This window comes from Rhinatrema bivittatum, chromosome 18 (assembly GCF_901001135.1).
Source record: "Rhinatrema bivittatum chromosome 18, aRhiBiv1.1, whole genome shotgun sequence".
NCBI classification, from domain to species: Eukaryota; Metazoa; Chordata; class Amphibia; order Gymnophiona; family Rhinatrematidae; genus Rhinatrema; species Rhinatrema bivittatum.
The window spans coordinates 29219787-29291875 of NC_042632.1; the positions used below are offsets into that span (position 1 = coordinate 29219787).

At 38.7% G+C, this 72089-nt stretch overlaps 1 protein-coding gene and 6 pseudogenes across 1 annotated transcript; all 7 read left to right on the forward strand.

Moving 5' to 3' along the window:
- Positions 1 to 3748: 3748 nt before the first annotated feature.
- On the forward strand, positions 3749 to 6577 carry LOC115079686 (protocadherin gamma-B4-like). Its single transcript, XM_029583438.1, has one exon. It carries the CDS (start codon positions 4136 to 4138, stop codon positions 6575 to 6577), a length of 2442 nt encoding a protein of 813 aa, XP_029439298.1. The 5' UTR covers positions 3749 to 4135.
- A 17827-nt stretch (positions 6578 to 24404) lies between these two features.
- Positions 24405 to 28776, forward strand: LOC115079979 (annotated as a pseudogene).
- A 4367-nt stretch (positions 28777 to 33143) lies between these two features.
- On the forward strand, positions 33144 to 35763 carry LOC115079687 (annotated as a pseudogene).
- Positions 35764 to 42551: 6788 nt separating this feature from the next.
- LOC115079688 lies at positions 42552 to 45171 on the forward strand (annotated as a pseudogene).
- Positions 45172 to 50249: 5078 nt separating this feature from the next.
- On the forward strand, positions 50250 to 60665 carry LOC115079689 (annotated as a pseudogene).
- An 86-nt stretch (positions 60666 to 60751) lies between these two features.
- Positions 60752 to 63372, forward strand: LOC115079690 (annotated as a pseudogene).
- A 5532-nt stretch (positions 63373 to 68904) lies between these two features.
- Positions 68905 to 71531, forward strand: LOC115079691 (annotated as a pseudogene).
- Positions 71532 to 72089: the final 558 nt, after the last annotated feature.

A 72089-nucleotide genomic window follows, 5' to 3' on the forward strand; every position in this document is an offset into this window, starting at 1 on the left:
AATTAATTTAGCATTATAATTCTCATCACTTCCTTAGAAATCCTTGTATTTATCACATGCTTTCTTGAATCCAGATACTATTTTTGTCACTACCACTTATACTGGGAGAATATTCCAAACATCCACCACCCTCTCTAAAGGGGCGACTTTTAATGTATTTCCGCCCTGGAGGCGACTGTTCAGTTCCTTGTAAACCGGTGCGATATGTATTCTTTACAGGAACATCGGTATATAAAAAGAATGAATAAATAAATAAATAAATAAATCTTGCAATCCATTGGATTCCAAAAATTGCACTATTCTCTGTTTTAGAAGAGATTCCATTAGTTTGCTCACCTCAGAGGTCAGAATAACTAGCCTGAAGTTTCCAGCCTCCTCCTTACTTCCATGTTTATGAATAGGAACCACAACCATCGTTTTCCAGTCCTCCTGAACTATACCAGACTCCAAAGAAGCATTGAAAAGGTCAGCCAGTGGAGCTGCCAGGACATCTCTAAGTTCCCTTAGTACCCTCGGATGTATCCCATCCAGCCCAATCACCTTATCTACATTAAGTTTAGTTAGCTCCTCACGAACACTGTATTCTGAAAATTGATTGAGGTTTACTTCACTTCCAAACTTATTTGTATTTGTTTTATGTGGTCCTGCTCCAGGCCCTTCCACAGTGAACACTGAACTGAAATATTTGCTAAGCAATTTTGCTTTCTCCTCATCAGTCTCTACATATTCTTCCCCTTCACCTTTGTGTCTCAGAATGCCACTTTTGCACTTCTATCACCAACATAGCTAAAAAAATATTCTTGTCCCCCATTTTACCATATTTGCTATTTTTTCTTCTATTTGAATTTTTGCATTCCTGACTACTTTCCCAGCTTCTGTTAATTTTTCCAGATATTGTTGCCTGCCTTCCTCCTTCTATGAATGCTAACATTTTCTCCCTTACTTTTTCAGCTACTTTTTTAGAAAACCATGTCTATTTTCTTCTTTCTTTTATTTACATTCCTAACAAAAGATTAGTCGCCTTTATGATATCTCTGTTTAGTTTCTCCCACTGCCCTCTACTTCCTCTAGATTTTCCTATCTAGCTAATGACTCCTTGAGGTGCTCCCCCATTTTGAGAAAGTTTGTTTTCCTGAAGTCTAGGACCCTTGCTTTAAAATGAACCTTCATCTCTTGTGTCCTAATATTGAACCACAGCATCCGGTTGTCATTGGTTCCCAGATGATCATTCACTACATCAGAAATACGGTCCCCATTGGTAAGCACAGGTCCAGTATCCCCTCCTCCCATGTTAAATGTGGTTCAGAAATAATAAACTGAAAAAGAGGCAAGTGAACTTGAAAATTAGTATCCAGTTGATAGAGATGAGATAATACCTTAGCTTGATCCTTGGATCATACATGTTTATTTATTTATTTAAAAAATTGTATATACCGCAACAATAAGACATTTGCATGTCTGTCTAGGCGGTGTTGAATCTAGTATAGATGTATTCAAATTTACAGGAACTGGTCCAATTGTTTTAATCTATAAACTAAAGGAGTACATGGATTTATATGGAATGGTAAATGAGGATGCCATGGTTCAGTATTAGATCACAGGTGATGAAGGTATATTCAAAGGCAAGGCTCTTAAACTTTAGGAAAACTAACTTTGTTAAAATGGGAGCAGACCTCAATGAGTCATTAACTGGTTGGCAAAATTTAGGGGAAGTAGAAAAGAAGAAGGCAAAACTAAAAGGAGATATCATCTGGGGTGTGGCAACCTAAAAGAGCTGTTTGTGATGGGTGGTGATAGACTAATATGCACGGACTGGGAGAGGAACCTTAGTGTGATAGTATCTGATGATCTGAAGCATGTGAAGCAATGTGACAAGGCAATAGCTAAAGCCAGAAGAATGCTGGGCTACATAGAGAGAGGAATAACCTGTAAGAAAAAGAGGTTATAATGCCCTTGTGCAGGTCCTTGTTGAAGCCTCACCTGGAGTACTGCATTTAGTACTGGTGCCTGTATCTCAAAAAGAGTAAAGACAGGATTGAGGCGGTCCAAAGAAGGGCGACCAAACTGGTGAGGGATCAGCACTGGAAGACTTATGAGGAGAGGCTGAAGGATGTGAATATGTACACCCTGAAAGAGAGGAGGTGCAGGGGGGAGATATGATACAGGCCTTCAGATAACTGAAAGGTTTTAATGATGCACAATCATCAAACCTTTTCTGTTGGAAAAAAATCAATAGAACTAGAGGTCATGAAATGAAACTCCAGGGAGGACGACTCAGAAACAATGTCAGGAAATATTTATTCCCAGAGTGGGTGGTGAATGCCTGGAATGCTCTTCCAGAGGAGGTGGTGAAGACAAAAACATTGAAGACATTCAAAGGGGTAGGGTATAAACACTGTGGATCCCTAAAGGCTAGAGGATGAAATTAAAGAAAAGAGTGCATGGCATAATTGGGGGTAACTTGCTGGTGTGGCAACAATTACTACCCTTAACAAATAACAGTATCCTGGCTTAATGCAGCTCCATCATTGCTCTCTGCTTCAACAGCAGTGGGAAAATGGGAATTGGATTCAGACAGCAACCAACGAGAACCCCGACTTTGTAGTTTGGAGAAAAAATAAACATGGGGGTAATTTGCTGATGCGACTTTTACTACTCTTATTCATTAAGCCTGATACTTTTGATGCAGCTCCATCATTGCTCTCTGCTTCCATGGCAGGAGTTAGGGAAAATTGGATTCAGACAGCATCCAAGGGCCCTGATTTTTACGGTCTAGGAAACTGATAAGCATGAGGATAACCTGCACAGGGCAGCAGATACTGGCATAAGCTTACTGGGCAGACTGAGTGGATCATTTGGTCCTTTTCTGCCATCATTTCTCTGTTTCTCTGTTTCTATAAGGGCAACTAACATTTTTGTTATGAAAGTAAACTAAAGGGGAAAAAGAGGCCACCATGGTTTTCTAAAGAAGTAGCTGAAAAGGTAAGGAAAAAATGGTTAGTGTTTATAAAGTAAGAGATCACAAAAAAAAAAAAGAGACATCTGGAAAAGTTAAGAGAAGCTGGGAGAGTAGTCAGGAAAGCAAAGAAACAAATGAAAAAAAAAGCAAACGTGAAAAGGAGGAGGAGGTGGTGGAGGCAAGAACAGTAGTTGGATTCAAGAAAACATGAGATAAGCACAGAGGATCTCTAAGAGAGTGGTTGGGATTATAAAGCTGAGCAATTAATGTGGATGAGCAGACTAGATAGGCCCTATGCTCTTTTTCTGCACCTCTTTCTGTTTCTCTGAAGAATCCTATAATTCTCATTTGAATGATGAATATGATTCAGGTACTAAGGATAAAATTATAAGATTCCTTGTACATAGATCCTGAAATAACTTTTTAGTAGGCTCCTAAAATACTACCCAAGGCACCCATCAGCTTGCTTAAGTAGGTGAAAAATTAAAACTGTTTAAATTTTTGGTTATCAGAGCAGAAACTACTCTTTAGTTTGGAACCAAAAACTAGCTTGGGTCGATTATGTAGTAGATAGATATTATGACAACTATATTTGAGCTATTTTCATTTAGTCACAATATATCAAGAAAACATCGGTTCTAAAGATTTTTTTTTTTTTAAAGAAAATATCACTTGCTTTTATATGTACACTACATGAGACAAGTTTGGAAGGAATAAAAATACAATTCTTAGAGGAATCCTGGAATACCTTTTTTTTTCTTTACAGTAAGATTCATGCAATTATGCATCTGCTGTATTGCAGAGTGAAGTTTATGTTCAATCTGTTCTCAAACGCTGGCAGTCTTAGCATAAGATCCGTTCAGCTCCGTTGCAATTCATAGGTTGAGACGCAGTGTGCCGCTGTTGGCCAATGCGGAGCGAGAGCCGACAAATGAGATCCACTGAGCCTCCTGCAATGTTACTTGTGCAGTGCAGATCGGAGAAGAAACAGCAGAGAGGTTTTGGCAGCATTTCGCTAGCAGGAGTAATCCTCCTTAAATTCTCATCAATATCACAACGAGAAGGATTGCATTTGTTTCTCGGGATACTGGCTTTCAGTTATCTCGAAAATTTTCGAATGCTATATGTTCACGAAACAATTTAAACCGGAAAATTAGCAATTTGACGAGGGCAAGAATGGAAATCAGAACCGGAAACATCAACCACGGACATAGACGGCAAGTACCGCTTACCTTCCTATTCTTGTGGCTATGTCAGGCAGCTTCTGGACAAATTTATTACTCAATTATTGAAGAAATGAAGAAGGGTTCTTTAGTGGGAAATATCATTAAAGACTTGGGTTTGAACATACAGGAATCGTCAGATCGGAAACTCCGTGTTGTTTCTGCTATAAAGAAGCAATATTTCACAGTGAATTTAGAAACCGGGAATTTGCACGTAAACGAAAGGATAGACAGGGAGGAAATGTGTGGAGATGCACCCGAATGCTTTATAAGTTTCGAAACAGTTGTTGAAAATCCTTTGAATGTTTTCCACGTCAAAGTCGCAATACAGGATATTAATGACAATCCGCCAAGTTTCTTGAAAAATGCCGTTGACTTGGAAATAAGTGAGTCCACTTTACCAGGTGCGCGCTTTGTTCTAGGCTATGCTCGAGATCCAGATGTTGGTATTTATTCTCTACAGAATTATCAACTCATTCCCACTCAACATTTTATCTTGGAAGAAAAAGAGAGCAGTGATGGTAATAGATATGCCGAAATGGTGCTAGAGAAACCTTTAGATCGTGAAAAGCAGAGTGCCCATCACCTACTTTTGATAGCATCTGATGGCGGAGATCCAGTCCAAACTGGCACCATTCAAATTAACATTATTGTTACTGATGCTAATGATAATGCACCGATATTCAATGAAGAAGTCTACAAAATCAGCCTAAAAGAAAATATCCCAAAAGACTCGTTAGTGTTTCAACTAAAAGCCAGTGACAAAGATGAAGGATCCAATGCACAAATAACCTACTCTTTTATCAATATACAGCACAATGCTCGTGATACGTTTATTCTCAACCCTGAAAATGGTGAAATCAAACTCAAACAATTCTTGGATTTTGAGAAAACAAAGAGCTATAAAATGGTGGTAGAAGCAAAAGATGGTGGAGGTCTGGTTTCCCATTGTAAACTTCAAATAGATATTATTGACGTGAATGACAATGCCCCAGAGATAACGCTCACATCGGTCTCAAGTCCAGTTCCCGAAGACTCTCCTCCTGGTACAGTTATAGCATTAATTAATGTCCATGACCGTGATACAGCAGAAAATAAAGAGATTAGCTGTCATATAAAAAATGATGTTCCTTTTAAATTGCTGTCTTCTGCTAGTCAATACTATAAACTCCTTACAACAGATATCCTGGATAGAGAAAAGAACTCAGAGTATAATATTACAATTGTGGCCAAAGACAATGGTTCTCCTCCTCTGTTCAGTAGTTCAACTATCCGATTAGAAATATCTGATGTCAATGATAATCCACCTGTTTTTTATCAAGCTTCCTATATTGCTTATGTTCAAGAAAATAATTCGCCAGGTGCCTCTGTCTACAAGGTAAACGCTTCAGATGTCGACTGGGATCAAAACTCCCTAATTACTTATTCCATACTTAACCACGACCTTGATCGGATACCTATATCCTCCTATGTTTCTATCAATTCACAAACTGGAGTTATTTATGCTCAACGCTCATTTGACTATGAACAGTTCAGGGAGTTTCAGTTCCAAGTAAAGGTAGAAGACAACGGAATCCCAGCTCTCAGTAGCAATGTAACCGTTAAAGTGTTTATTCTAGATCAAAATGACAATGCGCCTCAAATCCTGTACCCTTCACTTGGATCCGATGGGTCTGCCATGTTCGAGATGGTTCCGCCTTCTTCTGGTCAAGGCTTTTTGGTGACTAAAGTAGTAGCGGTGGATGCTGATTCTGGACACAATGCATGGCTTTCCTACTATCTGATCCAGATCCAAGATCCTACAATATTTAGCATTGAACATCATAGTGGTGAAATTAGGACGACCCGTTACTTTGTGGACGGAGATGCTGTGAAGCAGAAATTAGTCATTTTGGTGAAGGACAATGGGCATCCTCCTCTTTCAGCTACAGTTACTCTGAGCATTGTATTTGCAGAAACACTTCGAGAGGCTCTTCCAGTACTAAGCAATCAATCTAGTAACTCAGACTACCAATCAAATGTAAACATATATTTAGTAATAGCTCTAGCTTTGATTTCCTTTTTATTACTGTTCACTGTGATGCTAGCAATACTTCTAAAATATAGAAGATCGAAGGGTCCCACAACTTTTGATACACTAAGTACTGATTTTTATTCCCATATTAGCTCACGATTACCATCTAACTATAATGATCAGACATTGGTATTACCCTATCCTTATGAGGTCTGCCTTGCTTTAGATTCGGAAGAAAATGAGTTGACTTTTTCCAAACAAAATCAGCAACCAACAACAGACAGTCTCAGTGCTGCTGATGATTCTGGTATAGGGAATGAGTCTCTGAGAAGAACTCTGGGCACTGAAAATAAGAGACAGGTAAGTCATGTAACCAACTAGGAAATCTTTAGTAACATGTTACCTATTATTGTTTTCAGTAACTTCGATGTTATTTGATTGGAGGGAAAATTAATTTTGCATCCATTATTAAAGCAGAGGACTGAGAGTAGATGTTGGCATTTACTAGCACTGTACTTTAGCAGCATCTTATTGAAATATAATATATTTTTGCATTTTCCTTACAAAGAGTGCCAAATAATTTGAGAAATTTGGAGAGCAAATGCCCAGTCCTTTTGATTCCACTTACTAATTTTGAACTTATAATCAAGTCTTTTTTTCTTGTGTTAGTCATTCTTTCTCCTTTCTTATTTCCCTCCTTGCATATGATGGCATATATTTGGGTTTTACTAAAACTGACCTTGTTTTTAGGAAAGAGAAACATTTTCTTTCCATCTTCCTTTATGCAGATTGAGATAGAACTTGCTAATCCTTGTTGAGTTCTCATTCTATATTTTCTTTTTGTGATATAAATACTCTGCCATCTATCTTCTACCATCTTGTTCTCACTGAGAATTAAAGCCAGTATAATCTAGACATAACATAATTGGATCAAGATAACATTCCTGTATAATGATTTTTTCTGATAATATCTATTGTGTTGTATTTATAATAGTCTTATAGAAGGTGAAAGTGGCAACTCCTTAAACAAATAGTCCAATAACATAAGAACTTGTTGGCAAAGGTCATTGTAAATACACTTACACACATAATTATACAAATTTCCATTCTCTGAAAATACAAATTACTTTAACAAGCAATAAATGTTGGGCCAGATAGCATGGTTCACCATGAATAGGCTCTGACATAGCATTTATTGTTACTATCTTAGGCTTCATTCAATTCCAAAGCACTTTACTTGTCTTGATATTTCTTATTAAATAAGGCCATATAATATAACTAATGGATAACTATACCATACAAATTGATGCTTCGAGGGTATTGCCATACCTAGAAAATACCATGAGCTTAAAAATAAGTAGTTAATTACCCGATAAGGTGGTATTTATGGCTATTTTAGCCTTTTATTGATAATCTGTTTTTAACAATACATAAGAACAGTAAGTTCTTATGTATTGTTTGAGAAGAATAGATGTAGGAGATTATAGGGCACTCTATTCTGTTACTGTAAAACTATAATAATAAGTATATTATATATATTATATTATATAGTTTATATTAGTTTATTATATAGTTTATATTATATTTATATTATTATTTATTATAATTATATTATAATAAGAATAGTGTTGGAATTCAAAAGGTAATGGGACAAACAAAGAGAATCCCTGCTGGCTAGTGAATGGAAATGAAGAAGTGGGGTAACTTTTTTATTGCATGTAAAGTTTACATTTTTGCTTGGGGTAGCCTGCATAGAGCAGCAGTTCCTACTATCTTTAACAGAAGGCTTAAGAGTAGCCCACACAGAGAGGCAGTTGCTAGTACCCTTAACAGAAGGCTTGGGGTATCCTGCATGGAGCAGCAGTTGCTACTACTCTTAACAGAGGGCCTAGGTTAGCCTCCATGGAGAGGCAATTGTTACAACCCTAAAAAAAAATAAATAATAATAATAATAATAATAAACTTACTGGGCAGACTGGATGGACCATTATAGTCTTTTTCTGCTATCAATCACAGGGGGCGGGCCTGTGATCGCTGCTGGTTTCGCACCCAATAGTGCCACCATAGGAGGTGTAGCTATTGGGAGCGAAATAGGCAGCAAAAAGGCACTTACCTTTTCGCTATGCATGCCGTCATCATGGAGTCGGCCCGGGTGATGCCCCATCTCCTCCTCTTCCAGGGCCGACTCCGCCCCCATCTTGGTATCGCATGCGAAAAGTGACATTTCGCGTGCAAAATGTCCCTTACCGTGTGTGATACGCTTGGAAAATGAGACCCTTAGTTACCAGGTTACTATTAAAGAATTTGTAGTCTTTTTTTTTTTCCCAAGGGTGCAGATCTCACAAGAAATCTCCATCAAATCATAATTTTTTCCTAGTGATAAAAGATTCTTTAAATCCACATTCTCTATTTGGGGGGTTATCATTTTCTCCCTCCCTAGTCTAATGATAGTTCTCCCACAAATCCAAAACCTGCAAATATTTTTCAAGAGAGTTATCCTTCTCGTGATCAAGTATAAAACTTCAGAACCCTGAAAATGAGGCATCCATTAAGGAACCTTCTTGTGGCCAACACGAAAAAGGGCTAGATTCTGCTGCCTTAAACCACAATTTATTCTGCTCCTGTACAAGTTTTTTCTTTAAAAGGAAATGCTGCACAAACTACATCTACAGGCAAAATCAAAGCAGAATCAGACATATTGACTATAACACATCAGCAACAAAGTATTACCTGTAACTCAGTCTCCATAACAGGCAAAAAACTAAACTAAACAGTACAATAGAAATAGATTATATTACAACCTCCAGTCCTTATGGAGTTGTCTTCATATTGCTTCACTTATTGTCACAATTTCCTCTTGGATGTTTCTGCCGAGGTTACTCTGCTCTTCTACATTCTTTACTGCCTTCCGGGCCATGCCTGGCAATCACATTGGAGTCACCAGGACACAAATAAAATAATAGGTGGATTTATTGATATACCTTGTTCAGAGTACAGAGTACTGGGAAGTCAGCCAGGCTTCTCATAAGGCTAGAGTAAATCTGAATTTTGCCTCCTTCCCTAAATGCTTGTCACAGCTCAGCTTATATACATTTTTTTTCATTCTATAGGCTTTGTGCTCTGACAATTTTTAGCCCTTCCAACATGCGTCATTAGATTTCTTGTAAATTTCCAGTAACTATTAATTTCCAGTTACCCTACTCCTCCTGCTCCCAACATAGTTCTCTTTCTTAGTTTCATATGTGTGATTGTTCAGTCTTGTTCGGCTTTACCATGGCACCTGTGGTAACACATCATTTATAATGCTACTTGCTGCCATCTTCTTGTTTGTCTTTAAGCAAGACTGCCTTTCTCCATCACCCACATACAAGTTTCCACACACTGGACACAAGATCAAGTTCACACAGGTCACACAGCCTGATCCTCTGTTTCTGTTGTCAGGCAGAGTTTACAGAAGAAAATGACAAAGCTTTAAGAGGGCAATTTTCAAACAGCCTGCTTGGCCACAAAGTCTACAGCTACTTTGTACTCATGCACCTTGTAGATAATTTTCAAAGGAAAACTACATGGGAACTTTCCCTTTGAAAAAGGCCAAAAGTACCCACAATCTTTACACCTGTTTCTTATGAGAGAAAATCCAGCTGAAAAATAACCTGTGTAGATTTGAAAATACAATCTATTTATGTTGTTTCCAACCCCATTCAAAACATATCCCCTGGAAAACTGCCACTTCTAGCTAGAAGTATGCATATTATGAATGCCCATAAATACTTTTACCCGGGCAGAGGAAGGCAATTTTCAGACATTTATTTATTTATTTGCATTGTTACCTGAGTTCCCTAAATGCTCAAAACAGGGAAAGTTTAAAACATTAAAAATAATGAATCCAGTGAACAGTGGAGTTAATATAACAGTCATGATCTCACATAAAATAAAACACAAGTTATATAGACATGCACTAAGCATAACACTCACTAACCCAATTAAAACGACATTTTAAAAAATTACAGTTACTCGGTTTCCTTCATCCTAGTATAAAAAGCTAGCACTGTCTTTCCTCTAATAAACCAATATAGTTAATATAAATCTGTGATATGTCATGAACAGTTACTCCTCTTCAAAGCTGCTTACTACCAAATTTTACATCAATTTTACAAATAAATAATACTCTAAGATTTGGAAAATTAGAATCCAGTAAAATCTCATATTAATAATAAGAATTCTTACAATGCTTATCCCCATTTATAGATAATCAAACATGGTACTTAGGTTAGAAGCATTTATTGGTCTGCAAAATAAAGACAGAGTATTGGGAGGGAAGGGAAAATGACCTGACAGTCACAGTAGGAACTCCTTCTGTTCTCTGCCTGTACATTACCTGTTTATATAGAGATTTTCTTTCTTTGTTTACCAGCTTCCTCTTATCTCAGTACATCATGATAGCTGGATCTGTTTCTTTTCACCATAGCCCACTGTTGCCCCAACATTAGTATCTTTCCTCTTCCCACAAGCTATCTCTCTTCTAGCTGAGTTTTAGCCTTACCATGGTGCCTGTGGTTTTAGCATCATGTCTCTTTTGTCTGGTTGTCAGTTCTCCCCACTGGCAATGTTCCTTAAGAAACACAGCTGCAGTTCTATACATACACAATATGTCTGCTAGAGCTGTTTCTCACTCTGCAGATATACAGAATCCTCATAAACCGCACACCAAATATGATTATTAAAATTCCTGTTAGCTCTCTGTCTATGATTCTACCTGGGTACCATGACATAGGAAGGGTAATTTTCAAAGTTTTATAGGCATATAAGCAGCTGTTTACCTGCATAAAAAGCCAGACTACATGTGGGTACATTTAACTGCACACAAAAGGAGTGAATCAGATAGTGGGGAAAGGCAGATTTAGTTGACATTGTGTGGGGATTTCATTTTTAAATCTGCACACATAGTTCAGCAAGTGCAAAGTTTCCAGCTAGGCCCTGCATTTTCAAAGGCAAAACTCCATGTGGTTTTGAATATATGCTTGCAGGCCAACTAGTACAAGGTAGCTATGGACCTGCATTCATGCTGTGAGATTTCATAATTTCCCCCTAAAACAACTATGTCCATTTACCTGGGTATATTACTATGACTTTGAAAATTGCCTTTCATAGGAAAAGTATACCAAGATTTATATAATATTGAATAGATATTCTACAGTAGAATTTTTTTTTTTTTGCTTTATTTTATTTAAAAAATTCAGTGTTAGAAAATGATTGCCAGTCTAAACACTCACATTAAGTTTATGAATGCATTTTTTCTAGAATCATCAATAGGGATAGAAAGAAAAAGATGTATATATTGCCTGCATAAAAGTCCTAGTTAAAAGAAAAAAAGATAACATAACTTAGGAGAAAAATATACATACAGAGAGTGAGGGCCCAAGGACCAAACCTGGGCATTCTTAAAACCCATAAGGCCAGATTTACATTTTGGGCAAAGTAAGACAAGATAAGTGCAAAAGGTCTGCAAGTCTGTTTTCACAATTTTGAAGTAGTGTAGGTTCAACTGACACCTTCCTCCTAAAAACAGTTAAATACCTTAACCTCCATTCCAGTTTCAGATTTTGTGAATTTAGCCATTTTTAGCACTTTTGAACTAGAACTGAGTGTGCTATACCAGTGATTCAATTAATCTATGAGTCTAACTGTCTTCTGGAGGCATGAAAATTTCCATAAAACATGAACAAACTTGGAGGGAAATCAGAGCATGGGCTGCCTGGCACTTACACTGAAAATTACCCTGGTCCAGTAAATGTGAGGTAACTTTCAATACAGTCAAAGCTTGATTTTCATTTTCTTTGTTTGTGTTGAATATGTCAGTTTCATAGTAAAGTGGATATAACTTATGTGCTGAAATTCTGAGTGTGTTCTTTTTTGAAAAATGATTTCAACATCATCATACTCCAGATTTCAAAATGCCACAGTAAAAACTTAACTCATGCAATATTATAATGTGAACTGAGAAAATGAATATAGTTTAAGTTTGTACCAACAGCTTATTTTTAAAACTGTTCCAAAAAAACATTTACTCGGGTACAAAGAAACAGTACTGAGTTACCATTCCTGAAGCTTAGATTCACTTTGTCCAGGTAAAACTTATATTCAGCACTGTTTGGACAAAGTTAGCCAGGTAAATCTGCAGAGAAAAATACCAGTCCTAAAGTTACCTGGTAAACCTTGCTCTCCTAAATTTATCTGTGTATATTTAGCAGAGCACTTATGTAAGAACCTAAGAACATATGCCATGCAGGATCTGACCAAAAGTCCAACAAGTATATGCTGTCTCCAACAATGACCAATCTGAGTCACAAGTTACCTGGCAGAGAAGACACATTCCTTGAATGGATCAAGGTCTCATCAGGGATAAGCAGTGGTTTTCTCAAGTCTACCTGGCTAATAATGGTTTGTGGATGTTTCCTCCAGGAACTTGTCTATACCCTTTTAATCTGCTATGCTAGATGCCCTGATCACATCATCTGGCAACAAATTTCACAGCTTGATTAAGTACATTCAGAAAGTATTCAGACCCCTTCACTTTTCTGCATTTTGTTATTTTTCAGCCTTATTCTAAAATGGGTAATATGCATTTTTCCCTCCTCAATCTACACAAAAAAATCCTTAATGATAAAGTGAAATTAGATTTGTAAAAATTTGTGCAAATAAATTAAAAGTAAAAAATGGAAATATCACATTTACATAAGTATTCAGACCTTTACTCTGTACTTTGTTGAGGCACCTTTTGCAGGGATTACAACCTCAAGTTTTCTTGAGTATAATGCTATAATCTTGGCACACCTAGGTTTCGGGATTTTCTCCCATTCTTCTCTGCAGATCCTCTCAAACTCTGTCAAGTTGGATGGGGAGTGTTGTTGCACAGCTATTTTCAAATCTCTCAAGAGTTGTTCAATCAGGTTCAAGCCTGGACTCTGGTTGGGCCACTCAAGGACATTCACAGACTTGTCCAGATTCCACTCCTGTGTTGCCTTGGCTGTATGCTTAAGGTTGTTGTACTGTTGGAAGGTAAATCCTCACCCCAGTCTGAGGTCCAGAGTGCTCTGGAGCAGATTTTCACCAAGATCTCTCTGTAATTTGCTCCATTCATCATTTTCTTGATCCTGGTTAATCTCTAAGTTCCTGCAGCTGAAAAATATCCCCACAACATTAAGCTATCACCACCATACTTCACCATAAGGATGGTATTTGCTAGGTGATGAGCAGTGCCTGGTTTCCTCCAGACATGATGCTTGGCATTCAGGCCAAAGATTTCAATCTTGGTTTCATCAGAACAAAGAATCTTGTGTATCATGCTCTGAGAGTCCTTTAAGTGCCTTTTAGCAAACACCAAGCAAGATGTCATGTGCCTTTTACTGAGGAATGGCTTCTGTCTGGCCACTCTACCATAAAGGCCTGATTGGTGGAATGCTACAGAGATGGTTGTCTTCTGGAAAGATCTCCCATCTCCACAGTGGAACTCTAGAACTCTGTCAAAGGGACCATCAGGTTGTTGGTCGCCTCCCTGACCAAGGCCCTTCTCTCCTGATTGCTCAGTTTGGGTGGATGGCCAGCTTTAGAAAGAGCCCTGGTTGTTCTGAACTTCTTCTATTTAAGAATGATGGTAGCTACTGTGATCTTTTGGAATTTCAATGCTGCAGCAATATTTTGTACCCTTCCCCAGATCTGTGCTTTGACACGATCCTATCTTGGAGGGCTACAGACAATTCCTTCAACTTCATGACTTTGATTTTCTCTGACATGCATTGTCAACTGTGAGACTTTATATAGACATGTATGTGCCTTTCCAAATCATGTCTAATCAATTGAATTTACCACAGGTGAACTCCAGTCAAATTGGAGAAACATCTCAATGATGATCAATAGAAATTGGATGCACCTGAGCTCAAATTTAAATGTCAAAGCAAAGGTCTGAATACTTATGTAAATATGATATTTCAGTTTTTTATTTTTAATTAATTTGCACAAATTTCTACAAACTTGATTTCACTTTTCATGATAGGGTATTGTGTGTAGCTTGAGGAGGGAAAAATGTATAGTGTCCATTTTAGAATAATGTAACATAAAAAAATGTGGAAAACTTGAAGGGATCTGAATATGTTCTGAATGCACTATAGAACATTCTCTGATACAATGGGTGAGGCAGTTGTACACTTCTCCCAGAGCGAAGGTTAAAGTTAATGGTAGTTATGGGTCCGAATTTCCAATTGCAACGGGTACCAGGCAAGGTTGCCCCCTGTCTCCGTTACTATTCGCGCTGTTTCTGGAGCCATGCACAACCCGGATATCTTCATCTTCCACCATTAAAGGTCTCCAGATTGGAGATATGTCTTTCAAATTATCTTTGTTTGTGGATGATATTTTGTTTACTTTGGCAGATCCTACTTCCTCCCTCCAAGGGGTAGAAGTTGAACTACAACAGTTTAATAGAGTAGCTGGTTTTAAGGTCAATCTATAAATCTAAACTCCTCAATATAAATTTATCAGATCAAGAGGCCTGTTATAGTAAGAAACATTTTTCCTTCTATTGGGCTAGGACTTCTCTCAAATACATGGCATACGCATAGGACCTTCTCTTTATGACTTATTCTCTCAATTACTCCCCATTGGTCCATATAATTGATAAAGACCTGGAAAATTGGTGGAGATGGACTTTTTCTTGGTTTGGGAGAATTGCAATTACAAAAATGAATATTCATCCTAGATTTTTGTATTTGTTTTCCACCTTACCCATTTATATATCCTTGATACTTTTGCACAGATGGCAGAAAAAGATATTTGATTTTATTTGGTGCAGGAGACCCCCACAGATGGCCAGGCAAGTCCTCTATCTCCCTAAAATACAGGGTGGACTTGGGGTACCTAATCTTTCCCTCTATTATGCAGAAGCCCAATTAAAGGTGTTAGTTGAGCTCAGCTGTACGAAACCCAAAAAGCAATGGGTACGGCTTGAACAAGCAAGTGTCAGGAATACACCTTTGAGAATCATTCCGTGGCACCCACGACATTCCTGGATCTTGATATGCATTATTCCTTGGACTCTCCAAACAACTTTGAAAGTATGGGATCGATGGAGAACTCATTTAGTGGGAGAATTCTTTTATTTTTACCAGACCTCTCTTTATCATAATCAAAACTTCCCTGCTGGTTTCCAGAATAGAGCATTTAAAGTGTGGAGACTGGCTGGCATTCATACAATTGGCCATTTGTTTAGAGGTGGTAGACTGATACCTCTAGACCACTTGACTCAGCGACTTCCCTTGGGCAGGAAGTGTGTTTACTGGTGCAGGGACAGGAGCTGCTAGAACTGGAGTAGCTAGGAATGGAGTTAAAATCACTGGAATAGCTGGGGCTGGGTTGACCTGGAGCAGAACTGTTAAAGCTGATGGAAGCAGAATCACTATGCAAGAACTGAGATCACCATTACAGGAACTGGAGCTGATGGAACCTGGATAGTGTAGATGAGGGAGCCAAAACAAATGACTCATGAGACTGTTTTCCATCAGACACTCTAAGCTGAAGAGCTGAACTGAGTGCCTTCCTCCACGTCAGATGATTAAGACTGGTGCTGATTCAAGTTTTCAGAAATCAGGCCCTGCTCAGTGGAATCTATTTGGCCAGAGCTTGCTGTAATAATGTAGTCAGCCAGTGGTGTGACTCCCAAAGCCAAAAACAGATAGTGCATGAGCAGGGCAATTCTGGAGAGCTCCCACATGAGCAGAGACAAACATCTTCTGCATAAATCAACCACTTTCCCCTTGAGTTGGGCCCTGAGGTGCTGGTGGCTAGCAGGGCTTGATGAGGAAAATAGGAACACAAGGCACACACTAAGGTAATGTAGAACCCAAACCTAGGGACATGAAGGTGCCAAGATAAGCAGGGCAGGATCAATGCAAGAAAACCTGGAAATACAAAGGACTCACAGAAGCAGTGTAGAACTAATGCAGGAGGACTGGAAGTACAAGAAACATGAGGATGAGACCGAGCAGAAACACTGGATGCATGAAGCAAAGTAGGACCAAACATGAACCCTGAATACATGAAGCAATCTAGGAACAAATATAAACAACAAAACATGGGACCAAGCTCAGGCAAAGGGGAGATGGCTGCCAGCAGGAAGTATGGGCCATAGAGCTAGGAGGACTAGCCAGATAATTTCAGGGCACACCAAGGCCCTCTGCAGGTAGGAGGCAAGAGCTGCCCTCTGGGGTCTTACATTGGTTATTGGCCTCTAGAAACACATTATCATTGCAAGAGAATAATGAATCACTTGGAGGACAGGTCCAAGCATTAGAATCATTTTCTGCCACACCAAGGTGATGTCCTCCTTCCAAGTGACCTTGCTTCTCTATAGCATCAGCAAAGAGGCTGCCAGACTGGAGATAAAACAACTCTTCTATGTCCCTGAAGATCTCCTCTATATACCTCTCTGTCTGCTTTAGCTACTCTGTCAGTCTCTCTAACCTCTGAAAAGGTTTATATAGGTAAGTTCCACTGAATATTGAGATGTTTGTCTGGGTAATTTTACCTGAAAGGGCATTTTGTAGGGTTTCTTAAACCTTTTGTTCTAGCTAGTTCCACCTAGGAGCTTCATTTCCATGTCCACTCATCATATGTAGAGTCAAAACACTATTCTGTCAAAGTCCATAATTCCTGTGATGTATTCTGAAAATTTGGTATGTGTAAAACACAAAGCAAAAATGTTATTGATCAATACATATGCATAGACTCATAAGCCATCTTTTTCTTCAGAAAGTAGGCTAAAAAGAATGAATCTTCTTGACCAACTGCAGTACCAAGCAACAATGTCCTAGGAGATTTCTATTATAAATCAGAATGAGTCTCTAAGACAAAGTGCTGTCAATGATAATTTAATCTGTTAATATCACCTCAAAATTTCTTAAGTTATTTTAAATAAAATTCTGTAATTGAAATAGAAGGTAACTTTCAAACTTCCATGCAGATGTCTGTGTGCGCATGGTTGCCAGCACACGCACATGGATGCAGCGATTTTATAAAATGTGCCCTTCAATGCACGCATGTTATAAAATCTGCTACCCATGTGCATATGCGTGAACGATTTTATAGTGGCGTGCACATGAGTACCATCTCGTGTGCGTAAATGGGGAGAAATTTAGTAGATGCGCACAGCGACGGAATAGGCCTTTTCCCCAGTTCCCTCCCAGTCAGGTCCAGTAAAGGAGCGGACTAGGAGAGAACTTCCTAAACCCCCTACCTAACCTGTCTCCCTGCTACCCTGTCCACCCCTAAAACCCCGTTGACTACCCTTGCTTTTTTTTGTTTTTTTACTTACCTGCAGTCCAGAGCAGCGGCAACCTATGCAGTCCAGTCAGCTCCCGGTGCACGCTTCAGCGGGTCTGTGCCTAATGGCGCTGTCCTTGCCCTGCCCACACCCTGCCCATGCCCCACCTAGACCCTGCCCCTGGCCCAGCTTTTTTTCTAAACTGCTTCACAATGCGCATACCAGGAGATACATGCGTGGCTGTGGGCCTCTAAGGATCTGTACGGCACGCGCACAAGGGTTTTAAAATTAGACATATAGAGCATTGCTTTTCTTAAAAAGCATCTCACAGAAGAAGCTTTGCTTTCTTCTCATTAACAGCTTCCCCAGCTCTCTTTAATCTCTCCCAAGCTTAGGATCTTACTTACCAAGCACTTTTGCCATAGATACAGAATGGGGGAAAAAAACCTTAGTAAATGAGGCCTTTAGCTACCTATTAATTAAATACATGGCTGATTAATATGAATCTACTGGCCAATTAGAAGCATCATTGCTATTATACATAATTTAGGAACCTAGGACTATTCAACTTTCCTCTGACACCCACTCTTCTTCACACAGCCTTAACCACTCACCTGGACATGAACTTGGATATTTAGGACCACAGCTCTGTTAATATTCTAAGACACAGGGCCAGCCCCAGTGGCTTTGTGACAGTGCTGTGCACGAAACATCCCCAGTTCAATCTCTGAGCTGGGTCTTCCACTCCCCATAGCTAGTTAAGGATTGTGATAGAACAGAGACATCATTCACAGCCCCCAGAGGGGAGGAAGGCATGATCGTTGCTGGTTGCTGGATTTAGGGTTCATGATTTCAGGGTTCCAAAAGGAGCCTTGATGTATAGCCCAAGGCCAAATAACTATCACTATAATGTTGGGAGGGGACAGTGGGAAATTTTCAAAGACATTTCTGTAGCATGGGATCTTCTTGGAGTTTGGGTACTTGCCAGGTTCTTATGGCTTGGATTGGCCACTGTTGGAAACAGGATGCTGGGCTTGATGGACCCTTGGTCTGACCCAGCATGGCAATTTCTTATGTTCTTATGGGTAAAACAATTCTTTATCCATAGAATGAGCTCTTTGAAAATTGCCTTACTTATTTGCAGATAAACGTACATGCGCAGTGCCACTGGAGGGTAAGCATTCCTGGGGGTGAAGTGTGAGTGCGGATAGTACTTATCATATACTTTACTTTTTATTTTAAAGGTATGTATATTTCTGAGGAAAAAGTACCCACAAATGTAGCAGGTGCAGGTCTATGCACATACATTTTTTAACTCAATTTTCAAAGAAAAGTTTCTTCTTTTGAAAATTTGCATAATGTTGGCGACAAAAGAACTCTGAGACATTACACTTGTGTGCACAGTTTGCAAGCTGCCCTTACAACAGAGGGGAAATTCCTGGTTAGCTGTGAATGAGGACTCCTGTTGCCAGGATTCGAGCCCTGATTCTCACTGAGCTAGAAGTCCAAAAGGGGCAGGAGGAAACTCCTGGGTCAAAAAAAGAACAGGCATTCAACAAAACAGGTTTTCCCAGTATTTGCCTCTGCCAAATGGGCAAGGTCGATCTATCCCACTGTAGCCTCTCCAAAAAGCAAGTACACATAGGGAGGGTCATTTTCAGAAATGTCCTGTTGTCAAATTGATCATCCGATCTGTAGGTAAACTTACAGATATCCTATATGTGGGTAAGTCTATCACATTGAGCAGAGATATTCCTGCGGTGGAGTTAGGGAGGGATTTGCATTCACATACAGACTTTTTCATTTTTCAAAAGTATGTACATACATTTCCTTGGAAAACTTCTGCACATAAATTAGCCGGTGTAAATGTGTGCAGGCAGTTTTAATGGGATAATTTTCAAAAGAAGAGTATGTGCCCATTTTCCCTTTGAAGATTGTTGTAACTTCTGTGAATATTTGATTAAAAATATATGTGGGCTGTTACAAAATTGCCCTTATATGGACTGCACATCAAAAGATTAGTAAGAGTATGGGTGAGTGATTTTTCAATTATCTATTGCTGTATATTTTCTAAAAAGGTTCATGAGACATGTCAGGTCATTAACAGAAGGTGTAAAATACATAAATACATGTGCAACAATATAAAAAATATAGGGGTGTGAAGACCCATGTTCTCTGGTTTCATTATTCAATGGTTTTGTTTTGGTTTTTTTGCACTCTCATTTTTCCCATATTCCTGGTGTCATTGTCACTTGAATATGGGAATAAATTCAATATACTTCCAACTTTCATCCAGAACTTCTGCATTTGACCCTTTATAGTTTATGCCAATGAGATGGCATATCTTTGAGGATCTGAGATGCAGGATGGTGGGCTTCCAGGATGGATTTATCCTATGGCATTTGAATCTTTAATCCAATTTTGTTAGAGAAGCTGAAAAACTAGTGGTATTTTAACAATGAGGTGCCTTCCTTGCAAGGAAGGCTAAAACTGATTTTGAAGGAAAGACTATAAGAACTAAACACACTTTTATGATTGTTATAGTATGCGATAGATAGATAGATAGATAGATAGATAGATAGATAGATAGATAAATAGATAGATCTCCAGAACTGCACATTTCAGAACACTGAGAATATGAACAGTAGAGACACTAAGGAATTCCACCTGCATAAAACCCAAATACCACTGGTTTTGACATTGGGGGTACTCAGTTTTGGGGATTTGGGGTTGTTGTTTGGGGGAGGTTGCAATAATATTACCTTTTAACTTTTTTGCTGTAATTTTTTTTGTTTAGGGAATTTAGTTGATCAAATTTTATGGTGGCCATCCACCTGAAGATATTTAGGCAACTGAATGAATAAATGCTATCATCATGTTTGAGTTAGAAATGTAAAAATAAGAAAAATGGAACAACATGGGATAGCAGGTATTACATGTATCAGGGAGAAAGATAATGGAACAGAACACCAGAATCAGTAATGGGCAGATATGGATTGCAAAATACATTTTATCTAACTTCTCTGCAAAGTTTAAACTTTTTTTTTTTAATTTAGAGGATTCCTGCTGCTCCTTTGGATTTCCAGTTTAATCAGAGTTGGCCTCTGCTGGATAGTGGTGCCATAAGCCTTCCTTTATCACTACTTAGGGATGTTTCCTTATTTTATTTCCCTTCTCAAGTCATGTAGTCTGGTCATTGCAGCAACAATCTTCAGCTAGAGACCATGCACTTGAGCTCTTTTAGGAACTCTACAATCTGGGGCCTTAATTCTGACCTCTAGCTGGGATTATACAATGATTGGGACTCCCTCTTAAACAGCCACTGATTGTCTATATTTATTCATTTTAAAGACACAGGGAAACCAGGGTTTAAATCCCGCTGTCGCTTCTTGTGACCTTGGGCAAGTCAATATCTATAGTACCTGAATGTAATCTGCTTTGATGTACACTTTGAAGTGCAGAAAAATGGAATATAAATTAAGAAATCTAGTTTTGTTTTGTTTTTTAATTCTTTATAAATTTTGAATTTTACAAAACTTAATTTGCAAATGTGAAAACCAATGGAGGTCTAGACATTAATTCCACTAAACAATACAATACATCAATCATCAATCAACCTTGAAGAAATAATATAAAGAAAAATTAACATATAGCCTCCATAATCCATAAATCAATATAGTAATTAATACAAGGATCCAGTAATTAAGGGAGTAATACCGAACTAAACATAATGGGAAATTACTGCACTTCTACGCTTCCACATTTCTCTAATTTATGGGAGACAAAGTAATGGGGGTCTTAGCTTCAAGAAAATCTTTCACTTGTTCAACAGTAAAGAAAACATTCAATTCTGCCCCCCCTCTTTAACACACATTTACAAGGAAATTTCAGCATGAAATTATAACCTAAGGAAATTATCTCAGGGCGTAGGGCTAAAAATTTCCTACGCCGCTCTTGTGTTATTGGGGAGAGATCAGGAAAAACTTTTACATTTCCATTCATAAAGGTAATTGGGAACTTCCTGAAATATATTCTCATAATATTTTGCACATCTGCTGAAGTTAACAAAGAGACTAAAAGGGTGGCTCTGTCCAACTCTAAATTTGAACTCTCCAAAATTTCAGTTAAATTCTCTTGCAAATTTAACCTGTTAGAATTTACAGATGTTTTTGGTAAGAAATAACATTTATTTACTTCAGGTAAATTCCCTTCCTCAAATCCAAGGATCTCTTGAAAAAACCTTTTTAAAGAAACATATGGGATTTCTCCCAAAAGTCGAGGAAAGTTTAAGATCCTTATATTTAAATGTCTATTAGAGTTTTCAAGTGCTTCCACTCTTCTAGTGAGATATTGTCTATCTTTAACCACTGCTGCCTTAAAAGCCACATTTTCTTGTTCTTTTTCCTGTAATTCCAAAACTTGCTTAGATAACACATCAACTTTATGTTGAACTTCAGTAGCCTTTTGACTATTTTGAGAAGCCAAATATTCAACTTTGGTGTTTAAATTGTTCAGCGCTGAAGCAACCCCCACCATCAAGTCCCATAGAGCCACCATTGTTACAACCTCCGGGCATTCAGGAATCCTTAGGGGCTTAACTTCAGGGGTTGTCTCTTTTGGTAATTGCAGGCTATTACCTGTAGGACTTACCCCTACTGCCCCTTCTGCTAGCATGGCTATCGAAATTTCCACGCCATTCAGCACTCCCGATGCCACTTTGCACTCAACAGTAACCCGAGGAGCTGAAGTATCCGATGACTTTGCTGCTAGCAAACCGGAAGGGATTTCCTCATTCTGCGCGCCGTGTAGAAACGTAAGCCTGGAGCATTATACCAGGGCTGATCTGAGTTCCAGGCTCAGTGTTGTCTCCTCCGGAGCCGGAGCTTCTCCCTCAGTTCCATGCTCCAAGGGTTCCTTGACAGCTGGTTCTCCTGAAGCTTGTGAAGTAAGGAACCGAATAATTTCCTGCTGCATCACTGAAGATGGTGGGGGTGTTGAGGGATATACCCTGATTTTCCCCTTCCTTTTCGGAGGCATGAGGAAAGGAGAAAAGAGGAAAAAAATCTCACAGATATCAGGACCTCTCTCGGCTCCTACTCGCAAAGTGCGGCCATCTTGGATCCCTACGGGGCCTTTTTTGAAGAAATCTAGTTTTAACAAAACATCCTAAAGTAGCATTTCAATATAGTCAAATTTATTGAAATGTACTGTCACATGTGTGCAGATATTTTATTCTTTACTTTCACTTCTTGGGAGGGCATATAATATCATCAAGGTCTGGGTCTTCTTTTTTTAAGGGCACAGTACTGCCTCCTTTCCCTTTTGCTTTTATCCAGCTCAGTCAGAAACAGTGCTGGGATTCTGGAGCCATGTGCCTTCATTTACAACCACCCAGGGATTCTCCCTTATATTTAATAGAGCCACCCTCCCACTCTTCCTAGTTTTGTCATTGCAGAAAGCATCCTGAGGCCAAGACTACATTTGGCCAACAGGTGTGTTTCTTAATGATTACCAGGATTCCCTGCACCCCAAAAAGTGTAAGCACTGCCTCTGAAATATCCCCAACCCCAGCCCACCCAGGATGCAGAAGATCAAAATGGGGATCAAACTGGGACCCCCAAGGCAAGGACAGCTCTGCCACTGAGCCATCATTCAGCCAAGGAATGAATTTCAACCATAAAGTAGAGGCATGGAAAACTAAATGAATGGAAAAGCTCAACAAATTATTTGGATAAGCTTTGGAAAGTTTCTGCAATTTGTATATAAGATTTCACTGATTTCTCATGTTCTAGAAAATCATGAAAGGACTTGAACAAATTAAGGTAAATAGGTCATTTACTCTGTCAGGGAATAGAAGGACCAGGGGGGCACTCCATGAAGTTAGCAAGTAGCTCAATTAAAACAAACTGAAGAAAATTATTTTTCACTCAGCGCATAGTTAAACTCTGGAATTCATTGCCAAGGGATGTGGTTTCAGCAGGTAGTGTAACTGGGTTTAAAAAAAGGTTTAGATAAATTCCTAGAGATTAAATTCATAAACTACTATTAGGGTAATTAATAAACAGTAGTAACTTTTGATCTATCTAATGTTTGGGTAATTGCCAGGTACTTGTGACTTGGATTGGCCACTGTTGGAAACAGGATATTGGGCTTGATGTACCCTCGGTCTGACCCAGGATGGCATTTCTTATGTAAGAGGTGAAGTAGTTTATGAAAGGGTGTATGAGACTGCAAAATAATTGTCACTGCAAACGTTTAAATCCTAAAATGTTTGTAAACCCTTCACGTCTAACAAAAGTTATCTGCCAATATCTATTGTCACTGGTCACGGAAGGATGAAAGTAGACCGGGTTGAAAACACTTCTGTTCAGTTTTTGTTTATGTAGCTTTTACCAGAACTAATGATGGTTTATGTTCGTCAGTAGAAAGAGAGTTTGAATACTATAACTGTTTTCTTCTGAATTGTAGGAAAATATTCCTTAAAATACCTTGCTTCTAATCTCCCAGCAACCAGGCGATAGTAGAACTAAACTGCATGCAATATTGACATAACAATGCTGGACTTTTGCTGTGGATATCTGGAAAATATTCTGGCAGTTCAATTATAACGTAAGGTTTTACTAGCGTGGTGAGTTAAATTGTAGACAGATGTGAAATCCTCAAGCAGTTGTGGGGGAAAAAATCACTTGCTTTCAAGTAAACACACCATCAGGCTAAGCAACTGTGTGCTTTTGCTATGTGAAACTGCTGTAGCTATTTTGCAGGAGCACTTTCGGCGTGCCTCGAGGAAATGCTCTGTGTAGTTATTGGTTGAAACTCTGTGTGCCGCTGTTGGCCAATGAAATTACTGGGGATCCACCAACGCGTGCTTAGTCTTTCAGCGGGGTGGGAAGACGCAGGAACAGAAGGAGAGAGGGAGATCAGCCTGTGAGCCCGAGAAAGAAACTCAGCAATGCCAGGCTTTCAGTTAAATATGCAAATAATTCAATCTGCCATGTGGCTAAATAGCATTTCTCGGAGAACAAGCTGAAGCAGTCAAGGTTACAGACGTCTCACTGGGAAGTTATATGTTCAGCGAAATGAATACCGCTGAGAGGCAAGTACTTCGTTTTCTTATGTTGCTTGGCTTTTTGGATTGGGCTTCTGCGGTAATTCAATATGCCATACCAGAGGAGACAGCAAAAGGCACTTTCGTGGGTAATTTTGTCGCTGACCTGGGTTTGGACTTTAAAAGACTTTCAGATCGCAGACTCCGGGTGGTTTCCGGAGCGAGCAAAAATTACTTTGAGGCAGATCTGGAAAACGGAAGACTGTTTGTGAATGAAAGGATAAACAGAGAGGAAATCTGCGGTTCTTTAGCTCCCTGCTTGATCAATTTTGAGATTGTCATAGAAAATCCACTGGAATTGTACAGCGCTACTGTGGAAATACAGGACATCAATGACAATGCGCCAGCTTTTTTCACCAGCCAAATTAAATTACAAATCAGTGAATCCGTGACTCCCGGAGCGCGTTTCCCACTAGAGAGCGCGCAAGATGCTGATGTTGGAGCTAACTCTTTGCAGACTTATGAGATGAGTGCCAATGAATATTTTGTATTAAATATACAAACTCGAGGAGACGGTAGTAAGTATGCTGAACTGGTGCTGGAAAAAGAACTGGACAGGGAAGAACAGACTGAATTGCGGTTAAACTTAAGGGCACTAGATGGAGGAATCCCACCTAAATCAGCAAGTGTACCTATAATTATTGATATTTTAGATGCAAATGACAATAAGCCAGTTTTTAACCAATCTACCTATACTGCACGTGTATGGGAAAACGCACCAACAGGCACATTAATTGTCAAAGTAAAGGCTTTCGATTTGGATGAAGGTCTCAATGGAGATATAATTTATTCGTTTGGTAGTCACACACCTGCTAAAGTGCGAGAACTCTTTTTCTTGGATTCAGTTAATGGAGAGTTGAGAGTCAAAGGGCTGTTAGATTTTGAAGACAATAAAATGTATGAGGTTTACATACAAGCCAACGACAAGGGGCCCAATCCTGGACACGGTCATTGCAAAGTAGAGGTGGAAATCATTGATGTCAATGATAATACCCCAGAAATCACAGTGACCTCGGTGTATAGCCCCATACCTGAAGACGCTCTTCCAGGTACAGTGGTTGCCCTGCTAAGTGTAATGGATTTAGATTCTGGACAAAACGGTCTGGTAAACTGTTTCATTCCACCTAATACCCCCTTTAGTCTTAGTTCCTCTATTAAAAATTATTTTACTTTGAAAACCAAAGAAGCTCTGGATCGAGAACTGATATCTGTCTACAACATTAGTATCACAGCCACAGATGCTGGGTCACCTTCCCTCTCCACCGGAAAAACACTAATTATACAAGTCTCAGATGTCAATGATAATGCACCAAAACCTCTACAATCCTCTTATAATGTTTATGTGACTGAAAATGGTGTGCCGGGAACTCCGATATTCAACGTAAGTGCTTCTGACCCTGACTCTAAGCAAAATGGTCAACTCTGTTATTCCATTGTTGAAAGCGATCCCTTAGGAGATTTAGCCCTCAGATATTTCTCCATTAATTATGAGAATGGCAGCATATATGTCCTACTGCCCTTGGACTATGAAAATATCAGGGAATTTAAAATGATCGTTCAAGTTTCTGATGGAGGAAGGCCAGTCCTTTCCACAAATATCACCATAAATGTGTTTGTTACAGACCAGAATGATAATGCTCCCTCAGTTTTGTACCCACGTCCAAACGCCAGACCAGCACAAACAGACTTGATTCCCCGAACAACTCGCGCCAGAAGTCTGGTCACCAAGATCATAGCTTGGGATGCGGATGCAGGCCATAATGCTTGGATCTCATACTTTCTTTTACAGGCCACGGACTCTAGCCTGTTTACTGTGGGACTTCACAGCGGAGAGATAAGAACTGCGCGCGATATAATTGAAACTGATGCGGTCAGGCAGATTTTAATTATCTTAATAAAAGACAATGGCGAGCCAGTATTATCATCTACTGCTACAATCACAATATGTGTTACAGACACACCAGCTGAAGCACTGGCTGATGTTGTAGATACGTCTTCTACATCTGAGCAAAAGGCAACTTTAACATTTTATTTAATTATTTCGTTGATACTGGTTTCCGTGGCCTTTTTTGTCATGGTAGTAGTAGTAGGGTTTGTTAAATTGTATAAATGGCGGCAGTCAAAGGACTCATTAAAAAGCTTCAGGAGTTCTCTGTACAGGACTTCTGCATCTTTGAACTATGTGGATGCAGTTCGTAGTGAACTTTCTCCACAAAACTTTTGCCATCGGATGTACCTAACTACAGAGTCAGGCAAAAGTGATTTTTTGTATAAAAAAGCAAATCTTTCAACTCCAATTGGCAGTTGCTACAACACACTGGGAATCTGCGGTCCTGGGCTATATAATCAGATATTAAATACAAACAATGGATTCCCTGACATCAATGAGGTAATGTAATACATCATTACTTATTATATTTAATTAGCTGTAATCCGGTTATCAGACTATGAAATTAAATTCATTTTCTTTTCTTGTGAAATTCTCTCCAAAATATGTAATCTAAAATGTTCCACTTACAAAGAGTTAGAAGGTGTAATGTCAATGCTTAGTGCCTATCGTTAAGAAACTACTACAATTTAACCACTTACAAAGTGTGACTTTTAGATCATCTTTTATTTTTCAAATTTTTGTATATTAATGTAATTATTACTCACATTTAATGAAAGTGTATTATTCCTACAATACTCCCACTCTGAAGGGTCCCAGGTCTCCATAAGCTTGACTAGGCATTTGGGTTAGGCCATCATCTTTTATTTAGGCAAGCCATATAAATACATATATATACACACACTGTTTCATTTCAGCTCTTCTGCAACCAATGTCATTCTGCTCTCATCTGATAAACTATAATTATCAAAATATGAATGAAATGGCACTGATTGCAGAAGAGAGGAAAGAAAACAGTGTCTGAACCCTACAGTGTTTCATTTAATATCCTGTACTTCAAATAGTTTCTTTTATTCTGTGTTTATGGACAACTGCTCCGAAATATATTTGATACTGTGATGTGATTAGTGAGCCAGTCTTTTTCTCCTTTATGATGTAAAGGTATCAATAGAAAATACTCATAAACACACACAGACACTGCTTACAGCTTAAAGTATGGAAAAGGTATATTATGTCATAGAACACACAACACAGATTTGTAAAAGCAGATATTTGGTTTACTAAACATTGTAAAATATGGTAAAACCCAGCAAAAACAAATAGTATCACAGTAAATAACAAGAGACTAAGTAGGCCTAGAGACTACAGATGTGATGGCTAAAGTGCTCTCTCTCTCTCTCTGATGATATAAAGGACACTGTTAATTGTAATTAACTTTATACTCTCATTTTCTGGCTCTAGTTCAGATTTTGCAAATTCAGTTGGTCTTATTTAGAACTCACAATTTCAGCAGATTTATGCCTTAATTGTGATTTCTGCCAAAAGACATCCTACTACTTTACGAGTCACAAACAGTTCAGACACTGACCCATATTAGACAGTTAACAGATGTTTCATGTTCCTATTTCAACTTTTTACTTACTAAGCAGACTTGAGAAAGATCATTTTAAACTAGCATGTCTAAAAAATCATATGTTAAGTTATTGTGCAGTTAATATTGATACACATTTATCATTCATTTATTGGTGATGCTTTGATCCACTATTCCCAATTAAGAATACAAAGTTCTTCCAGTCCACTTTAACTAACTCCCTTTATCTTTCAAAAAGTAATAATAGTAAATTGACGATTATTAGCCACGTGCACTTTCCAGTGAACTTCTAATGGGGCAAAGCAGAGCTAGCTAAAGTAGTAGCTAGCTCTGCTTTGCCCCAGAGCTAGGGTTGCTTTCTTTGTGCAAGTATTGTTTCAGCCAAAACTTGCCCCAGATTTATCAACAAAACAAATACTTCCTTCACAGGCTTTTATTGTACTTTTATTTATTTTATCCCTACGTATATTTATTTTAAATTTCTCTAGTGTTAATGTATAGTTTCTTGCTTAATTGATTCTTTGTTCTCTAAGTGTCTCTTTGGTTAACAGCTGCTAATTCTACCCCCAGTTTTATACATTGTTTTTCCCAGTTCTATGTAACCCCGGTTCTATGTAATGCTTGTTGCAATATTGTGTTCCACTGTAAACCGATATGATATGTATCTTGCCACATGAATGTCGGTATATAAAAGTTCTAAATAAATAAATAAATAAATAAATAAAAATTCCATTATGTTCAATGGGGAAAACTTTGGCACAAAAATATCCCATTTTAGATCAGAGCAACAAACATCTAATAAATCTAGGTGTTAACAATTTGATAATATTTATCATTAGTGATTGACAAGATTGTAAGTTCCATACAACCGATAGTGTCTTTTATATCTGTGACACAGAAACACAATATTAAGGGATATAACTAGTATAATATCAACCACAACAAAATCAACTAGTTAATGATGGATGTAGGCACTCATGAGGTCACCGATTCTAATGTTGCTATTTAAAAAATTTTTATTTTTTAATTTTGTTCAAAACTTGAAATCATTTAATATGTTAATAAATATTTTAATTTTTTAAAATTTTTATGTGGGGAGGAGTAGACCTCAGCACCGGCCCAATAATTCTGTTAATTAACAGAAAATTGTGATTTGAAAGCCGTGTTGGTACAATCACTGGTCTACTACCTGGCCTATATGTATTTTAAACTTTTCAAAGAATTAAAATATTACTTTAATTATGTGATTTAAAACTGAGCTGGCAATGCAACTATTTTGCTTAATGGTTAGAATTGTTGGACATTTCCATAATATGGTGCCCAATTAGCTATATTCTATTTTTATGTTTCAAATTATAGTATTATGGCACCCATAGATTAGATTTGATCTCAATTCATACAAAAGACTCCATTCAATTTCTTCAGTAATACGTGCATCACCAAACCACAAATAGTTCAAATACAATTTGATAATATTTATCATTAGTGATTGACAAGATTGTAAGTTCCATACAACCGATAGTGTCTTTTATATCTGTACCTACCTTTTGTAGTGCTATAGACACCTGCAAAAACTGAACAAGGGAACTGGATGGAGTCAGCAATAATAACAAAGCATATAAAAGGAGAGCAGTGAGAAGTTTCAGGTGAAAGGAGAGAAACAAACCACCTTTAAGAAGATAAAGAACTTCTGTATATCACATGAGGAGATCAGCAAGGGGATTGATGGTGGATATAAAATGACACAGAATGGAAATCTTTGTAGTTATTTTAAATTATTAGTCTTTTCATGTTAATAAAGGAGTCCTAGAGAGTATTTGAGAATACACCTACCCAAAAAGCATAAACTAATAATAAAACGTTCTCAAGTACATTAAAAACAAGAAATCTGCAATGGAGTCAGTTGGGCCACTAGATGACCAAGGGTAAGGCCATAGCAGAAAAACTAAATGAAATCTTTGCTTCAGAAAGATACTAGGGAGATATCTACACATCAATTATTCTTTCAAGATGATGATACAGAGGAACTCAGATAGATCAGTGTATTAATCTGGAAGAGCCTACAGCAAATTGACAAACTAAATAGTAGCAAATCACCAAGTAATGATGGTATTCACCCCTCAGTTCTAAAGGAAATCATATATGAAATTTCAGACAATCAAATGATAATCTGCATATCTGCTTCTATGCCTGAGGACTAGAGGGCAGAAAATGCAACAACAATTTTCAAATAGGGATTCAGGGGTGAACCAAATAACTATAGACTGGTGAACCTGACATTGGTGCTGAGTAAACTGGTGGAAGCTATTAAGAACAAAATTACTAGTATATAGATAAAAATGGATTATTGGGGAAGACCCAGCATAGATTTAGCAAAGGGAGGTTGTGTCTTACTAACCTATTAGAATTTTTTGAAGGTGCGAATAAGCATGTGGATATAGATAAACTGACTGATATGGTAAAGCTGGAGTTTCATATATAATTTGCTAAAGTCCATAATGAGAGATTCTTTAAATTCTAAAAAGCCATGGGATAAGAAGTCACATCCTATTGTGGATTTGGAAACTGGTTAAAAAGTGGTTCTCAACCCAGTCATTGGGACACCCCTAGTCAGTCAGGTTCTTAGGATATCGTCGGTGAATATGCATTAGATACATTTATATACAATGGAGGCAGTACATTAAAATCTGTTTCATGCATATTCATTCTGGATATCCTGAAAACTTGACTGGCTGGGTGTGTACCAATGACTGGTTTGAGAACCCCTGGGTTAAAAGAGAGGGAATAAAGAGTAATGGCTAGTTTTCCAAATGAAAAAAAAGTGAATAGTAGAGTGCCTCAAAGATCTGGCCTGGAACCATCATTGTTTAACTTATTCAATAATAATCTGAAAAAGGGAGAAATGAGTGAAGTCATCAAATTTGCAGATGACAAAGAAATATTCAAAGTATTTAAAACAAAATTACAATATGAGGAACTGCAGAAAAATTTTTCAAGACTGGAGAACTGGGAAACTGAATGGCAGATGAAATTTAATATGGATAAGTGCAATGTGATGCACATAGGGAAAATCGTCCTATCTATAAGTACAATGTGCTGGGTTCCCTATTACCAGTAATCAACAAGGAGAAGATCTTGAGGTCATTGTAGACAATGCTTTGAAATCCTCATTTCAATATGCATCGGCAGTCAAGAAAGGAACTACAATATTAGGAATTATTAAAAAAAGAAAGGAGAATAAAACTGTGAATATCATAATGCCTCTGAATAGATCTATGAAGTGACTGCACTTTGAGTATTGTGTGCAGTTCTAGTCACCTCATCTCAAGAAGGATACAGTAGAACTAGAAAAGGTACAGAAAAGCACTGGATGGTCACACTTTAAGGGAAGATCTCAGACATCAGTATTCATGAAAAGACAAGGAATATCCATGTCATGGAAAAGATAGATTTTGAAGAGGCTACTATCTATGAAATTGACATGAGAGCTAAAGATAATGGATTACCTACTGTGGATGCTCATTGCATTGTGATAATAGAAGTGATAGATGTTAATGACAGTGTTCCTGAAATAAAGTTCACCTCCTTGTCTACCTTTCTGCAAGAAGGTGCTTTATCAAGAATAGTGCTGCCTCCCTTCAGTGCGATAATGACACTGGTGAAAATGGTAACATCCTCTTACATATTCAACAGAACATACCTTTTCAAGTTACATCATCCTTTAAAAAATCACTACTCTGATCACAGATGCACTGGAAAAGGTTGCAGGCTACAATGCTATGATCACAGCCACAATTTTAAATGGAAATCTACTTTCCAGCAAAAACAGATTCCATCTAAGTATTTCTAATGTAAATGATAACCTATAATGTTTTCATTGATCTGCTTATGAGGCCTTTGTGAAATAGAAAAACGTTCTAGTTCCTGCTTTTGATCCCGATCTGGGTCTGAAAACGTTCTCTCTCATTTCGGATGGAAATTTCCAAGATTTGCCTATTTCTTCATAAGTGAATATTCTGCATATTCATTGAGATTATTTTGAGAAGCAGGCTGGCTGGGAAGGTCTCCAGAACCTTTTTAGGAGCCACTAATCTGAATCATCTTGATTTCGTTATCATGGGCAGAATTTTTTCCCATTTCTGAATTAAAAGTTACCAATGATTATCTGTTCCAACACCATAATCTCCGGAAGAAAGAATTTTCTTTACTGATATTATTAGTCCTTTAATTTGAAAAGTGTGATTGCTAAGAGAGTTTACAATTTTGAGGAAAATATCTCCTGCAGGAAACTCCTTAAGAGTAGTTTTCTCTTTTTACCTTTTGAGGCCTTGCCCCTCCATTTGATTGTGGTGCTTCAATAAAATGGCATTCTATTATATTTACTTTCGGTCATGCTCAGGTGTAGAATTAATTTTGTCCACAAAATGTGATTCTTTGAAACTACAACGATACATTTTACCACATCCTTCATGATGTCCTGTGTGAGTTTGGTCCTTTAAAGTATTCTAGAATGCTAGGAAAGTTTGAATAATTATTGGACCACTAGTTTTTAATATAGTACGAATAACATTGAAAGTGCATTTGATTGACATTACAAACGAAACAATAAAACGTTTTCTCCAATAACGTGGTCAGTTAAATAAGTGAATTAAATAAGGAGGCAGTTTAAACAGCCCTATTGCATGATATCTTCTGAAGTTATATATGCTTGACCAGAATACAAATGCCAGATAATCAAGACTTCAGTCTGTTCTTGTAGATAATATTTTATATTTTTTTTCTCATTTAACCGTGTACAATTATATTTTGTTGCTACAATATCTCACAAAAAATTACTTTTCACTGAGTGAAGCAATCGCTACAGACTTACATTTCTGTAGCTTTAAGAGCAAAGGAGGCGTGTCCGTCGTGTCGGGAAAGAGTGGGGAAGACTTAAACCAATCAGTTCTAAACAGCGACCGTAGATCTCCTCGGCTCGTTGTCTCCTCCTCCCGCTGTGATGCAGTGAATCACCCACCCTTCCCCTTCAGCCACAGAAGGAGAAGAGCAAATGTACCGACGCAAATCCTTCACTGCCTACCGACGGCTGCTACGGAGGACTGAGTTCTTATAGCATCTCCTGCTCAAGCCCTCGCCTCTTTGGTCTCTTTGAAAGGGACACTGAATCCTTAACGACAAAACAGATCAGGATAAAGATTGAAAGGCAATGGAGTCGCGGAGCTCCCGGAAGACTTGGAAAGGGCAAGTACTGTGTTCCTTTTCCCTCTGTATCTGGGGCTTAGTCTCGGGACAGCTTCGCTATTCCGTAGTGGAAGAGTCGGAGCAGGGGACAGTGGTGGGGAATCTCGCTCAGGATCTGGGGATAAACGTTGCAGCTATTTCTAAACGCAGGCTGCGATTGGGATCCGAAAGCAGCAGACGTTATTTTACTGTTAATGTGGCAAACGGAGCACTGATCGTGAATGAAAAGATAGACAGAGAAAGCCTTTGTGGATCCAGCTCGAGCTGCTTACTGCCTGTGGAGGTAGTTACTGAAAATCCACTGGAGCTATTCCAGTTACAAGTGGAGATACTGGATATAAATGACAATTCTCCCAGTTTTCTCACCACTAAGCGTCAACTAAGAATTGCAGAGTCGGCAATTCCAGGTTCCCGATTCCCTTTAGAAAGTGCTCAAGATCCAGATGTGGGAACCAATGCTGTTAGTTCTTATAAACTGAATGCAACGCCATTCTTTTCCCTCAGTGTGAAAGTCCTTAAAGATGGCAAACTTTTCCCAGAAATAGTTCTGGAAAAACCCGTGGACAGAGAAGAACATGAGCAGCACCAACTAATCCTGACTGCCTTTGATGGAGGCGATCCTACTAGATCTGGAACTGCCCAAATTAATGTAATTGTTCTCGATATCAATGACAATGCACCAGTGTTTGATCATTCAGTCTACAAAGTCAGTTTACTGGAAAATTCCCCTGTAAATACTGCGCTAATTAAACTTAACGCGACCGATATAGATATGGGAGTGAATGGTGAAATTGAATATTCTTTTGACGCTCTCACTTCGGATTCGTTGTTCAAGATTTTCAGTCTGGATACCCACAGCGGTGAGATTCTCGTTAAAGGGCTTGCAGATTTTGAAGAATCCAATTTCTATGAAATCCATGTGCGAGCAAGAGACAAGGGAGTTCCAGAAATGGAAGGACACTGTATTGTTCAGGTGCAAATAGAAGACGTCAACGATAATCATCCAGAGATTCTGTTAACCTCCTTGGAAAAATCAGTTCCAGAAAATACTCCTGTTGGAACTGTAGTTGGACTTTTTAGTATTAGGGATCGAGATTCGGGGAAAAATGGTGAAGTACGCTTGCATATATCACCCAACCTGCCATTTAATTTCAAGTCATCTGGAAACCATTATTCTTTGTTCACATGTGACATTTTAGACAGAGAAAAGGTGTCTCAATATACCATTGAACTAATTGCTACAGATTTGGGATTACCATCGCTATATACAAAGACAACAGTGGTTCTCAATGTTTCAGATATTAATGATAATCCTCCTAGTTTCTCACAGCCTTTCTACAATGCCTACATAAAAGAGAACAACCAGCCGGGTTCTTTACTGTGTACTGTGTCTGCTTCTGATCCTGATATGAACGAGAATTCCCATCTCACTTACTCCATAGCAGAGATTCCGATCCATGATTCTTTTATCTCCTCATTTGTTTACATCAACTCCCATAATGGTAATATATATGCTCAGCGATCATTTGATTATGAGCTCCTTCAAGTTTTGCAAATTCCAGTATGGGTGGAAGATGGTGGTTCTCCGAAACTAAGCTCCAATATCACTATCTATGTCTTTGTGTTGGATCTGAATGATAACTCTCCGGTTATTTTGTATCCGGCAACCTCCAGGGATCTCACAGCGCAACAAAAGATCTCTCAGTCAATTGCTGTAGATTATTTGGTCACCAAAGTCACAGCAGTGGATGCAGACTCTGGACATAACGCCTGGCTCTCTTACAGTCTTCTAGAACCTACAGATCTCTCTTTGTTTCGAGTGGCTCCTTATACAGGAGAAATCAGGACTAACAGAGCCTTCACAGAGACGGACAACTCTCTGCAGAAAATTCTTATCTTAGTCCGGGACAATGGAGATCCAGCTTTATCTACTACAGTTACCATCCTCATGACTTTAGATGGACAAGTTTATGAGGAAAGCCTACAATCTCGGGATTTCATTACAGATTCAAACAAATCTGACATGACCCTGTATTTAATTATCTCCTTGGTGGCGATCAGTGTAATTTCACTTGCTGCTTTCGTCATACTTTCTGTTAAATGCCTCAGGAAAGAGAAAGACAGCTTCAGTTCTTTATGTGACTGTCTGAGTAACGGTAGCTCACAATCCAGACAGTTTATAAAACAACCCACTCCAACGCTGCACATAAATTCGGATGGCACTTTGAAATATATGGAGGTGAGCTTGAGGCCAGCAGACTCTGACACCCATTGCTACCGGGCTTGCTTTCCTCCTGTTTCCGATACAAGTGATTTCACCTTCTTGAAACCTTTGAATTTTCCCCAGGTTAGGGGCATGGTGAATGAGACCGATCCATTTCCATCTCGTGTTTGCGATTTGAGTGAACCCTACCAGGTGAGATAGCATTCTTATTCCCCAAACTATGTTTTAGATATGCTGAGAGTTCTTTTGCCGGCTTTTTCTAAGGTTTAATTCATAATTACTTATATTCAAAAGTTCTGCTGCCACATTGAACAGGAGAAGAAACTGTACATGATATTTTATATGGCTATGTCATTTCTTCCAAGCACAAATTACATCCTAAGAGTCCATATTTCAAAGATTTCTCCCATGTGTCTACTGTCCCAGCCTTGGACCTTAGGGTTGTTGACCACTATAGTAACATCTGGCTCTTGAACTCTGGTTATACAAGCAAATAAAATATTTAGTCATAGGCACTGTGAGAAAAAGATGACTTTCCATATAACATAGACCATGATATAAGATTTTTAAAACCTGGACTGAAAAGTGGAAATCATTATATAATGACGTTTTAATTTATATAAAACAGAAGGTCTCCTTTCTCCCTTTTGTATAAGACAAGAACAGTAAAAAAGATTATCATATCACCTTATGCTGCATGCCTTTGTTTAAAATATGCTATATAGTAAAGTATATATTAAAATAGCTTAATGCTTATTTATTAATATTAATAACATTTGATTTCACTCTTCTAAAAACATCAAAGCATGGTACAATATTTTAAATAATTATTACAATTAAGCCATTATTATTTCCTCCAAATAAACACCCTTCAATCACCTAACCAATCACCTCCCTTCTTTTACAACCAATGCAACCCAAAAATTCCATCTCATATCACCCTCAAATGACATAACTCATATCCAAGTAACCCTTCCTAAAATGTACAATGCTGTAATGATTTCATTTAGAAAGGACACTAAATTTATAAATGTGTGAATAGTCAGTTTTCATTACTGGAAGAGCCCTCCATTACCCTTAGTTTTTGGTTGTTAGACTTAGTTTTTTGTTACTTGCCAGATTCTTATGGCCTGGATTGGCCACTGTTGGAAACCAGATGCTGGCCTTGATGGACCCTTGGTCTGACCCAGTATGGCATGTTAAGTTCTTAATTACAGTATATTTCAGAAATAGACTTTAATTTATAAATGTAAGTTTTCGGTATAGTAACCTTCAGTAGATAATTGTTTGGTTTCTTATAAGAACATAAGAAAATGCCATACTGGGTCAGACCAAGGGTCCATCAAGCCCAGCATCCTGTTTCCAATCTAGGCCATAAGAACCTGGCAAGTACCCAAAACCTAAGTCTATTCCATGTTACCATTGCTAATGGCAGTGGCTATTCTCTAAGTGAACTTAATAGCAGTTAATGGACTTCTCCTCCAAGAACTTATCCAATCCTTTTTTAAACACAGCTATATTAACTGCACTAACCACATCCTCTGGCAACAAATTCCAGAGTTTAATTTTGCGTTGATTAAAAAAGAACTATCTCCGATTAGTTTTAAATGTGCCACATGCTAACTTCATGGAGTGCCCCCTAGTCCTTCTATTATCCAAAAGAGTAAATAACCGATTCACATCTACCCGTTCTAGAACTCTCATGATTTTAAACACCTCTATCATATCCCCCCTCAGTCATCTCTTCTCCAAGCTGAAAAGTCTTAGCCTCTTTAGTCTTTCCTCATAGGGGAGTTGTTCCATTCCCCTTATCATTTTGGTAGCCCTTCTCTGTACCTTCTCCATTGCAATTATATCTTTTTTGAGATGCAGCAACCAGAATTGTACACAGTATTCAAGGTGCGGTCTCACCATGGAGCGATACAGAGGGATTATGACATTTTCCGTTTTATTCACTATTCCCTTTCTAATAATTCCCAACATTCTGTTTGCTTTTTTTGACTGCCACAGCACACTGAACCGACGATTTCAATGTGTTATCCACTATGACACCTAGATCTCTTTCTTGGGTTGTAGCACCTAATATGGAACCCAACATTGTGTAATTATAGCATGGGTTATTTTTCCCTATATGCATCACCTTGCACTTATCCACATTAAATTTGATCTGCCATTTGGATGCCCAATTTTCCAGTCTCACAAGGTCTTCCTGCAATTTATCACAATCTGCTTGTGATTTAACTACTCTGAACAATTTTGTGTCATCTGCAAATTTGATTATCTCACTCGACGTATTTCTTTCCAGATCATTTATAAATATATTGAAAAGTAAGGGTCCCATTACAGATCCCTGAGGCACTCCACTGTCCACTCTCTTCCACTGAGAAAATTGTCCATTTAATCCTACTCTCTGTTTCCTGTCTTTTAGCCAGTTTGCAATCCATGAAAGGACATCGCCACCTATCCCATGACTTTTTACTTTTCCTAGAAGCCTCTCATGAGGAACTTTGTCAAACGCCTTCTGAAAATCCAAGTATACTATATCTATCGGTTCACCTTTATCCACATGTTTATTAACTCCTTCAAAAAAGTGAAGCAGATTTGTGATGCAAGACTTGCCCTGGGTAAAGCCATGCTGACTTTGTTCCATTAAACCATGTCTTTCTATATGTTCTGTGATTTTGATGTTTAGAACACTTTCCACTATTTTTCCTGGCACTGAAGTCAGGCTAACCAGTCTGTAGTTTCCCAGATCAACCCTTGAGCCCTTTTTAAATATTGGGGTTACATTTGCTATCCTCCAGTCTTCAGGTACAATGGATGATTTTAATGATAAGTTACACATTTTTACTAATAGGTCTGAAATTTCATTTTTTAGTTCCTTCAGAACTCTGGGGTGTATACCATCCGGTCCGGGTGATTTAGTCCCGTCTCTTCAGTTTGTCAATCAGGCCTACCACATCTTCTAGGTTCACCGTGATTTGATTCAGTCCATCTGAATCATTACCCAAGAAAACCTTCTCCATTACGGGTACCTCCCCAACATCCTCTTCAGTAAACACCGAAGCAAAGAAATCATTTAATCTTTCTGCGATGGCCTTATCTTCTCTAAGTGCCCCTTTAACCCCTCGATCATCTAATGGTCCAACTGACTCCCTCACAGGCTTTCTGCTTCGGATATATTTTTTAAAGTTTTTACTGTGAGTTCCTTAACATTTACTTTTATTTTATTTATTTATTTATTATTTTTACTATACCGGCTTTCATGACATGGATCACATCAAACCGGTTTACATTTAACAAAGTGTGCAAGAAAAGAGATAACTCAAACAACTGTAACAAGAGCATTGTAAGGAAAGTGACAGTTACAATAAAACAGGGAAATAAATAACTGGGAGTTAGTGGTGAGAAGAGGGGGATATAACTTACGGCAAATTATTTACAAGGTTACAAGATTGAGTCCAATTAAATGTGATTTGAGTGGTAACTCACAGCAGATATAACTTACAGCAAATTATTTACAAGGTTACAAGATTGAGTCCGATTAAATGTAATTTGAGTGGTAAGTGATAGTGTTAACATTGTGAAGGTGATGGCAGCTAATGACAAAGTTTGTAGTTTAAACCATTTTTAATAGTGTGGTTGAGATGTGGGGTGTAGATCTCAGTCGGAGCTTGGATAGTGTGGTTAAGATGTCTGGTGAAGGTCTCAGTTAGGGGTTGGAAAGGCTTTTTTAAAAAGCCAAGTTTTCAGCCTTTTTCTAAATGTTGGAAGGCAGGGTTCTTGTCTCAAGTCCGCTGGGATGGAGTTCCATAATGGTGGCCCTGCGGTTGAGAATGATCTGGTGCTGAGAGACTTATGATGCATGGTTTTTGCATGAGGCACCTGAAGAGATTCTTTGTAAGATTCCCTGATGGGTCTGATGGATGAGTGTTTTTTTGAAGGGAATTTGTAAGTTGATCCAGGCTTGTTGGTCAATAACTTTGTAGATGGTGGTGATGGATTTGTATATGATTCTGTAATGGATCGGTAACCAGTGAAGGTCTTTGAGGATAGGGGTGATGTGGTCCAGTCTCCTAGAGTTTTAAAATTCACTGCAAGATGATGACTCACATATAGATTAAATGTTATGAGGTGACCAGAAATGAATGTTATGAGGTCACAGCAGATAAAGACCAAATGGTGCATGTAGACTGCCAAGAAAGCAGTTTCCAGTTATAAATGCTGCTCTATTGAGGTTACCCCCATGTCTTCTGCAAGTTGTCCTCATGCCTTCTGTTAAGGGTAGTAACTGCTACCCTCAGGACCAAAAGGCAGACTAGATGGCCACCTAGGGTGCCAGAAGTGGGTGGGGCAGCGCAACCTAACATGAGGGTGGCAGTCTTAAATAGAACATGGGCGAGGTGTGGCTGCAAGAAATATGGGGTGCAAATGCAGGTGCGTTGTGGGTTGGGTTGGTTTGAAAGAGAGAGAAGGTGGTGATGGCCTGATGGTGAGGTCATTGCCTAGAGCAGCTGGACACCCTTGCACCAGTCCTGAGTGCCCCATGCAGGTTACCCTTTTCTTCATTTCCTACCTCTAGCCTCTAGAGATCCATATTGTTTATCCCATGCCCTTTTGAATTCATTTACAATGTTCATCCTCACCATCTCTTCTGGTTGGGCATTCCAGGCATCCACGTCTCCATGAAGATATATTTCCCGGTGTTGGTTTTGAGTCATCCCCCTGGAGTTTCATTTCTTGATCCCCTAATTCAACTGTTTTCTTTCCAATGAAAAAGGTTCAGAGTTTGTGCATCTTTAAAACATTTCAGGTATCTGAAGGTCTGTATCATATCTCCTCTCCTCCACGGTATACATATTTAGATCAGTCAGCCTCTCCTTATAAGTCTTTTAATACTGACCCCACCCATTTTGCAAGCTCTTCTCCAGACCGACTTCTTTCAGTCCATATTAAAATGGACTGAAAGGTTTCTTGCAAAGTTCAATAAAAATATCCATAAAACAGTGCAAATGAGATAGATTCTCATGTGATGTATACCATTTTAGATTAAGATATGGTAAAGAAAGAATACAAAAGATTAATACTGAGGATATCAGACAGTGACGTTGCTCGGTTGTTATCTGTTGTTTGTGAGGGACCTACTAATTAAGGTTAAGAAAGAATCCAGGCTGAACAGCTTCAGTACCACAGCTTTAAAAGCACGGGAGGAGATAATAGCGCTCCCATACCATCTCCAATCAGCCGGAGATTTTTGATACAAATACGCCGTATTAAAGACAGCAAAGACGAATAGTTTGTAAAACTCACATCCAGGCCTCTGACTTACCTCGTATACGGAATATTTTAGGGAAAAGATTTATATGAAATGGAATCCTGGAGCTCCCAGCAGTCTTGAAAAGGGCATATACTACGTGTCTTTTCCCATCTGAGCAGTTGATTCTTCGGTATTCAATAGTGGATGAGTCCGAGAAGGGGCATTGGTGGGGAATCTTGTTAAGTATCTGAGGGAAAAATCGACCTCCTTATCTACCTTCCTGCAAAAAGATGCTCTATCAAGAAGAGTGGTGATAGTGAATCAGGTTAAAATGGTTCAGAACTCTTATCTGTGCCTGTGAACATGCCTTTTAAAGGTGCACCTTCTTCTAAAATATCACTGCACTTTGATAACAGAGGCCCTGCCTGATCGCAAAAATGTTGCAATGTTGTGCTCACAGCTAGAGATTGTAGTGTAATTAGCGTTTCACCAGAAGCAAGCTCCGTGTAAGTATTTTTTATGTAAATGATAATCACTACACGTTCCTCGACCTGCTTATTAAACTTTTCTGACGGAGAAAAACGTTATATGAGTAAATATGTTCAGTATCCTCTTTAGATCCTGACCTGGGCCAGAATGATCAAACATTCTTACTCCATTTTGGATGGAAATTTTGAAGACTTCCCTGTTTTTTCATATGTGCATATCATGCATATTGACTGAGATAATCCTGAGAAGCAAACTGAATCGCTGAGCCTCTGCCGATCAAGATCACCTTTACGTTTTTACTATGGGAACTAGTTTCTGCCGTTTCTGAATTAAAGGCTAGAAGTGATTATCTGTTCAACAATACGCTTCAGAAAAAAAGACCAACTTGGTTTAACGATTTTATATACGTTGTTTTATTTCAAAGTGTGATTTTTAAAATAGTTGGCAATGTCTTATAAGACACCTGTTGCAGGAAACTCCTTAGAATCGCTTTCTCCTTTCTCATTCGGGCCCTAACCCTCCTTTTCATTGTGATGATTGAATAAAATAGGCTTCTATTATATTTTAATTGTTGACCATGCTTTATATGTAGAATCAGTTTTGTCTACAAACAGCGGTTCTGTGAAAATAGTGGTGCACATCTTTCAATGTCGTGTATGAGTTTGGTCTTTTAAAGTATTCTAAATTTTGTCAGGAAAGAAGGAATAATTATTGGATCATTACTTTTCAATAAGCATAGTACGAATAACATTGAAAATGCATTTGATTTGACATTATAAATGAAACATTAAAACGCTTTGCAAGTGAATTATTATGGTGGATATTACCTCAAGTGAACTAAATAAGTTCACTAAATCAAACAGCCCTACTACATAGCATTGTCTAACGCCATAAATGCTTGACTAGAACACGAATGCAAGATAATCACAAGTAAGACATTAGTCTGTTCTTGAACACTATAAGTTGGATTTTTTTCTTCTTTTAAATGTGTTCAGTTAGGTTTTGTTGCCAAATATGTCACAAAAAATACTTTTCACTGAGTGAATCAATAGATATAGATTTAGGTTTCTGTAGCTTTAAGAGCAAAGGAGGCGTGCCCGTCATTTCGGGAGACAGAGAAGTCTTCCACCAATCAACTGCTAAACAGAGACTGTAGATCTGCTCAGCTCGTTGTCTCCTCCTCCCGCTGTGATGCAGTGAATCACCCACCCTTCCCCTTCAGTCACAGACGGAGAAGAGCAAATGTACCGACGCAAATCCTTCCCTGCCTACCGACGGCGGCTGCGGAGGACTGAGTTCTTATAGCATCTCCGGTTCAAGCCCTCGCCCCAATGGTCGGTTTGAGAGGGCACTGAAAGGGACGCTGAGTCCTTAACTACAAAACAATCCAGAAAAAGAATTGAAAGGCAATGGAGTCGCGGAGCTCCCGGAAGACTTGGAAAGGGCAAGTACTGTGTTCCTTTTCCCTCTGTATCTGGGGCTTAGTCTCGGGGCAGCTTCGCTATTCCGTAGTGGAAGAGTCAGAGCAGGGGACAGTGGTGGGGAATCTCGCTCAGGATCTGGGGATAAACGTTGCAGCTATTTCTAAACGCAGGCTGCGATTGGGATTCGAAAGCAGCAGACGTTATTTTACTGTTAATGTGGCAAACGGAGCACTGATTGTGAATGAAAAGATAGACAGAGAAAGCCTTTGTGGATCCAGCTCGAGCTGCTTACTGCCTGTGGAAGTAGTTACTGAAAATCCACTGGAGGTATTCCAGCTACAAGTCGAGATACTGGATATAAATGACAATTCTCCCAGTTTTCTCACCACTGAACGTCAACTAAGAATTGCAGAGTCCGCAGCTCCTGGTGTACGTTTCCGTCTTGAAAGTGCTCAAGATCCAGATGTAGGAACCAATGCTGTTAGTTCTTACAAACTAAATCCAACGCCGTTCTTTTCCCTCAGTGTGAAAGTCCTTGAAGATGGCAAACTTTTCCCAGAAATAGTTCTGGAAAAACCCTTGGACAGAGAGGATCATGAACAGCACCAACTGATCCTGACTGCCTTTGATGGAGGCAATCCTGCTAGATCTGGAATTGCCCAAATTAATGTAATTGTTCTGGATATCAATGACAATGCACCAGTGTTTGATCATTCAGTCTACAAAGTCAGTTTACTGGAAAATTCCCCGGTAAATACTGCGCTAATTAAACTTAACGCGACTGATATAGATGAGGGACTGAATGGTGAAATTGAATATTCTTTTGACGCTCTCACTTCGGATTCGGTGTTCAAGATTTTCAGCCTGGACATCCACAACGGTGAGATTCTCATTAAAGGACTTCTGGATTTCGAAGAATCCAATTTCTACGAAATCCATGTGCGGGCAAGAGATAAGGGAGTTCCAGAAATGGAAGGACACTGTATTATTCAAGTGCAAATAGAAGACGTCAATGATAATCCTCCAGAGATTCTGTTGACTTCCTTGGAAAAATCAGTTCCAGAAAATATTCCCGTTGGAACTGTAGTAGGACTTTTCAGAGTAAGAGATCGAGATTCGGGGAAAAGTGGTGAAATACGCTTGCATATATCACCCAATCTGCCATTTAAATTCAAGTCATCTGATCACCACTATTCTTTAATCACATGTGACATTTTAGACAGAGAAAAGGTGTCTCAATATACCATTGAACTAATTGCTACAGATTTGGGATTACCATCGCTATACACAAAGACAACAGTGGTTCTAAATGTTTCAGATATTAATGATAATCCTCCTAGTTTCTCACAGCCTGTTTACAATGCCTACATAAAAGAAAATAACCAGCCGGGTTCTTTGCTATGTACTGTGTCTGCTTCTGATCCTGATATGGATGAGAATTCCCATCTCACTTACTCCATAGCAGAGAGTCCGATCCATGATTCATTTATCTCCTCATTTGTTTACATCAACTCCCACAATGGTAATATATATGCTCAGCGATCATTTGATTATGAGCTCCTTCAAGTTTTGCAAATTCCAGTATGGGTGGAAGATGGTGGTTCTCCGAAACTAAGCTCCAATATCACTATCTATGTCTTTGTGTTGGATCTGAATGATAACTATCCGGTTATTTTGTATCCTGCAACCTACAGGGAGCAAACGGCGCAACAAAAGATCTCTCGGTCAATTGTTGTAGATTATTTGGTCACCAAAGTCACAGCAGTGGATGCAGACTCTGGACATAACGCCTGGCTCTCTTACAGTCTTCTAGAACCTACAGATCTCTCTTTGTTTCGAGTGGCTCCATATACAGGAGAAATCAGGACTATCAGAGCCTTCAAAGAGACGGACAACTCTCTGCAGAAAGTTCTTATCTTAGTCCGGGACAATGGAGTCCCAGCTTTGTCAACTACAGTTATCATCCTCATGACTTTAGATGACCAAGTTTATGAAGAAAGTCCACAATCTCGGGATTTCCTTACAGATTCAAAAAAATCTGACATGACCCTGTATTTAATTATCTCCTTGGTGGCGATCAGTGTAATTTCACTTGCTGCTTTTGTCATACTTTCTGTTAAATGCCTCAGGAAAGAGAGAGACAGCTTCAGTTCTTTATGTGATTGTCTAAGCACTGGTAGCTCGCAATCCAGACACTTTATAAAACAACCCACTCCAACGCTGCATATAAATTCGGATGGCACTCTGAAATATATGGAGGTGAGCATGAGGCCAGCAGATTCCGAGGCCCATTGCTACCGGGCTTGCTTTGTTCCTGTTTCGGAAACAAGTGACTTCATGAAACCTTTGAATTTTCCCCAGCTTAGAGATATGGTGAATGAGACAGATTCATTTCCATCTCGTGATTGCGATCTGAGTCAATCTTACCAGGTGAGATAGCATTCTTGTTCATCAAGTTATGTTTTAGGTGTTCTGGAACTTCTTTTACTGAATTTTTCTAAGGTTAAATTCATAATTACAGAACCTACATTAATAAGACATTTTACACGATATTGCTTATGGTTATGTCATTCCTTCCAAGGACATATTACATCCTTAGACTCCATATTCCAATGATTTCTCCATGTGTTTACTATTCCAACCTTGGAAATTAATGGTGATGATCACTATAATAAAATCTGGCTCTTGAATTCTGCTTGTATGTGAAAATAGAATATTTAGTCATAGGCATGGTGAGACAAATATGATTTTCCATATCCTTATATAAATCAAAATAACATAGAACATGATGCAAGATTATTAAATCCTAGACAGCAAAGTGGAAATCGTGATATAAAACAGAGGGTCACCTTTTCCCCTTTTTATATGACAAAAACAGTAAAAGGGATCATCATACCATTTTATGTTGTATGTGGGGTTTTTTTTAATTATACTGTATAATTTATTTATTTAAACTTTCTTATATACCACCTCCTCTGAAGTTTGGAGAGGTTTACAAAGAATAGGTACATATAGTATATTATAAAAGTACATTATAATAGTATATATAGTATATTAAAATAGTTTAATGCTTATTTATCAATCATTTCATAACATTTTATTTCATGCTTTTAAAAACATCAAAACATGCTACAATTTTGAAAATCTCATCAAAACATTATTAATTATCCCAAATAAACACCCTCAGGCATTCAATCAATCACCTGCCTTCCTTTACAACCAACACAACCCACCAGTTCCATCTTATATCATCCCCACATGCCATAACTGATATCCATGTAAACTTCCAAAAGTGTAATGATTTCATTCAGAAAGAGTATTACATTTATATAAGTGTGAATATTACATTTTCATCTGGAAGAGCACTCTATTACATAATTTGTAATTACATTATATTTTAGAAGTAGACTTTAAGTTTTTAAGTGTAAGTTTTAAGTATAGTAAACTCCAGTAGATAATCATTCTGTTTCTTTTGTCATGTGAATTGTTCTTTAACATTCACTTTTAAAATTCACTGCAAGAGGTTGACTCACATATAGATTGAATGCTATGAGGAGACCAGAAATAAACAACAGTATGTACTGAGCAATGTGTTAATACATATTTTATTTTACAAAGTTACATAGTAATGACAGAAGATAAAGGCCAAATGATCCATCTAGTTGGCCCACCAAGCTACTTATAGTTGTAACTGCAGCTCCTTGCTGGTTACCCCCATGTCTTCCTACATTTTTTTTGAAGGGGTGAATAAACATGTGGACAAAGATGAACTTGTAGAGGTGGTGTAATTGAATTTTCAGAAGGTGTTCGACAAAGTCTTGCATGAGAGGCTTCTAAGAAAACTAAAAAGTCATGGGATAGGATGCAATGTCCTTTTGTGGATTGGAAGCTGGTTAAAGACAGGAAACAGAGTAGGATTAAATGGTCAGTCTTCACAGTGGAAAATGATAATCAGTAGAGTGCCTCAGGGATCTGATCTTGAACCAGTGCTTTTTAATATATTTATAAATGATCGGGATAGGGGTACAATGAATGAGGTGATAAAATTTGGAGATGAAACAAAATCATGCAGATTAGTTAAATCTCAAGCGGATTGTGAGTAAACTGTGGGAGCATTTGAGAGACTGTAAGATTGGGCTTCCAAATGGCAGATGAACTTTAATGCAGACAAGTGCAAAGTGATGCATATAGGGAAAAATAACCTTTGCTGTAGTTACACAATGTTAGGTTGTATTTTAGGAGTTACCACCCAGGAAAGAGATCTAGGCGTCATAGTGGATAATGTATTGAAATCATCAGCTCAGTGTGCTGTGGCAATCAAAAAAGCAAGCAGAATGTTAAGAACTAGTAAGAAGGAATTGGCAAATAAAATGATGGATGTCATAATGCTCTGTATTGCTCCATGGTGAGGCCGCATCTTGAATACTGTGTGCAATTCTAGTCTCTATATCTCAAAAAAGAAATAGTTGCACTGAAGAATGTGCAGACAAGGGTGACCAAACTGATAAGGGGCATGGAACAACTGTCCTATGAGGAAAGGCTAAGGAAGTTAGGGCTGTTCAGTATGGAGATGAGACAACTGAGGGGGGATATCATAGAGGTCTACAAAATCATGAAAAGACTTGAACAAGTTAATGTAAATTAGTTAATTACTCTCTCAGATAATAGGACTGGTGGGGGGGGGGGGCACTTCATGAAGTTAGCAAGTAATATTTAAAACAAATTGAAGAAAATTCTTTGTCACTTAGCACCTAGTTAAATTCTGGAATTCTTTGCCAGAGGATGTGGTTACAGCAGTTAGTGTAACTGGGTTTAAAAAGGTTTGGATAAGTTCCGAGAGGAAAAATCCATGAACTGCTATGAATTAATAAGCAATAGTAACTTCAGATTTATTTAATGTTTGGGTACTTGCAAGTTCTTGTAACTTGGATTGGCCACTGTTGGAAACAGGATATTGAGCTTGATGGACCCTTGGCCTGATCCAGTATGGCACATCTTATGTGCTTATGTTAAGGATAGTAACTGCCACTCGGTGCACCCTTTTCTTATTTCCAACCTCTAGGGTTCTGCAGTGTTTATCCCATGCTCTTTTGAATTAATTTACTGTATTCATCCTTACCACTTCCTTTTGAGAGGGCATCCCAGGCATCCATTTCCCATTAATGAAGAAATATTTCCTGATGCTGAGTCATTCCCCTGGAGTTTCATTTCATAACCCCTAGTTCTACAGATTCCTTTCCAATGGAAAATGTTCTGAATTTGTGGATTATTAAAACCTTTCAGGAATCTGAAGGTCTGTATCATGTGTCCTATTTCGCCTGCACCACTCTCTTCTAGGGTAGATATACATCTTTTGATCCTTCAGCCTGACCTCATAAGTCTTCTGATATAGACCCCATACAATTTTGGTTGCTTTTCTCTGGACTGCCTCCACCCATACTCTATCTCTTTTCAATATTATCAACTAGGAAGAGAGTGAGAAAGAGATCTAAGCCAATTCACTCAAAAAGCTCATGACAGAAAAATAAAACATACATAAAACACATAGTACAAACGATTAATATGAGAACAAGTAACAAAGGTCTTGCCTGTATAGATAGATAGATATTTATGATATTTACCATTTTAAATTAAGATGTATAAAAAGAATGCAAAGTATTTTTACTGAGAATATTTCCAGTGCTCAGCGCCTTATTTATCAGACGGTAATACTTCACAGCTTTAAGAGCATGGGTCGAGATAATAGCTCTCCCATACCCTAGATTTTCGGTACAGATACGCCGTATTAAACGCAGCCAGATGGATTGAGATGCATACTGTATCTCAAATCCAGGCCCTTGTCTTATCCTTAATGTGCAGCTACAAGGTCAGGAAACTCTTGTAGGAAAGCTGGGGCCGGATTTCTGAGCAAATTCTTCGGTATTCAATTGCGGAAGAGTCCGAGAGGGGGGCACTGGTGGGGAAATCCTGTTCAGGATCTAAGGCTAAAATTGACCAAGAAGGTCGATTTCATCCTCAGATAAAATGTAGGAAGAAGTCTACCTTTCTGCGAGATGATGTTTTACCAAGTGCAGCGGTGGCTCCCTTCAGAGCAATTAATATTGACTCTAGTGAAAATGGTCCAGTCCACGTACATATATATACCTGAGAACATGCCTTTAACGTTGCACCTTCTTCTAAAATATCACTGCTCTTTTTTAACAGACGCCTTGTGGGATCGCGAAAAATGTTGTGATCACAGCTATAAATAGTGGTGTAAATATGCATTCCACCAAAACCAGGCTCCGTTTAAGAATTAATGATGTAAACGAAACCCATTACGCTTTCCTCCACCTACTTAGAAAGCCTTTGTGACCAAGAACAATATTAAAAAAATAAATATTATGTTCTATCGTCGCTTTTGATCCTGTCCTGGACCAGAATGCTAACTTCATATTAGAGGGAAATTTCCAATACGTCTATTTCTTCATATGTGCATATTCGGCTTATTCATTGAGAATATCCTGAGAAGCAGACTGGCTGGATGGGCCTCCAGAAACTGTTTGGGAGTCGCTGATCTAGGTCAGCATTATATTATTACTATGGAAAGTATTTTCTTTTGTTTCTGAATTGAAAGTTAGCAATAAATATCTGTTCTACAACCATACACTTCAGAACAAACAACTTTCTTTAGCGATTTAATATTAGTTGTTGTATTTGAAAGTGCGATTTCTAAAATAAGATTACAATTCTGAAGAAATTACCTGTTGCAGGAAACTCCTTGGAGTCGCTTTGTCCTTCCTCATTTTGAGGCCTTAACCCTTCTTTTCATTGTGATGCTTGAATAAAATAGGCTACTAGTATATTTTTACTTTGGTAAAATTTTGGTAAAATTTTTGGTATGTATCCAATTTTTCTACAAAATATGGCTCTATACAAATACTTGGTACCACATCTTCAAGATGTTCTGTATAAGCTTGGTCATTTAATACAAGGAAAGAAGGATTGGACCATTACTTTTAAATAAATATAGTATGAATATCATTGAAAGTGCATTTGATTTCGCATTACAAATCAAATATTAAAACGCTCTGCAAATGTTTCCTTTCTTCCAATGAACATGGGGGAAGAGAACTCAAGTGAACTAAAAAAGTACGCTAATTTAAGCAATCCTACTGCACGATATTTTCCGTCGTTATAAAATAAATGCTTTACCAGGATATGAATGACAAATAATCTCAACTAACAAACTTTTGTCTGCTCTAGTAGCTCAAAGCTTAGATTTTTTTTATCATTCAAATATGTACAATTAAGTTTTGCTGCTACAATATACAACCAAAAATATTTTTCAGCAATTGGTGCTACAGATACACACTTAGCTTTCTGTAGCTTTAAGAGCAAAGGAGGCGTGTCCGTCATTTCGGGAGACAGAGAAGTCTTCCACCAATCAGCTGCTGAACAGCGACTGTAGATCTGCTCGGCTGGTTGTCTCCTCCTCCCGCTGTGATGCAGTGAATCACCCACCCTTCCTCTTCAGTCGCAGACGGAGAAGAGCAAATGTACCGACGCAAATCTTTCACTGCCTACCGACGGCGGCTACGGAGAACTGAGTTCTTATAGCATCTCCGGTTCAAACCCTCGCCCCAATGGTCGGTTTGAGAGGGCACTGAAAGGGACACTGAGTCCTTAACTACAAAACAGTCCAGGAAAAGGATTGAAAGGCAATGGAGTCGCAGAGCTCCCGGAAGACTTGGAAAGGGCAAGTACTGTGCTTCTTTTCCCTCTGTATCTGGGGCTTAGTCTCGGGGCAGCTTCGCTATTCCGTAGTGGAAGAGTCGGAGCAGGGGACAGTGGTGGGGAATCTCGCTCAGGATTTGGGGATAAACGTTGCAGCTATTTCTAAACGCAGGCTGCGATTGGGATCGGAAAGCAGCAGACGTTATTTTGCTGTTAATGTGGCAAACGGAGCACTGATTGTGAATGAAAAGATAGACAGAGAAAGCCTTTGTGGATCCAGCTCGAGCTGCTTACTGCCTGTGGACGTAGTTACTGAAAATCCACTGGAGCTATTCAGGCTACAAGTCGAGATACTGGATATAAATGACAATTCTCCCACCTTTCTCACCACTAAGCGTCAACTAAGAATTGCAGAATCCGCGGCTCCAGGTTCGCGATTCCCTCTGGAAAGTGCTCAAGATCCAGATGTGGGAACCAATGCTGTTAGTTCTTACAAACTGAATCCAACGCCATTCTTTTCCCTCAGTGTGAAAGTCCTTAAAGATGGCAAACTTTTCCCAGAAATAGTTCTGGAAAAACCTGTGGACAGAGAGGAGCATGAGCAGCACCAACTGATCCTGACTGCCTTTGATGGAGGCAATCCTGCTAGATCTGGAACTGGCCAAATTAATGTAATTGTTCTGGATATCAATGACAATGCACCAGTATTTGATCATTCAGTCTACAAAGTCAGTTTACTGGAAAATTCTCCTGTAAATACTGCGCTAATTAAACTTAACGCGACTGATATAGATGAGGGACTGAATGGTGACATTGAATATTCTTTTGACGCTCTCACTTCGGATTTAGTGTTCAAGATTTTCAGTCTGGATACCCACAGCGGTGAGATTCTCGTTAAAGGACTTGTGGATTTTGAAGAATCCAATTTCTATGAAATCCATGTGCGGGCAAGAGACAAGGGAGTTCCAGAAATGGAAGGACACTGTATTGTTCAGGTGCAAATAGAAGACATCAATGATAATCCTCCAGAGATTCTGTTAACTTCCTTGGAAAAATCAGTTCCAGAAAATACTCCTGTTGGAACTGTAGTGGGTCTTTTCATTGTTAGGGATCCAGATTCAGGGAAAAGTGGAGAGGTAATGTTGAATATATCACCCAACCTGCCATTTAAATTCAAGTCATCTGATCACCACTATTCTTTAATCACAGGTGACATTTTAGACAGAGAAAAGGTGTCTCAATATACCATTGAACTAATTGCTACAGATTTGGGATTACCATCGCTATATACAAAGACAACAGTGGTTCTCAATGTTTCAGATATTAATGATAATCCTCCTAGTTTCTCACAGCCTTTCTATAATGCCTACATAAAAGAAAACAACCAGCCGGGTTCTTTGCTATGTACTGTGTCTGCTTCTGATCCTGATATGGACGAGAATTCCCATCTCACTTACTCCATAGCAGAGAGTGCGATCCATGATTCTTTTATCTCCTCATTTGTTTACATCAACTCCCACAATGGTAATATATATGCTCAGCGATCATTTGATTATGAGCTCCTTCAAGTTTTGGAAATTCCAGTACGGGTGGAAGATGGTGGTTCTCCGAAACTAAGCTCCAATATCACTATCTATGTCTTTGTGTTGGATATGAATGATAACTCTCCGGTTATTTTGTATCCGGAAACCTCCAGGGAGCAAAGGGCGCAACAAAAGATCTCTCGGTCAATTGCTATAGATTATTTGGTCACCAAAGTCACAGCAGTGGATGCAGACTCTGGACATAACGCCTGGCTCTCTTTCAGTCTTATAGAATCTACAGATCTCTCTTTGTTTCGAGTGGCTCCTTATACAGGAGAAATCAGGACTATGAGAGCCTTCACAGAGACGGACAACTCTCTGCAGCAAATTCTTATCTTAGTCCGGGACAATGGAGACCCAGCTTTGTCAACTACAGTTACCATCCTCATATCGTTAGATGACCAAGTTTATGAGGAAAGTCCACAATCCAGGGATTTCCTTAGAGATTCTAAAAAATCTGACATGACCCTGTATTTAATTACCTCCTTGGTGGCAATCAGTGTAATTTCACTTGCTGCTTTCGTCATACTTTCTGTTAAATGCCTCAGGAAAGAAAAAGACAGCTTCAGTTCTTTTTGTGACTGTCTGAGTAATGGTAGCTCGCAATCCAGACACTTTATAAAACAACCCACTCCAACGCTGCACATAAATTCGGATGGCACTTTGAAATATATGGAGGTGAGCATGAGGCCAGCAGACTCCGAGGCCCATTGCTACCGAGCTTGCTTTGCTCCTTTTTCGGAAACAAGTGACTTCATGAAACCTTTGAATTTTCCCCAGCTTAGAGACATGGTGAATGAGACAGATTCATTTCCATCTCGTGATTGTGAGTTGAGTGAACCCTACCAGGTGAGTTCGCATTCGTGTTATTTAAGGTATGTTTTAGGTCTTCTATAAATTCTTTCATTGACTTATTCCAAGGTTGAGTTCATAATTATATGTATTCATACATTTTGCTGCCACACTGGGTACTTGCCAGGTTCTTATGGCCTGGATTGGCCACTGTTGGAAACAGGATGCTGGGCTTGATGGACCCTTGGTCTGACCCAGTATGGCATTTTCTTATGTTTTTATGGCAGAAGAAACTGTACAAGATATTTCGTATGATTATGTCATTCCTTCCAAGCACACATTACATCCTGAGAGTCTATATTCCATATTTCTTCCATGTGTTTATCTTAACATCTGGCTCTTGAACTCTGGTTGTAGAAGGTAATGAAATCTATATTCATAGGCTCTATAAGACAAAGATGATTTTCCATATCCTAATGTAAATCCCAATAACATAGAGCATGATATAATATTATTAAAATCTGCACTGTAAAATGGAAATCATTATATAATGACTTTTTAATTAGTATAAAACAGAGGTTCTCCATTCTCCTTTTCTATCCGACATGAAGAAAAAAAGAGATAATCACATTATTTGTGTGAATATGTTTTTAAAATTATACTGTTTTGTAAAGTACAGTATACTAAAATAATGATTAATTAATATTTCTTTAATAAAATTTAATTTCACACTTCTAAAGATATCAAAACATGGTACACTAATAAAAATAATAATTAAAAAAACCTCATCAAGCCACTATTAATTTCCCCAAGTAAGCACCCCTCAATCACACAACCAACTTCCAATCACCTCCCTCCCTTTACATCCAACACCACCCACCAATTCAATCACATGTCACCCTCACATGCCCTACTCCATATCTTACCTTCCTAAAATAACATTGCTGTAATTATTTCATTGAGAAACAATATTAAATTTACATATGTGCAAATAGTCAACTTTCATAACTGGAAGAGTACTCTGTTACATACTTTGTAATTTCAGTATATTTCAGTTATCCAGTAGATAATTGTTCAGTCCTTTTTAACAAGTGAAATGTTCTTTAACATTTTATTTAAAACTTCACTAAAGAAGATACCTCACATGTAGATTGAATGTTATGAGGCAACCAGAAATAAACAACAGTTTCTACCAAGCAATATATTAATGCTCATTTTATTTTTAAATGTTTTAGAAGATCCTAATATACAGTTCTTTTATTTTAACAACTGGAGATAGAGAGAGAGTGTTGTAGCCCATTCACTCCAAAGTGCCTGCAGGGTACAATTAAAATATACCTAAAACAATAATGCAAATGATTGACATGAGAATGAGTGACAAAAGACTTGTGTGTTTATAGATAGTTGTTTTGTGATATTATACATTTTATGTTGTTATGATAGAGAAAGAATAAAAACGATTTTATACTGAAGACATTTCCAGTGCTCACCTGTTATATCTCAGACAGTAAAGCCATTCCACTTTTATCTGTTGATTGTGAATGACATGCTAATTAAGATTAAGATGGAATTTAGGGTAAACATCTTCAATACTACAGTGAAGTACGTTATAACTTTAAGAGCATGCCACAAAATAAAAGCTCTCCCATATCTTTCCCACTCCGAGAAGATTTTCTATACACATAAACCATATTAATCTATTAATCGCTCAGATGGATTGAGATTATATAATAACTAAAATACAGGCCCCTGTCTTATCCTTGCTGTGCAGGTACAAGGAGACCCCATGGAGGCAGAACTTCATTTATGTGGGAATGACCTGGAATGCAGGGGTATTCTGCTTCAGTCTCTCCCCTCTCAGAAATCCACAGGGAAGAGGAGAAGAGGGGTGAGCCTGGAGCACACAGAGAACAGCATCTCTGCTCCTTAATCCAGCCCCTCTCCTCTTTTCCCCCCTTTCTCCCTCTTCTCCTCCTCCATTCCAGGCAACAGAAGGGGAAGGGATTGATCTGCAGACCCAAGAGTAGATACAAAATAGGGTTCGAATTAATACAAGTTTGAAACTTGTGAACAGTAGTGCCAATTGTCAGGATTTCAGCCCTAGCCTTGATGAATGCCATTATTGATCACAATTTTTAAACTTGACCTAATTCAATCCCTTTTTGTGTCCATTACCAAGGGTTTAATGTCTGGCAGAACAACACAGGACACCTTTCTTCTGGGACCCAAGAAAGTGGAGCAGAACCAGCAATGTGATTGTATATCAGTTTTGGTTCCCCTGAGGAAACAGAATAGAATTAGTACTTGCATGGATTATTTATGGCTCCCGAACCTTTGGAGGAAGCAGGGAAGAACAGAGAATGTTTGAGCTGTTTACCCTGAGACAAGGGCAACCATATGGCTTTGATTCTGTTATGTGTGTGTGTGTGTGTGAGAGAGAGAGAGAGAGAGAGAGAGTGTTCACACCTAGCCCTTGCCCACCCATCTCTCTCTCTCGTTCTCTCTCTCTCTCTCTCTCTTTCTCTCTCACACACACACACATACACAATGTTTCACTTTGGTTTTGTGTAAAAATTAATCCCTGCTTGTCTGGAACATTTTAGGAAACGGATTTATAACAAATGGAATCCCGGAGCACCCAGCAATCTATAAAAGGGCAAATAATAGGTTTGTATTCCTTGTGTAGCTGTGAGTAGGTCTCTGAGCAAATTCTTCAATAGTCACTTGTAGAAAAGTCCGAGAAAAAGAACTGGTCGAGAATCTCATTCAGGGTATAAGCATAAATTCTTTCCTGCAAGAAGATGCTTTACCAAGTGCAGCGGTGGCTCTTTCTGAACAAGTAATTTAGCCTTTGGTAACCATTGTGCAGTCCCCTTACCTGATCCTGAAAACATGACTTTTAAAGTTGCAACTTCTTCTAAGAAAATATTGCTCTTTGACAAAATACGCCCTGCCTGATCATAAATATGTTGCCCACTACAATGCTGGGATCACAACTACAGATCGTGGTGTAAATCCACGTTTCACCAAAAGCATGCTCCGTGCATTTCTGATGTATATAACAACCTATTACACTTTCCTTGACCTGCTTAGGAAGCCTTTGTGATGGAGAACAATGTTATAGGAATACATATATGTTCAGTCTCCACTTTTGATCCTGACCTGGGCCAGAATGCTCAAATTCCTTTCTCCATTTTGGATTGAAATTTCCAAGATTTGCCTATTTCTTCATAGGTGCATATTCGGCTTATTCATTGAGAATATCCTGAGAAGCAGACTGGCTAATTGGGCCTCCAGCACCTGTTTGGGAACTTCCAATCTAGATTAGGGTTACATTATTACTACAGGAAGTATTTTCTTCCGTTTCTGAATTAACATTTTGTAATACTTTATCTGTTCCACAACCATTTTCATCACAAAAATAAACATTAAGAACATAAGAAAATGCCATACTGGGTCAGACCAAGGGTCCATCAAGCCCAGCATCCTGTTTCCAGCAGTGGCCAATCCAGGCCATAAGAACCTGGCAAGTACCCAAAAACTAAGTCTATTCCATGTTACCATTGCTAATGGCAGTGGCTATTCTCTAAGTGAACTTAATAGCAGGTAATGGACTTCTCCTCCAAGAACTTATGCAATCTTTTTTTAAACACAGCTATACTAACTGCACTAACCACATCCTCTGGCAAAAAATTCCAGAGTTTAATTGTGCGTTGAGGAAAAAAGAACTTTCTCCGATTAGTTTTAAATGTGCCCCATGCTAACTTCATGGAGTGCCCCCTAGTCTTTCTACTATCCGAAAGAGTAAATAACCGATTCACATCTACCCGTTCTAGACCTCTCATGATTTTAAACACCTCTATCATATCCCCCCTCAGTCGTCTCTTCTCCAAGCTGAAAAGTCCTAACCTCTTTAGTCTTTCCTCATAGGGGAGTTGTTCCATTCCCCTTATCATTTTGGTAGCCCTTCTCTGTACCTTCTCCATCGCAATTATATCTTTTGTGAGATGAGGCGACCAGAATTGTACACAGTATTCAAGGTGCGGTCTCACCATGGAGCGATACAGAGGCATTATGACATTTTCCGTTTTATTCACCATTCCCTTTCTAATAATTCCCAACATTCTGTTTGCTTTTTTGACTGCCGCAGCACACTGTACCGACGATTTCAATGTGTTATCCACTATGACACCTAGATCTCTTTCTTGGGTTGTAGCACCTAATATGGAACCCAACATTGTGTAATTATAGCATGGGTTATTTTTCCCTATATGCATCACCTTGCACTTATCCACATTAAATTTCATCTGCCATTTGGATGCCCAATTTTCCAGTCTCACAAGGTCTTCCTGCAATTTATCACAATCTGCTTGTGATTTAACTACTCTGAACAATTTTGTGTCATCTGCAAATTTGATTATCTCACTCGTCTTATTTCTTTCCAGATCATTTATAAATATATTGAAAATTAAGGGTCCCAATACAGATCCCTGAGGCACTCCACTGTCCACTCCCTTCCGCTGAGAAAATTGCCCATTTAATCCTACTCTCTGTTTGCTGTCTTTTAGCCAGTTTGCAATCCACGAAAGGACATCGCCACCTATCCCATGACTTTTTACTTTTCCTAGAAGCCTCTCATGAGGAACTTTGTCAAACGCCTTCTGAAAATCCAAGTATACTATATCTACCGGTTCACCTTTATCCACATGTTTATTAACTCCTTCAAAAAAGTGAAGCAGATTTGTGAGGCAAGACTTGGCCTGGGTAAAGCCATGCTGACTTTGTTCCATTAAACCATGTCTTTCTATATGTTCTGTGATTTTGATGTTTAGAACACTTTCCACTATTTTTCCTGGCACTGAAGTCAGGCTAAATGGTCTGTAGTTTCCCGGATTGCCCCTGGAGCCCTTTTTAAATATTGGGGTTACATTTGCTATCCTCCAGTCTTCAGGTAGAATGGATGATTTTAATGATAAGTTACAAATTTTTACTAATAGGTCTGAAATTTCATTTTTTAGTTCCTTCAGAACTCTGGGGTTTATACCATCTGGTCCAGGTGATTTACTACTCTTCAATTTGTCAATCAGGCCTACCACATCTTCTAGGTTCACCATGATTTGATTCAGTCCATCTGAATCATTGCCCATGAAACCTTCTCCATTACGGGTACCTCCCCAACATCCTCTTCAGTAAACACCGAAGCAAAGAAATCATTTAATCTTTCCGCGATGGCCTTATCTTCTTTAAGTGCCCCTTTAACCCCTCGATCATCTAACGGTCCAACTGACTCCCTCACAGGCTTTCTGCTTCGGATATATTTAAAATAGTTTTTACTGTGAGTTTTTGCCTCTACGGCCAACTTCTTTTCAAATTCTCTCTTAGCCTGTCTTATCAATGTCTTACATTTACCTTGCCAATGTTTATGCTTTATCCTATTTTTTTCTGTTGGATCCTTCTTCCAATTTTTGAATGAAGATCTTTTGGCTAAAATAGCTTCTTTCACCTTCCCTTTTAACCATGCCGGTAATCGTTTTGCCTTCTTTCCACCTTTCTTAATGTGAGGAATACATCTGGACTGTGCTTCTAGAATGGTATTTTTTTAACAATGACCACGCCTCTTGGACATTTTTTACTTTTGTAGCTGCTCCTTTCAGTTTTTTCCTAACAATTTTTCTCATTTTATCAAAGTTTCCCTTTTGAAAGTTTAGCACGAGAGCCTTGGATTTGCACACTGTTCCTTTTCCAGTCATTAAATCAAATTTGATCATATTATGATCACTATTGCCAAGTTGCCCCACCACTGTTACCTCTCTCACCAAGTCCTGTGCTCCACTGAGAATTAGATCTAAAAATGCTCCCTCTCTCATCGGTTCCTGAACCAATTGCTCCATAAAGCTATCATTTATTCCATCCAGGAACGTTATGTCTCTAGCGAGACCCGATGATACATTTACCCAGTCTATATTGGGGTAATTGAAGTCTCCCATTATTACTGCACTACCAATTTGGTTAGCTTCCCTAATTTCTCTTAGCATTTCACTGTCCGTCTCAGCATCTTGACCAGGTGGACGGTAGTATACCCCTATCACTATAGTCTTCCCCGACACACAAGGGATTTCTACCCATAAAGATTCAATTTTGTATTTAGTCTCATGCAGGATGGACTCTATGCCATCCCGGACATAAAGTGCCACACCTCCTCCTGAGTGCTCCTCTCTGTCATTGCGATATAATTTGTACCCCGGTATAGCACTGTCCCATTGGTTATCCTCTTTCCACCATGTCTCTGAGTTGCCAATTAAGTCTATGTCATCATTTACTGCTATACAATCTAATTCTCCCATCTTACTTCTTAGACTTCTGGCATTAGCATACAAACATTTCAAAGTTTGTTTTTTGTTTGTATTTTCATTCTGCTTTTTAATTGATAGGGATAAGTTAGAATTTTTTAGCTCAGGTGAGTTTTTAGTTACAGGCACTTGGACTACTTTTCTAATTATTGGAACCTCACTGTCAGGATGCCCTAATTCTAATGCATCATTAGTATCCTTTAAAGATACCTCTCTCCGAACCATGCGCTGCTGAGCGACTGTCGGCTTTCCCCTTTGTTCTAGTTTAAAAGCTGCTCTATCTCCTTTTTAAAGGTTAGCACCAGCAGTCTGGTTCCACCCTGGTTAAGGTGCAGCCCATCCCTTCGGAAGAGACTCCCCCTTCCCCAAAATGTTCCCCAGTTCCTAACAAAACTGAATCCCTCTTCCTTGCACCATCGTCTCATCCACGCATTGAGACTCTGGAGCTCTACCTGCCTCTGGTGACCTGCGCGTGGAAAAGGAAGCATTTCAGAGAATGCTAGCCTGGAGGTTCTGGATTTAAGCTTTCTACCTAAGAGCCTAAATTTGGCTTCCAGAACCTCCCTCCCACATTTTCCTATGTTGTTGGTGCCCACATGTACCATGACAGCCGGCTCCTCCCCAGCACTGTCTAAAATCCTATCTAGGTGACGCGTGAGGTCCACCACCTTCGCACCAGCTAGGCATGTTACCAGGCGATCCTCACGCCCACCAGTGATTTGATACTGGTTGTTTTATTTGAAAGTGCGATTTCTAAAATAATTTACAATTTAGAAGAAAACCCCTGTTGAGGGAAGATCCTTAGAGTCGCTTTGCCCTAGCCTTCTTTTTCATAATGAAGCTTGAATAAAAGTCTTCTATTATATATTTATTTTTTACCATGTATATAGAATCAATCCTGCCTATAAACTGTAATTCTGTGCAAATACTTGGCACATATGCTCCATGATGTCTTGTAAGAGCGTAGACTTAGAAAATATTCTACAATGTCAAGAAGAAAAGAAATATTTATTCCATCATTACTTTTCAGTAAGCATAGTACAAATAACAATGAAAGTCCATTTGATTTCACATTATAAATGAAATATTCAAAACGCTGTGCAAGAAAATTCCTTCCTCCAATGAATGTGGGCGATCATAGCTCAAGAAAAATAAATTAAAAGGCAAATTCAATCAGTCGTACCGCACGATATTATCTGACGACTGACGTTATTAAATACATGCTAGACCAGATTAGGAATGCCAGATAATCTCAAGTAACATACTTTTGCCTGTTTTGGTAGCTTAAAGGTTAGACCTTTTTTTCACTTAAATGTGTACATGTGTACATTTAAGTTTTGCTGCTACATTATCTCGCAAAAAATATTTTTCAGCAATTGGCAAAAAGGATACAGATTTAGGTTTCTCTAGCTTTAAGAGCAAAGGAGGCGTGTCCGAGATTTCGGGAGACAGAGAAGTCTTCCACCAATCAGCTGCTGAACAGCGACTGTAGATCTGCTCAGCTCGTTGTCTCCTCCTCCCGCTGTGATGCAGTGAATCACCCACCCTTCCTCTTCAGTCGCAGACGGAGAAGAGCAAATGAACCGACGCAAATCTTTCACTGCCTACCGACGGCTACTACGGAGGACTGAGTTCTTATAGCATCTCCGGTTCAAACCCTCGCCCCAATGGTCGGTTTGAGAAGGCACTGAAAGGGACTCTGAGTCCTTAACTACAAAACAGTCCAGGAAAAGGATTGAAAGGCAATGGAGTCGCAGAGCTCCCCGAAGACTTGGAAAGGGCAAGTACTGTGTTCCTTTTCCCTCTGTATCTGGGGCTTAGTCTCGGGGCAGCTTCGCTATTCCGTAGTGGAAGAGTCGGAGCAGGGGACAGTGGTGGGGAATCTCGCTCAGGATCTGGGGATAAACGTTGCAGCTATTTCTGAACGCAGGCTGCGATTGGGATCCGAAAGCAGCAGACGTTATTTTACTGTTAATGTGGCAAACGGAGCACTGATTGTGAATGAAAAGATAGACAGAGAAAGCCTTTGTGGATCCAGCTCGAGCTGCTTACTGCCTGTGGAAGTAGTTACTGAGAATCCACTGGAGCTATTCCGGCTACAAGTCGAGATACTGGATATAAATGACAATTCTCCCACTTTTCTCAACACTGAACGCCAGCTAAGAATTGCAGAGACCGCGGCTCCAGGTGTACATTTCCGTCTTGAAAGTGCACAAGATCCAGATGTGGGAACCAATGCTGTTAGTTCTTACAAACTGAATCCAACGCCATTCTTTTCCCTCAGTGTGAAAGTCCTTAAAGATGGCAAACTTTTCCCAGAAATAGTTCTGGAAAACCCTGTGGACAGGGAGGAGCATGAGCTGCACCAACTGATCCTGACTGCCTTTGATGGAGGCAATCCTGCTAGATCTGGAACTGCCCAGATTAATGTAATTGTTCTGGATATCAATGACAATGCACCAGTGTTTGATCATTCAGTCTACAAAGTCAGTTTACTGGAAAATTCCCCTGTGAATGCTGCATTAATTCAACTTAACGCGACCGATGTAGATATGGGAGTGAATGGTGAAATTGAATATTCTTTTGACGCTCTCACTTCGGATTCGGTGTTCAAGATTTTCAGTCTGGATATCCACAACGGTGAGATTCTTGTTAAAGGGCTTGTAGATTTTGAAGAATCCAATTTTTATGAAATCCATGTGCGGGCAAGAGATAAGGGTGTTCCAGAAATGGAAGGTCACTGTATTGTTCAGGTGCAAATAGAAGACGTCAATGATAATCCTCCAGAGATTCTGTTAACTTCATTGACAAAATCAGTTCCAGAAAACACTCCTGTTGGAACTGTAGTGGGACTTTTCAGTGTTAGGGATCGAGATTCGGGGAAAAATGGTGAAATACGTTTGCATATATCACCCAACCTGCCATTTAAATTCAAGTCATCTGATGACCATTATTCTTTGATTACAGGTGATATCTTAGATAGAGAAAAGGTGTCTCAATATACCATTGAACTAATTGCTACAGATTTGGGATTACCATCGCTGTGTACAAAGACAACAGTGGTTCTCAATGTTTCAGATATTAATGATAATCCTCCTAGTTTCTCACAGCCTTTCTATAATGCCTACATAAAAGAGAACAACCAGCCGGGTTCTTTGCTATGTACTGTGTCTGCTACTGATCCTGATATGAACGAGAATTCCCAACTCACTTACTCCATAGCAGAGAGTCCGATCCATGATTCTTTTCTCTCATCATTTGTTTACATCAACTCCCACAATGGTAAAATATATGCTCAGCGATCATTTGATTATGAGCTCCTTCAAGTTTTGCAAATTCCAGTATGGGTGGAAGATGGTGGTTCTCCGAAACTAAGCTCCAATATCACTATCTATGTCTTTGTGTTGGATCTGAATGATAACTCTCCGGTTATTTTGTATCCGGCAACCTCCAGGGATCTCACATCGCAACAAAAGATCTCTCGGTCAATTGCTGTAGATTATTTGATCACCAAAGTCACAGCAGTGGATGCAGACTCTGGATATAACGCCTGGCTCTCTTACAGTCTTCTAGAACCTACAGATCTCTCTTTGTTTCGAATGGCTCCATATACAGGAGAAATCAGGACCATCAGAGCCTTCACAGAGAGGGACAACTCTCTGCAGAAAATTCTTATCTTAGTCCGGGACAATGGAGACCCAGCTTTGTCAACTACAGTTACCATCCTCATGAATTTAGATGGCCAAATTTATGAGGAAAGCCCACAATCTCGGGATTTCCTTACAGATTCTAAAAAATCTGACATGACCCTGTATTTAATTATCTCCTTGGTGGCAATCAGTGTAATTTCACTTGCTGCTTTCGTCATACTTTCTGTTAAATGTCTCAGGAAAGAAAAAGACAGCTTCAGTTCTTTATGTGACTGTCTGAGTAATGGTAGTTCACAATCCAAACATTTTATAAAACAACCCACTCCAACGCTGCACATAAATTCGGATGGCACTTTGAAATATATGGAGGTGAGCATGAGGCCAGCAGGCTCCGAGACCCATTGCTACCGGGCTTGCTTTGCTCCTGTTTCGGAAACAAGTGACTTCATGAAACCTTTGAATTTTCCCCAGCTTAGAGACATGGTGAATGAGACAGATTCATTTCCATCTCGTGATTGTGAGTTGAGTGAACCCTACCAGGTGAGTTAGCATTCGTGTTTTTCAAGCTATGTTTTAGGTCTTCTATAATTTCTTTCACTGACTTATTCCAAGGTTGAGTTCATAATTTCATATATTCATACATTTTGCTGCCACACTGAATGGCGAAAGAAACTACAAGATATTTCGTATCATTATGTCATTCCTTCCAAGCACACATATTCCAGATTTTCTTTCATGTATTTATCGTAACATCTGGTCTTGAACTCTGGTTGTAGAAGAAAATAGAATATTTATTCGTAGGCACTGTGAGACAAAGATGATTTTCCATATCCTAATGTAAATCCCAATAACATAGAAGATGATATACGATTATTACAACCTGGACTGTAAAATGGAAATCTTTATATATGACTTTTTAATTAGAATAAAACAGATGGTTTCTATTCTGCTTTTCTATCAGACAAGAAGAAAAAAAGAGATAATCACATTACTTTGTGTTAACGTGTTCTTTTAAATATACTGTATAGTAGAGTACAGTATACTAAAATAGTTTAATACTTAATTATTAATATTTATTTAATAAAACTTGATTTCATACTTCTAAAAATATCAAAACATGGTACTATAATTAAAATAATTATTAAAAATTCATCAAGCCATTATTAATTTCCCCAAGTAAGCTCCCCTCAGTCTCACAGCCACCTTCCAATCACCTCCATCCCTTTACATCCAACAACACCCATCTATTCAATCTCATGTCACTCTCATATGCCGACCCCATATCTAACCTTTCTAAAATGTACATTGTTGTAATGATTTCATTCAGAAAGAATATTACATTTATATATGTGCAAATATTCAACTTTCATTACTGGAAGAGTATTCTCTTTCATAATTTGTAATGCCAGTATATTTCAGAAGTAGATTTTAAGTTCTAACTGTAAGTTTTCAGTATGGTAAAATCCATTAGAGAATTGTTCAGTCCTTTTTAACAAGTGAAATGTTCTTTAACATTTTCTTTAAAACTTCACTAAAGAAGATACCTCACATATAGATTGAATGTTATGAGGCAACCAGAAATAACAGCATACACAAAGCAATATATTAATGCACATTTTATTTTAAAATGTTTTAGAAACTCCTAATAGACAGTTCTTCTATTTTAACAACTAGAGAGAGAGAGAGAGAGAGAGAGATTTGTATCCCATTCACTCCAAAGTCACTTGCAGGGCACAATTAAAATATACATAAAACAATAGTGCAAATGATTGACATGAGAATGAGAAAGAAAAGACTTCCCTGTGTTTATAGATAGGTTTTTTTTTGAGGGGGGACCCTACCATCTTCTCTTATCTGCTGTTTTGGAGGCTTCTACTACACCGGGCAAATTTCCGGTCACCTTGCCCGCTGGAGGACCCCCGAGGACTTGAAATTGCGGCGCCCTGTGAAGCGCCACCGTCGGCACGCTGATGCCATGCGCCAAAGGGGCACGCCCCTTCTGTCAGTTTTCCCTAACTAGTGGAGAAGCTATGGGGAAAAAGAGAAAAGGGAACATTTCAGTATTTGCCTCCACCCCAGATATAGTCCACGGACCTATGGATCAACATATAATCAAGGCTAATTCGCCACTGCGAGATACGAGTACTGAATTAGTTGGGATATTTTTATCCCTAGAAGTGCGTTCTCCTCCTCCCAAACCCCCATTTATGCCTGGTATGTTACAAGATAATTTGTCTTTAGGTGGTATGAATCCTTTAGATCAAGCGAGTTCATGTGTTAGACCCACTAGTAATAAAGATGTTTCTGGGGGAAACTTGAAACCTCTGATGCAAATAATATGGTACCGGTACCCGTGCCGGTTTCCCCTAAGTTTCTTAGGGGAAGAGTCATTGGGTACCGGTATGGAGGAACCAGTTGAAGTATCTTTAAAAGTTTTTTGGAGAGCTATCTCCAGGGTAGAAAATATGTTATCTAATTCTATTAGTCCATTATCTCTATATACAGAAAAGGCTTCTCTTAAATTATCAGAATTAGATAAAAGATCATCAAGGTTGGAATCGGAGGTTGACTGACATTCTGGAATCTTATCCAGTTTACAAGCAACTTCAATTTCAAATATAAAAGATAATTTGATGATTCATCAAAAATGTGAAATCTTAGAGAATCGTAGACGTTCTAAAAATTTGCACCTATTAAATTTTCCAAGTTTAAAAAATATGCTAAGGAAATTCTTCAATTTTCAGATGATAAAACATTTTTATTATCTAATTCTTGTTATTTGCCTGTAAAAAAGAGGGGAGACAACCATGTAAATGGGTCTTTTGATATATTAACCCCAATAAAGAGCCCTAATTTTTCCTCATTGTTGGAATCAGATGATACTAATACCAGAGCTATCTTGGTTGTTACCTTTGTATTGGATTCAGATAAAGAATTATTTTTTCAGCAATATTTTAAGTTTAAAGATAGCTTGTTTTGTGGTAAAAAAAAAAATTCAGGTTTTTCCAGATGTTTCTAAAGAAACTCAGGCAAGAAGAAAGCAATTTCTTCTAATGAAAACCGGAGTTTCAGATTTAGGAGCATTTTTCTACTTAGAATTTCCATAAAAGTGTGTTATTTCCTTTCAAGGTAACAAGTTTATATTTCAGGACCCAATAGACCTTGAGAGATTTTTTATGAATAAAAGCAAACCTGGTAAATAGGGGGTTGGAAATTTCTGACAATTTATTGCAATATTTCTTAGGTCCATCCATTATTATATGGGCTTTTGCATACTATTAGAATTTTTCTTTATTTTTTTTATTGTATTTACTGAATGCTTTTCTGCAATTCATGTGAAATTGAATTTTGAAATTAATAAAAGTGTAAATTTAAAAAAAAGATTGGTTTTTTATATTAAACATTATATATTAAGGTATGATAGAGTAAGAATAAAAAAGATTTTATACTGAAGATGTTCAACTTTTATCTGTTGCTTGTGAGTGACATGCTAATTAAGATTAAGATACATTTTAGGGTGAACATCTTCAATACTACAGTGTAGTACTTTATAGCTTTAAGAGCATGCCACAATATATTAGCTCTCCCATAACTTTCCCACTCAGACTGAAATTTTTATGTACAGCTACACCTTATTAATCTCTTAATCTCTGCTCAGATGGATTGAGTTTATATAACATTTGAAATACAGGCCCCTGTTTTACCCTTGCTGTGCAGCTACAAGGAGACCCCATGGAGGCAGAACTTCATTTATGTGGGAATGACCTGGAATGCAGGGGTATTCTGCTTCAGCCTCTCCCCTCTCAGAAATCCACAGGGAAGAGAAGGAGAGGGGTGAGCCAGGAGCACACAGAGAACAGCCACTCTGCTCCTTAACCCAGCCCCTCTCCTCTTGTTCCTCCTTTCTCCCACTTCTCCTTCTGTACTGCAGGCAACGGAAGGGGAAGGGATTGTACTGAAGCAGACACTGCAGAGCCAAGAGCAGATACAAAATAGGGTTAGAATTAGCACAAGTTTGAAACTTGTGAACATTAGTGCCAATTGTCAAGATTTCCGCCCTGGTCTTGCTCACAACTTTTAAACTTGACCTAATTCAATCCATTTTTTGTATTCATTATCAAGGGTTTAATTTCTGGCAGAACAACACAGAACAGAGTTCTGCCACCTTTCTTCTGGGACCCAAGAAAGTGGAGCAGAGCCAGCAATGTGATTGTATATCAGTTTTGGTTCCCCTGAGGAAACAGAATAGAGCCGGTACTTGCATGGATTATTTATGGCTCCCGAGCCCTTGGAGGAAGCAGGGAAGAACAGAGAATGTTTGAGCTGTTTACCCTGCGACAAGTGCAGCCACAAATCCACTCATTCTTTCACTTTCGTTTTGTGTAAAAATTAAGCTCTGCTTGCCTGGAAAATTTTAGGAAACGAATTTATAACAAATGGAATACCGGAGCACCCAGCAATCTTTAAAAGGGCAAATATTAGGTTTCTGTTCCCTGTGTAGCTGTGAGTAGGTCTCTGAGCAGATTCTTCAATAGTCACTTGTGGAAAAGTCCGAGAAAAAGAACTGGTCGAGAATCTCTTTCCTGCAAGAAGATGCTTTACCAAATGCAGCGGTGGTTCTTTCTACATAAGTAATTTAGACTCTGGTAAACATGGTGCAGTCCCCTTACCTGTGCCTGAAAACATGATTTTGAAAGTTGCACCTTCTTCTAAGAAAATCACTGCTCTGACAAAACACGCCCTGCTTGATCATGAATATGTTGCCCACTACAATGCTGGGATCACAACTACAGATCGTGGTGTAAATCCACGTTTCACCAAAAGCATGCTCCGTGCATTTCTGATGTATATAACAACCTATTACACTTTCCTCGACCTGCTTAGGAAGCCTTTGTGATGGAGAACAATGTTATAGAAATACATATATGTTCAGTCTCCGCTTTTGATCCTGACCTGGGCCAGAATGCTCAAATTTATTTCTCCATTTTGGATTGAAAATTTTAAGATTTGCCTATTTCTTCATAGGTGCATATTCGGCTTATTCATTGAAAATATCCTGAGAAGCAGACTGGCTAATTGGGCCTCCAGCACCTGTTTGGGAACCTCCAATCTAGATTAGGGTTACATTATTACTACAGGAAGTATTTTCTTCCGTTTCTGAATTAAAATTTTGTAGTAATTTATCTGTTCCACGGCCATTTTCTTCACAAAAATAAACATTGTTTAGTGATTTGATACTGGTTGTTTTATTTGAAAGTGCGATTTCTAAAATAATTTACAATTTTGAAGAAAACACCTGTTGCAGGAAGCTCCTTAGAGTCGCTTTGCCCTAACCTTCTTTTTCATAATGAAGCTTGAATAAAATAGTCTTCTATTATATATTTATTTTCTACCATACTTGGTATGTAGAATCAATCCTGCCTATAAACTGTAATTCTGTGCAAATATTTGACACACATGTTCCATGATGTCTTGTATATAAGCGTGGCCTTAGAAAGTATTCTACAAGTCAAGAAAGAAGAAATAATTATTCGATCATTACTTTTCCAGAAGCATAGTACGAATAACATTGAAAGTGCATTTGATTTGACATTATAAATGAAATATCAAAACGCTTTGCAAGAGAATGATTCCTTCCTCCAATGAATGTGGGCGATCATAGCTCAAGAAAAATAAATAAAAAGGCAAATTCAATCAGTCTTACCGCACGATATTATCTGACGTTATCAAAGAAATGCTAGACAACAATAGGAATGACAATCTCAAGTATCAGACGTTTGCCTGTTCTTGTAGCTTAAAGCTTAGACTTTTTTTTCCATTTAAATGTGTACATTTAAGTTTTGCTGCTACATTATCTCCCCAAATATATATTTCAGCAATTGGCTCAATAGATACGGATTTAGGTTTCTGTAGCTTTAAGAGCAAAGGAGGCGTGTCCGTCATTTCGGGAGACAGAGAAGTCTTGCACCAATCAACTGCTAAACAGAGACTGTAGATCTGCTCGGCTCGTTGTCTCCTCCTCCCGCTGTGATGCAGTGAATCACCCACCCTTCCTCTTCAGTCGCAGACGGAGAAGAGCAAATGTATCTACGCAAATCCTTCACTGCCTACCGACGGCGGCTACGGAGAACTGAGTTCTTATAGCATCTCCGGTTCAAACCCTCGCCCCAATGGTCGGTTTGAGAGGGCACTGAAAGGGACTCTGAGTCCTTAACTACAAAACAGTCCAGGAAAAGGATTGAAAGGCAATGAATTCGCGGAGCTCCCGGAAGACTTGGAAAGGGCAAGTACTGTGCTTCTTTTCCCTCTGTATCTGGGGCTTAGTCTCGGGGCAGCTTCGTTATTCCGTAGTGGAAGAGTCGGAGCAGGGGACAGTGGTGGGGAATCTCGCTCAGGATCTGGGGATAAACGTTGCAGCTATTTCCAAACGCAGGCTGCGATTGGAATCGGAAAGCAGCAGACGTTATTTTGCTGTTAATGTGGCAAACGGAGCACTGATTGTGAATGAAAAGCTAGACAGAGAAAGCCTTTGTGGATCCAGCTCGAGCTGCTTACTGCCTGTGGAGGTAGTTACTGAAAATCCACTGGAGCTATTCCGGCTACAAGTCGAGATACTGGATATAAATGACAATTCTCCAAGTTTTCTCACCACTGAACGCCAACTAAGAATTGGAGAATCCGCAGCTCCAGGTTTACGATTCGCTCTGGAAAGTGCTCAAGATCCAGATGTGGGAACCAATGCTGTTAGTTCTTACAAACTGAATCCAACGCCATTCTTTTCCCTCAATGTGAAAGTCCTTAAAGATGGCAAACTTTTCCCAGAAATAGTTCTGGAAAAACCTGTGGACAGAGAGGAGCATGAGCAGCACCAACTGATCCTGACTGCCTTTGATGGAGGCAATCCTGCTAGATCTGGAACTGCCCAAATTAATGTAATTGTTCTGGATATCAATGACAATGCACCAGTGTTTGATCATTCAGTCTACAAAGTCAGTTTACTGGAAAATTCCCCTGTAAATACTGCACTAATTAAACTTAACGCGACTGATATAGATGAGGGACTGAATGGCAAAATCGAATATTCTTTTGACGCTCTTACTTCGGATTTAGTGTTCAAGATTTTCAGTCTGGATACCCACACCGGTGAAATTCTTGTAAAAGGATTTGTGGATTTTGAAGAATCCAATTTCTATGAAATCCATGTACGGGCAAGAGACAAAGGATTTCCAGAAATGGAAGGACACTGTATTGTTCAGGTGCAAATAGAGGACGTCAATGATAATCCTCCAGAGATTCTGATAACTTCCTTGGAAAAGTCAGTTCCAGAAAATACTCCTGTTGGAACTGTAGTGGGTCTTTTCATTGTCAGGGATCGAGATTCAGGGAAAAGTGGAGAAGTAATGTTGAATATATCACCCAACCTGCCATTTAAATTCAAGTCATCTGATCACCACTATTCTTTAATCACAGGTGATAATTTAGACAGAGAAAAGGTGTCTCAATATACCATTGAACTAATTGCTTCAGATTTGGGATTACCATCGCTGTATACAAAGACAAAAGTGGTTCTCAATGTTTCAGATATTAATGATAATCCTCCTAGTTTCTCACAACCTTTCTATAATGCCTACATAAAAGAAAATAACCAGCCGGGTTCTTTGCTATGTACTGTGTCTGCTTCTGATCTTGATCTGGATGAGAATTCCCATCTCACTTACTCCATAGCAGAGAGTCCGATCCATGATTCTTTTATCTCCTCATTTGTTTACATCAATTCCCATAATGGTAATATATATGCTCAGCGATCATTTGATTATGAGCTCCTTCAAGTTTTGCAAATTCCAGTATGGGTGGAAGATGGTGGTTCTCCGAAACTAAGCTCCAATATCACTATCTATGTCTTTGTGTTGGATATGAATGATAACTCTCCGGTTATTTTGTATCCGGCAACCTCCAGGGAGCAAACGGCGCAACAACAGATCTCTCGGTCAATTGCTATAGATTATTTGGTCACCAAAGTCACAGCAGTGGATGCAGACTCTGGACATAACGCCTGGCTCTCTTACAGTCTTATAGAACCTACAGATCTCTCTTTGTTTAGAGTGGCTCCATATACAGGAGAAATCAGGACTATCAGAGTCTTCAAAGAGTCAGACAACTCTCTGCAGAAAATTCTTATCTTAGTCCGGGACAATGGAGATCCAGCTTTGTCAACTACAGTTACGATTCTCTTGTCTTTAGATGACCAAGTTTATGAGGAAAGTCCACTATCCAGGGATTTCCTTACAGATTCAAAAAAATCTGACATGACCCTGTATTTAATTATCTCCTTGGTGGCAATCAGTGTAATTTCACTTGCTGCTTTCGTCATACTTTCTGTTAAATGCCTCAGGAAAGAGAAAGACAGCTTCAGTTCTTTATGTGACTGTCTAAGCACTGGTAGCTCGCAATCCAGACACTTTATAAAACAACCCACTCCAACGCTGCACATAAATTCGGATGGCACTCTGAAATATATGGAGGTCAGCATGAGGCCACCAGACTCCGAGGCCCATTGCTACCGGGCTTGCTTTCCTCCTGTTTCTGAAAGAAGTGATTTCACCTTCATGAAACCTTTGAATTTTCCCGAGCTTAGGGTCATGGTGAATGAAATAGATTCGTTTCCATCTCGTGATTGCGAGTTGATTGAATCCTACCAGGTGAGATAGCATTCTTGTTCCTCAAGCTATGTTTTATTTATGTTGAAATTGCTATTACTGATTTATTCTGAGGTTGAGTTAATACATATATACAAGATTATTCATATGATTATGGTATTTCAAAATGTGTTTCCCAGTCTATCTATTGCTCCAGTCTCGTGAAATACGGTTCTGGATTTATGTTAGCACTAAGATTGTTGTTTACTGTGTCAGTTATGTCACAATTGGAATGGAATAAGGTTTCTATATTTTTAGCTTTCCATTCTAATGCTAACATTTGAAACATGTGTCTTAATTTACCATCCAACTATCAGAATAATTTTTTTTTCCAATTTTCAACATTTACAAAGTAAAATTTTGCATGAAATACAAGAGATTTACATTAATAATTTTACAGAAGAAACAGTTATCCAACATCTAATTATATCATTAGAAGAATTACTTTAAGTAAATCTCTAAACTTTCATTGGAAATAAGGAGAGGAATGAAAACAAGGAGAACATTAAGAAAACAAAGTTATAATTAAGAAAGACTGACAGAACACTAGGCACAATTTTTTAGATCCCA

Coding starts and splice junctions, on each gene's coding strand:
- LOC115079686 (XM_029583438.1), top strand. CDS start 4,136: ATGGAAATCAGAACCGGAAACATCAACCACGGACATAGACGGCAAGTA.